General features: G+C 44.7%; 3 protein-coding genes across 10 annotated transcripts in view; all 3 read right to left on the bottom strand.

Moving 5' to 3' along the window:
- Positions 1-1,789: 1,789 nt before the first annotated feature.
- LOC138797778 (sodium/hydrogen exchanger 9B2-like) lies at positions 1,790-37,848 on the bottom strand. 2 transcript variants are annotated; one of them, XM_069978385.1, is made up of 12 exons: positions 37,597-37,848; positions 32,310-32,448; positions 24,786-24,966; positions 24,533-24,703; positions 22,160-22,302; positions 19,591-19,718; positions 15,865-16,040; positions 14,294-14,400; positions 8,982-9,131; positions 6,666-6,774; positions 4,478-4,614; positions 1,790-2,540 (listed from the first exon to the last, which is right to left on the bottom strand). In XM_069978385.1, exons 2-12 carry the CDS (start codon positions 32,427-32,429, stop codon positions 2,304-2,306), a joined length of 1,659 nt encoding a protein of 552 aa, XP_069834486.1. In that variant the 5' UTR covers positions 32,430-32,448; positions 37,597-37,848; the 3' UTR covers positions 1,790-2,303. The 2 variants fall into 2 exon arrangements, with proteins under 2 accessions (XP_069834486.1, XP_069834487.1); XM_069978386.1 differs by lacking the exon at positions 37,597-37,848 and adding an exon at positions 37,370-37,453.
- Positions 37,849-47,024: 9,176 nt separating this feature from the next.
- Positions 47,025-64,701, bottom strand: BDH2 (3-hydroxybutyrate dehydrogenase 2). Of its 4 annotated transcripts, none has more exons than XM_069978392.1 (10): positions 64,628-64,701; positions 63,123-63,199; positions 61,000-61,078; positions 59,903-59,999; positions 59,603-59,711; positions 55,539-55,599; positions 53,883-53,996; positions 52,734-52,792; positions 52,556-52,648; positions 47,025-49,329 (listed from the first exon to the last, which is right to left on the bottom strand). In XM_069978392.1, the coding sequence occupies exons 2-10, from the start codon at positions 63,192-63,194 to the stop codon at positions 49,276-49,278; spliced, it is 738 nt and encodes a 245-aa protein (XP_069834493.1). In that variant the 5' UTR covers positions 63,195-63,199; positions 64,628-64,701; the 3' UTR covers positions 47,025-49,275. The 4 variants fall into 4 exon arrangements, with proteins under 4 accessions (XP_069834493.1, XP_069834496.1, XP_069834495.1 ...); XM_069978395.1 differs by having other exon boundaries at positions 63,123-63,195; positions 64,628-64,648; XM_069978394.1 differs by lacking the exon at positions 64,628-64,701 and adding an exon at positions 64,511-64,581.
- Positions 64,702-68,232: 3,531 nt separating this feature from the next.
- The window catches only part of CENPE (centromere protein E), a 53,564-nt gene continuing 49,707 nt past the window's right edge, over positions 68,233-72,089 (bottom strand). For all 4 annotated transcript variants that reach the window (XM_069978397.1, XM_069978399.1, XM_069978398.1 and 1 more), the window contains 2 exons: positions 71,307-71,384; positions 68,233-68,728 (listed from right to left, as the gene is read on the bottom strand). In XM_069978397.1, coding sequence (XP_069834498.1) covers positions 68,631-68,728; positions 71,307-71,384 — 176 coding nt within the window. In that variant the 3' untranslated portion in view covers positions 68,233-68,630. The remainder of the gene's footprint in view (positions 68,729-71,306; positions 71,385-72,089) is intronic.

Raw genomic sequence — 72,089 nt, forward strand, 5'->3', positions numbered from 1 at the left:
TGAGAAATGCTGAAGGAGAGGAGTAGATAGGGTGGGAGGACTGATTAAGAGCTATGGGAAATAGAGATGTGCGAACCGGGTTCGAGTCGATCCGAACCCGAACGTTCGGCATTTGATTAGCTGGGGCTGCTGAACTTGGATAAAGCTCTAAAGTAGTCTGGAAAACATGGATACAGCCAATGACTATATCCATGTTTTCCACATAGCCTTAGGGCTTTATCCAAGTTCAGCAGCCACCGCTAATCAAATGCCGAAAGTTCGGGTTCGGATCGACTCGAGCATGCTCCAGGTTCGCTCATCTCTAATGGGAAAGCAATACATTTTGGGAATTTTAGTACTAAGCAACTACTTAACCAGGAAGCACAACTAGAAAATACAGAATGAAGTACAGTATCAGTAGCAAAAACTATTTTTGGTGGCGTCAGAACCAGGCAGACAGGTAAGCTTCTGTAGCATGTTTATTGTTTTATCAGATGTCAGAGTACTTTTTTAAACTATTTTCTGGCTCTACACATAGACTATGTTTACACTAAGGGCCCTATTCCACGGAACAATTATTGTTCAGATTATTGTTAAATCGTTCGAATCTAAGCGATAATCTTTCGGTTGAATAGCAGTTAACGAGAAATCGTTGATTGTTTAATAAGAGCTGGACCTATTTTTATAGTTGCTCGTTCGCATTGAATAAGATGTCGTTCGCAGTAGTGACGAATGCAATAGCGACGACAAGACGACCGCAAGTACGATCATAAGTAACGATTATCGTTCCATGTAAATGGGTGAACGATTTCAGGTCTTTCGTAATAGCGGTCGTTTGGATTGTTTATCATAAACAATTATGCGAACTATAATCGTCCAGTGGAACAGGGCCATAAGTATATAAAAATTAAAAAAAAGATAAAGGTGTCTGCTTTTTGTTTAAAAATAAAAAATAAAAGTCTTATTGCATCATTTTAATTGACTTTAATGAATTGCATTGAAGTCTATGAAATAACAGAGGTCATTTGCATTGCATTGAATAATGGACCTCTTTTGAGGCAGACGTCAAATAATGTTCACGACAATTATTGCAAACAATGAAGATTATTTTTTAGTTGTTCACACACAGTTCTTTTTTTTCACCGTCTTTACAATTAAATTCAATGGACTTCTCAATTAAAGACACATCCAATGGCCAATCAGTCCACCTTAACTAGAATAATGTACCGACAGCCGTTCTCGCACCGACGGGCGGCCAAACAGCGAAATGCCAGATGTCGTTTAAAAAAAGAAGTTAGATGCTGCCTAGGGCTGCCAGGAAAACATGGATAGCTATAGCTATCCATGTTCACAAACCGATTTTCTACAGCTGTTATTTGATATTCAAAATAACACCCGTTGTTTTGAGTACATTATTACGGCAAATGCTTATAAAGTGCTTTTTCCCCGCACTTACTACTGCATCAAGGCTTCACTTCCTGGATAACATGGTGATGTCACTTCCTGGATAACATGGTGATGTCACTTCCTGGATAACATGGTGATGTCACTTCCAGGATAACATGGTGATGTCACGACCCGACTCCCAGAGCAGTGCGGGCTGTGGCTGCTGGAGAGGATGATGGCAGGGGGACACCGAGAGACACAGGGCACTGGAGGGACACTGAGCATCCCCCTGCCATCATCCTCTCCAGCAGCCACAGCCCGCACAGTTCTGGGAGTCGGGACGTGACATCACCATTTTATCCAGGAAATTACATCAGCATGTTATCCAGGAAGTGAAGCCTTGATGCAGTAGTAAGTGCAGGGGAAAAAGCACTTTATAAGAATTTTCCGTAATAAGTGTATATTGGGTATTTGTATACGTTTTGGGGACAATACAATACTTTAATAAAAATTTTCGCCTGACTTCTCCTTTAACCCAGGGTCATGCGAGTTATACAAAATCCATTATTCCAAATAAATCATAAATGACAATAAATTCAACATTTCAGCAGCTCCATTTCTACAGAGTAACACTATATGTGTGCCCATCTTTTGTCTGGCACTGTAGTATGTAGCAGCTAAGCTATGCATTTATAATTAATATTGTACAGAGACTCGATATAAATAACTTTCAATTTACATGAATATAAATACATTCATATTATAAACACCTCAAAATTATAAACTTTAGGAAAACATATGAACCTAGTTTTTTTTTTTTTATAGCGTGTTCATTAAATAGATTTCACGTAAAAAAAATAGTTACTATTGCAGCAAAAAATATACTGATGATCTTATAAAGTGTCCCACTGAATAGCACTGAGAATAGACTGAGAATGTCAGACAAGGTCACATGCTTCTGTCCTGCTTTCTGTCACATCTGTTTCTTCTGGATCCACGCTTTGCTTTGCTTTTTGGAGCATTTTTGGACCTGTCATACCAATCACTAATGCTCCTATTGGAGCTGTAAATAGAATTCCTAGGAAAGCTACAGTAAGTATGTCCATGCCATAGTCTTCAAACTTTTTGTTTCCAGTCTGTCTTGCCATATCCAGGGCTACAGAGCCAATGGCAGCCTAAATAAAAAAAACAACAACAATAAAATAGTCTTTTTACATTGCCTTAAACTAGAGATCAACAGTACAAAGCCCACTATAGCTTCATTTTAACTCTATAGGACTGCTAAAGATATCTGTGGATACATATGTTGTCACTATGGGACACGCTGATGACGCGGCATTGCTCCTAGCAGTGCACTGGGGAGATTAATCCGACTAATAGTGCAGGACCAGTGCCGAGGAGGAAGATAAGACACATACCTTCTTCCTCAGTGTCCCGGGTGCTATAAGGGGCTATCAGCAGGTTAGATTAGTCAACCCTGCTGATAGTTCCCCTTTAAAAAACAACACATACAAAGATAGATCCCAGCCCAACCAGGGCCAAATATGACTTCCCCGAGGTGAATCAAACAAGAACATCAGTGTGATTGTGGTGCTGATCTCAAGGTGATTTTATAAGTACACTTAAACAGGCCCTTAGTTCCAGAACAAGCGAATGCCAACCTATGTGCAGACATTACATGCACAGGCACAGACAGCAAACAACAGCAGTGGGAGGGGGCCGCTGAGTGATCCTTAAAGAAGCATTCCACCTTTTCTTTTTTATCTGTTCCCCGCCAGCAGGCTGGCACATACACTTACCAATGATAATTGGTGTCCGGCGGCGCAGCTTCATTGCGGCCCTACGATGCGTTCCCGCACAGCGTAAAGGAGACTGGAAGTCAGGGTCTCCAATGTATGTCTATGGGAGCACTTTCACAGAGATGCATTTGAGACCCTGACTTCGTGCCTTCAATAGCCCTGGAGAAAGAAAAGTCAGAAGAGATGTGACGTCACCGCATGCAGGATTTTAGCGGCCCTGCAGGACCAGAATGAAGCCGCACCATGGGACACTGATCATCATTGGTAAGTATAAGTGCCAGCCTGCTGCTGGGAGACAAATGAAAAGAAAAAAAAAAAAAAAAAAGTAGAATGCTTCTTTAGGCACAACGTATATTTTCGTAAAATCACGGCTCAGGCTGCCTGCTCCATAGTGTGCTGTGGGGAGTTCTGATTCGGGCGCACACGGATGCACCCGCATCAGATCCCTGTGGCCGAAAAGATGATCTTTTCAGAGACCGGCCGTTCCGTGCACATAGCTTTAAATTGTTCGGGCAGCCCATTAAAGACAAAACCGTGATCTTTCGGCATGTTGAAAGACAACGAGCAGCCAACATCATACATTGCGACATGACATGAAGTCTGCTCTGCTCTGTGCCGCTCCTCCCCAGGTGCTGGGAAAAGATGGATCCAGTCCTGGGAAACTTCTCCCAGTTTCCCAGGACTGGATCCATCTTTTTCCAGCACCCGGGGAGGAGTGGCACAGAGCAGAGCAGACTTCAAAGCCCAAAGCCTGATGAGCAGAATCCCAATAGGAATTTGCTCATCCTATTGCTCATCCCTAGTCAAAAGTCCACGATCAGCCAATATGTACGATGTCAGCTGATCATGGTCTTTTGACATGTTGAAAAATCACGATAATGTCTGCTTCACGTCGTTCTGTGCAATAGGAGCAGCGGCAGCAGACCATCGTTGACTTCAATAAGCAGCCCCTCCCTCAGCTTCCCGCAGCACCCCCCCCCCCCGCTTGCTGTATGTGCGTGTAATAACACAGGCAGAGAGCGATAATTGAGGAGGAAGTGAGCGCTGATCTGACGCTCGCTTCCTCCTCAATATCATGCCATGTAATATGGCCTTAAGCCAGGTGTGTGGAGAAGGTAGGGAGATCACCTCGCAGACACTTTCCCCACACCACAGCATTGTTAGTAAAGAGGAAGCCTGTTGGAATTTCAAGCTGCCTGTGGTTTGGGCAGCATAAATCTGCTAACAGACTCCCAATAATACACTCTAGTTACGACTTCCACTGTGTCTTTAAAGACTTGCTTACTCAGTATAGTTACAAATACAGCCCTCACCTGAACTGTAGCTTTGGGCATCCATGCCAAGGAAATAAATATTTTTTCTTTTAAATTAAAACCTGCCCAGGAGACCATCAGGAAACTGAAGCAAATTCGTATGATCAATGCAAGTCCTAGTGTGGCAACACACAATCCTAGAATTTAATTAGAGACAAAATTTCATTAAAAAACGCTAATCCAAAAAAAATCTAAGTGAAGTATCCCAATCTTATGGATCTGTTACTCCATCTGCTGGTTAAAGGGGTTATCCAGCGCTACAAAAACATGGCCACTTTTCTCCCTACTGTTGTCTCCAGTTCAGGTGCGGTTTGCAATTAAGCTCCATTTACTTCAATGGAACTGAGTTTCAAAACCCCACCCAAACTGGAGACAACAGTAGGGGGAAAGTGGCCATGTTTTTGTATCACTGGATAACACCTTTAACATATCTTGTTAGGCTAGGTTAACACAAGCATTTAATCCTCCGACACAATTCAGCTTCTCTTCCATTTTAAAAAGCGGATCCATTAAAGAGGCATTCCAGGATAATCAACTTTTCCACTATCCACAGAAAAGGGACAAAGTAGGAGATCACTGAATGTCCGACCTCTATACCCCCTGTCGCCAATCTCCGTATCTGTATTATGAATAGAGCTGTGGTACAGCATGTGATCCGCCGCTCTATTCATTCCTATGGAGCGCTGGAGAGCAGAGTATGCTGGAAGAGCACTGTACTTGCCTCTTTCCGCTGGATCGATAGGAATGAATAGAGCCACGGGTCATGTGCCGTAATTTTGTGACAATCCGAAAAAAGGGAACACAAACAGGAAGTGTACATCATCTTCATCCGTTTTTTCTCCTGAGCATACGCAAGAGAGGTAAGAAACCAGGAAGGAATATAAATTTATATGCAAACGGATGCCAATAGGAAAGGATGTAGAAAAGTCAGTTTTCTTAACTTCTACAAGACAGAGCCCTTTGATGCACAAAAGTCCCGGTCAGATTAATGCAATGTTCCTCCCCGCCTTCTAAGATCCATAGCGCTTTTATTTTTCCACCTACAGGGCTGGTTGTGGTGTCATTTTTGCACCATGATCTCTAGTTTTGATTCATATCATATTGGTGTAATATCATTTTGATCGTTTTTTATTATTTTTTTCTGATGTATAATTTATAAAAAAAAATCAGCAATCCTGGTGTGTGTGTTTTTTTGTTTTTGTTTACGCAGTTCACCGTGCGGGAACAATAATGTTATATTTTAATAGATTTGTACGCTACAATATGTAATATGTTTATTTTATTTTTTTTATATTTTTATTTTTATAATGGTCAAGGGGGTATTTTAAACTTTTATTAAGAGGGGGTTTATAAGGGTTTTTTTTTAAACTTTTAAAAACTTTTTTTTAGTACACAGTGTGGCAGTACTCACACTGTTCTACTGGCAAGAAAATAATGCTCAATTATTATTTTTATTTACACTTTCTGGGAGGGTAAAAGGGGAATACCAAAACACAAAACTGCAAAAATCTACGGTCCACGTGCAAAAATAGAATGGAGTCTATGGGACTGGCGGAACTTCTAGCGGGAGCGTGGGAAATCAAGCGACGGAATCGCGGCAAGTTATCCGAGAGAATTCCGTAGTGTGAACATACCCTATGGGGGAGATTTATCAAACATGGTGTAAAGTGAAACTGGCTCAGTTGCCCCTAGCAACCAATCAGATTCCACCTTTCATTCCTCACAGACTCTGGAAAATGAAAGGTGGAATCTGATTGGTTGCTAGGGGCAACTGTGCCAGTTTCACTTTACACCATGTTTGATAACTCTTCCCTACAGTGTCTATAACCTTGCATATTAAGTTCTCTGATAACTAAGAAAGAGGAACATCCACAAGCAGGAGTATACTGGATTTTTCAAGATGCAATAAAAAAATTAAAGAAGTCGCCAGGAAATGTCTCACTCCATAGGAGAGCTCAGTTATTCTGTTGTGACGCTCGTGTCAAGCAACAAGATGGGAAAGGTAGCAAGCTTTAAAAAAAAATAAAAAAAAAATCTAAAAACTCAAACCCTGACTAATGTGAAAATCTTTTTTTTTGAGATGTTACGAGGACATGTCAAAAGTTTTAAGACAGGGACAATGTAATATTCTAAATAATCTAACTGGAATCCATCCGGTTTTTGTCATTCCGCTAGATGTTATATTTACCTACAGTCTCCGGCCTTAATGAGGAAACAGATATTTCTGATCCTATCAAGCTAAACAGCAAAGGCTGGAATATGTCCCACCCAATGGCTATTATGTCTTCAACTACCGCCTGTAAGAAAAAAAAAAAGTACACGTTAGAACATTACAAAAAACAGGAACAAACACGACATAACCAAATGTACTTTTATTCGTACAGGCGAGTATTCTGTTATGAATAGAGCCCCAGGTCGGCACGTGACAGAGATTTGTAATTTACTTCTATATATATAAAAAAAAAAAAAAAAAAAAAATCTTCCAGCACTTATCAGCTGCTGCATGTCCTGTAGGAAGTCATGTTCTTTTCAGTCTGGATAGCAGGAGAGGTTTTCTATGGGGATTTGCTATGGACAGTACCTGTCACAGACAGAGGTGTCAGCAGAGAGCACTGTGTCAGACAGGAAAGAATACACCACTTCCTGCAGAACATTATTAGCTGCTGTAGACGATTTTTTAATAGAAGTAAATTACAAATCTCTCACACTTGCTGGGACCAGTTGAGCTGAAATAATTTTTGGGGGGGCAATACCCATTAAAAACATGATTTTTGTTTTTTGTGACTCTGCATCTGGTAAAATTACCACTGGTACATACAGGAAATATGACTCTATATGCATTGTTGTGTCATCCATCTCAGACCATAAAAAGTGTGCCTGTAGGAGAAATGATTAAGGTACGGATTTCTGGTAAGTACAGCTTTGTTTTACAGCATGATAACAACAAAAAAAAAAAAATGAATGTATATTGCAAACTTGCTTTATATCACATCTACTGTTGTTAGATTTTGAAAATGATAACGACAGTGACACTTCAAAGGGAACAATCTAATATAGTTCCCAGCCGCACAGTATAAATCTACTGTGCAGCTCGCAGAGCATACCAGTCGTTTCTGCAGTGTTAGCTTCACATAGGGGAAAAAGTCGTTTTATTCCGAAGCACAAGGCTGGGAGAGGGGCGGCAACTAGTCATCTGGGCAGGGAGCGCGCTCTACGGGGATGATTTACAGGCAGAGAGACCACTAATTGGTCAATCCTCCCTGCACTGCGCGCTGACAGGCAGAGAGCTTCAGAAGCTTCAGTGCCAGCTCTGTTGAGCAGGAAAAAAGCAGCAGTACACCGGAGGAGCCTGGACAGGTAAGTATAACTTTAATATTTTCTATATAAAGCAAGGGCTTCATGAACATCGCTAACTATGCCAGTGCAGCCCTTGCCCCATGATTCTCAAGCCATTAAATAGGCTTGCTTGCAGATCGTCGCTCCCTTACAACTATAATAGAGCTATGTAATACGACCCTTAAGGTACGTTCACACTTACCGGATCCGCAGCTGATTTTCTGCAGCGGATCTGCAACAGATCCGCAGCAGACTTCATTTAAATAACTGAACACAGCATCAAATCTGCACCATCAAATCTGCTGCGGATCTGCTGTGGATCCTGTAGGTGTGAACGCACCCAAAGGCTAGGTTCACACTACGTAAGTTTCCCGCCGTAGCGCGCTCCGTGAATAAGCGGCCGGAGATTTACGTAGTTTGCGTACAATGGAAAGTATACGATCTACGGCTGCACAGTTCACACTATGTAAGAACTTACACCCGGATCGTATGCGGCGCCGTAAAAAAATGAACCAGACCATTGTTTCGGGACGGAAATGCTGTAACTTACGCCCGTAGCGTAACATGCGGTCCCGTACGGAGTGGTGATTTCTTCTTTATTCCACTTTGATTTGCCGATCCAAAAGGTTCTGTGGGGTGTCCGGGGCTAGCCGAAGATATCCAAGTAAAATACCGCTGTCAGATCGCTACATACGCCGCTCGGGAAGCGTAAGTAGACTACGGGCGTAAGTTTGCGGACCGTACGTAGCCGGCCGCAACTTGCGTAAATCCCGGCTGGAGTTTTACAAGTATATGTCCGGCCGCGAAAAATATGCGGCCGGACATATACGTAGTGTGAACATAGCCTTAAAGTAGTTGTAAATACCTTTCCAACACCCGTGATGCGGCAAGAAAAAAAAATAAAAATTGGCATATCTACACAAGGTTTCCCTACTACTACAACTGATTATAATTCCTTTATTTATATAGCACCAACATATTCTGCAGCACTGTACATGGCTATTCAACATCCTTTACATTAGTCCCTGTCCCCATTGGGACCCATAATCTACTGTACATTCCACATTATCCCATCAATATATTTTAGAGTGTGGGAATAACTTCGAGCACCCAGCGGAAATCCGCACAAATATCATCGTGTTTATTAGGTTACATTATTGGGGCTTACCTTTTCCCCAGACCATCCAATGCCTGCCAAAAAAGCCATCACCAAAGTGCACAGTCCTCCAGAGCCGGGGAAGCCAAAGAAAAGACTACCAAACACAGCAAACAGGGAGAGTGCCATAAGGAGGTAAGACCTTTTCCATTTTACTTTCTCCTGTTAAGACAAATAAAAAACTGATGAATTCCACCTATATTTACAACTAATTAATACATTTATATACAGTTCAATGGTTTACCCCCAGCATGATCCCTTTTAGAAGAAAGGAAAATTTTAATGCAGTTACCAGAATGTTCCTCTGTATACTAACACAGATGCACAGTAAGCACAATGCACATGCACAAAAAAACAATGCACATTGTAGTATTGTAGGGGAGATCCATGACATAAACATACAGGGAATTCCAGAACACAAAGGTTCATTGACACTGACCCAACAACAAGATCCGCTCTGCTGAAATGAAAGAAGCGAATGACAAAACTGACATGAAAATGGCAAGATCCCGCAGTAGAGGATTCCAGACTTGCAGCATTGTACAACTCCATCACAATTCATCTCCAACCCCTCGAAAGTGTCTTTTAGATCGACAAGTGAAACCAAAGGCCAACATGCCAACTGTTCTGTAATATGGGTGATCTTTTAAAGGGTGCAGATTTAATTAAAAACATTTAAAAGGGGAAATGTCCACATGATATGGGCATTGAGTCAGGATCCATTCTGGTGGATAGAACAGAAAGCGTCTACAAACAGCGCCATACATAGCAGAAAAGTACCATGCACAAAATGTCTCTATACTTAAAGCATATGTATCCCCGGCGTGGGGATCCTGGTGGCAAAGTCCTTTTTTTAAAAAAAAATGCCGTCCGGTTTCCGCACCACGAGCACCATATCACCGCTCCTCTGTGACGCGGCTCCATTGATTCTGATGGAGCTGCGTCACAGAGGGGGTTGTGTCACAGTGTGGGGCGGCGGGCCTGCCCCCTGTGCTCTGAGCCAGGCCGGGGCCACACTCCTATGTAGTCCTTAAGCACGGGTTCTGTGGGCTGCAGCAACCAAGTCCCTCTGTAAATACTAAGCAGCAGGATTGGGGGTGCAATGACCGGAGACTAATGCATACAATGAGTAGAAAAAAGATCAGCACTCACCCGGTAAATGTGATGGATTAGCGTTTATTCCATTCACGGGATACAGGGAGGGAGGTGTCCCAGGTCGTGTCCGGCACCTCCCCCTCCTCCCTCCCCGTATCCCGTGAATGGAATAAATGCTTAGCCATCACATTTACCGGGTGAGTGCTGATCCTTTTTCTACTCATTATATTTCAAAAAAAGGAATGCGCCTCTGGGATCCCTGCGCCAGTTCCCAGCAGCTAAGGTAAAAAAAAATGGTACATTTGCTTTAATACTGTTCACTTTCCTAAAGTAATATTCTCAAGACTGATTGGGTCTTGTTAGCAGACTTTACAATTTTGCCAATGTCGGCCATATATCCTCCTGTGTATAACGATAAAAGGAAAATAACAGAACAGATATGTACTGTATATATCCGTGCTGTCAGTTTCCAGATCATAAGCAGCAGTGCTTACTTACCATCCTCGCTGCTTGTGATCTGGCATCCAGGTCTCCAGTCCTCCGGCCACTGCTGTATCTTCAGGCTTCACCTCCTCCAGAATGATTGACAGCTGGAGGAGGAGGGGCCTAAAGATACAGCCAGCAGCAGGAAGACAGAAGACCTGAATGCTGTATCATAAGCAGCGTGGATAGTAAGTATACACTGCTGCTTATGATCTGGAAACTGACAGCATGGATATATACACCTATGCTTCTAATGGAATCTTCACACCATCACCCCTATATATACATATAGGGGCTGATTTTTCAAACATGGTGTAAAGTGAAACAGGCTCAGTTGCCCCTAGCAAACAATCAGATTCCACCTTTCATTTTCGAAAGAGTCTGCGAGGAATGAAAGGTGGAATCTGATTGGTTGCTAGGGGTTGCTGAGCCAGTTCCACTTTACACCATGTTTGATAAATCTCCCCCATATGACCACAAATACTATGTCATTGAGCAAGAGAGAAACATGGCATTTAGTCTCCTGTATCTGTTTTGTGAATGGGTATTACTTTATTATCCATGGGGATCTTTATTTATCCAGTAATACCCATACTTTGTTTGCCATTTGGGTACCTCATAGCTTCGTCCCCCATATGTTCACCTATATATTTTTGGATTGTACATGTAAAAAGGTCAGGCTTGCCCTCATCTGACATGTCGGCGTCTTTTCACTGACAGTTCTGAGCATGTGCGCTCTACGGTTCTGCAGGGGGGGGGGGGCGTCACATGCTCTCCCGGCCGCCATAGTCATGCGATGCAGGCTGGGTCACGTGACTCCATTGACAGCATTCTGAGGAGCACTTGGCATAGTGTGTCATTGACAGGCAGTGCAGTCGCAACTTGACTGGTCACCTCCCATGTGGATTCCACGTCAATGGCGTTTTGTGTGTATTACCTATAGAAGACATGTCCAGTGTCGGACTGGGCCACCGGAGGACCGGAGGATCCTCCGGTGGGCCCCTTCCCCACTCCCACTGCCTGTCCAGCAGCTGGGGCCCCCAGACAGCCATAGGATTATGCTGCCTGTCCTCAGTGGGCCCCCAGCTGCAGCAGGATAAATACATGGTTTTGCTGGGTCTGCCCAGCGCGCGGGAAGCCCCGTCCCCTTCTGGCGTTCGCAATCTTACTCAAGCAGAGCAGGGAGAGGAGTCGCTGAGGCACTAGAGGAACCATACAGGTGAGGTAAGTATAGTTGTTTTTTGTTTTAAATACAGATGGAGGGGCTGGAGAATGATAAGGGAGGTACTGGTTTGCTGATGAGGGGCAAAAGGATGAGAGGGGTACTACTATGATGATGGAAGGGCAGGAGGATGAAGGGGGAAGGAGGATGATGGAGGGGCAGGAGGATGAAGGGGTAGTAGTATGATGGGGTAGAAGGATGATGGATGGGTAGTAATATGATGGAGGGGCAGGAGGATGAGAGGGGTAGTAGTATGATGATGGAGGAGCAGGAGGATGAAGGGGTAGTATGATGGGGTAGGAGGATTATGGATGGGTAGTAATATAATGGAGGAGCAGGAGGATGAGAGGGGTAGTAGTATGATGATGGAGGAGCAGGAGGATGAGAGGGGTAGTAGTAAGATGATGGAGGAGCAGGAGGATGAGAGGGGTAGTAGTATGATAATGGAGGTGCAGGAGGATGGAGGTGTAGTACGACGATGGATGATTTGGTCAGTAACAGTGTGATGGTATGTTTAGAGGTACAGTATGGTGATAATATATATATTAGTTCTGCTCTGGGGTCACTTCCACACACTGAGCCCCCACATAACTATGTATTCTGATCTCCCACAAAGCATTCAGTGTACAATACACCAAGAATCCTCCAGGTACAAAAGCTGCAAGCACTACAACTCCCAGCATTTACTGATAGTCTGCATCCCTCAGGATTTGCTGGGAGTTGTAGTACATATGAGCTGCCACTGTAGAGACATATAGTGCTGGACCTTTAGGGCTTATGGTTGTAACAGATTACGGTCACCAGAAGCTTCTGCACAACAATTAATTATTAAAGGTTTGTTCTGTCTGAAGCTACAACTCCCAACATACCCTTCATTAAAGCTTCAGAAGTGTAGGGTATTTTGAGAGTTATAGTTCGACTGAAAACCTGTCATTCACAAGGGAGTTGTCGCAGATCCAGATGAATCCAGGATAGGGCCGGGTCAGTATGTCGCTTTTTACCGATTCTTCTTTGGTGGGCCCCAGGTATCCCAGTCCGACACTGGACATGTCAAACTCTGGCCCGCGGATCAAATCTTGCCCGCGGTGCCATTATTTTTGGCCCGCTATGTAATTCACAGTTTGAATTAAATATGGCCCGCCGACATTGCATTAGATTATAATATGGGTGGTCTGGACAGCCGCTTGGACCGCCCATATTATAATGTTGAAGGCCACAGGCAGTTTTTAGGAGTATGCCCCGATGTTGGCAGCGCAGTGACAACCTGTCACCCCTGGAGAGCCCTCCCCGAACCCACTGTAGCCCTGGATACGGCCCCCATACTTCCACGAGAAGATGAATGGGCAGCCATATCTCCACAGCAGTAGCGGCATCAGGAGTGGGACCGGCAGGATGGGGTAAGTATGGGGGGCTGTACCCAGGGGTAGGGTGGGTTCTAGGGGCTGGCTACTATATAGGACTATTGGGGAGGGCTGGCTACTATATGAGACTACAGGGGAGGGCTGGCTACTATATGAGACTACTGGGGAGGGCTGGCTACTATATGAGACTACAGGGGAGGGCTGGCTACTATATGAGACTACAGGGGAGGGCTGGCTACTATATGAGACTACAGGGGAGTGCTGGCCACTATATGAGACTACTGGGGAGGGCTGGCTACTATATGAGACTACAGGGGAGGGCTGGCTACTATATGAGACTACAGGGGAGGGCTGGCTACTATATGAGACTACAGGGGATGGCTGGCTACTATGAGACTACTGGGGAGAGATGGCTACTATATGAGACTACAGGGGAGGGCTGGCTACTATATGAGACTACTGGGGAGGGCTGGCTACTATATGAGACTACAGGGGAGGGCTGGCTACTATATGAGACTACAGGGGAGGGCTGGCCACTATATGAGACTACTGGGGAGGGCTGGCTACTATATGAGACTACTGGGGAGGGCTGGCTACTATATGAGACTACAGGGGAGGGCTGGCTACTATATGAGACTACAGGGGATGGCTGGCTACTATGAGACTACTGGGGAGAGATGGCTACTATATGAGACTACTGGGGAGAGATGGCTACTATACAAGACACTATTGGGGGCTGGCTACTATATGAGACTACAGGGGAGGGCTGGCTTCTATATGAGACTAGAGGGGAGGCCTGGCTACTATATGAGACTACAGGGGAGGGCTGGCTTCTATATGAGACTACAGGGGAGGACTGGCTACTACATGGGGCAATATTGGGGGGGGGGTTGTTTGGCTATTACATGAGGAACAATTATGGGATTAACTACTGCTTGAGGGAAATAACGGGTAACTACCATGTGGGTTACAGAGGAAGGCTTCTATATAGGTGGGTAGGGTGCTGCAATTTGATTGACACTATACCACTTCCAAAATAGGTTCAAGGTGCGCTTTATTTATGTAATACAAAATTGGGGTACAGGAGACTGTATGAAATGTATTTACTGCTGCTCAATGACATTTGCTAAATTACACAGTATAATGATGCTATAAAGACTCACTTGATCTTTGCTTGGAAAGTAGTGAAGGAAAAATCCCAAGAGGATTCCAGCTGCAATGCCAACAACAACTTCCAACACCCCTCGCATAATGCTGTTAAAGGTGGAGCCTATAAAACAAAGCAAAACGGCAGCTGCAATACAGTATAGTACATTCTGTACAATTATTTTTGTTTGCATGTCTGCTCCACCATACATACAAAGGAGCTGATTTACTTATGTGCTTCTGTCAGTAAATTGTCCGTTTTTTGTCCATTTTCCCTGCCGGTTCACAGTTCTCCCTCATTTACTAATGGAGTGCGAAACAAAAATGCCAGAAACTCGACTCGCCTATAATTTTTTGTAGAAAAACCCGGTCGTTTTGTGGGCGTGTCCTTTAAAACCCGCCATAACCGACATTCTTATTGAGCAAACCGTAATTTTTTACGGGTTTTCCAATCTAGAAATCATCTCAAGTGTGGAGGGATGGTGGTTGGGTTATAGTTTTGTCCAGTGAGAAACCTGCTGAATTTACTAAGGGTAATGAGACACTAAGGGGGAGATTTATCAAACATGGTGTAAAGTGAAACTGGCTGAGTTGCCCCTAGCAACCAATCAGATTCCACCTTTCATTTTCCAAAGAGTCTGTGAGTAATGAAAGGTGGAATCTGATTGGTTGCTAGGGACAACTGAGCCAGTTTCACTTTACACCATGTTTGATAAATCTCCCCCTATATCTGTCAGTGTAGGAAAGTAAAACATTAATGTGCATGTACATATAGATATGTAAAACTGTACTGTATGTTATATGTGCAGTTACCTTGTGCTTTGTCTAGTTAAAAGGGGAAGTTCACAAAAAAAAATTATTTCAAATCAACTGGTGCTAGAAAGTGCCAGAGATTTGTAATTTGCTTCTATTAAAAAAAAATCTTGTCTTCCAGTACTTATCAGCTGTTGTATGTTCTACAGGAAGTAGTGTTTTCTTTACAGTCTGACACAGTGCTCGCTGCTGCCACCTCTGTCCATGTCAGGAACTGTCCAGAGCAGCAGCAAATCCTCACAGTTAACCTCTCTTGCTCTCCAGACTGGAAAGAATACCACTTACTGCAGGACATACAGTAGCTGATTAGTACTGGAAGACATGAGATTTTTTAAATACAAATTTCTGGCCCTTTCTGTTCTTTTGTGAACTACCCCTGTTTCTTTTTTTGTGAACTACCCTTTTAGGTCCTTGCATGTTACAAAAAAAAGAGGAGCAGTTTTTTTTTCTAATATTATTAGTGAATATGTTGACATAGCAGCAGAAATGTACATGTACAATGTTTGACCAGTTTTTTTTCTTGTTCATCTCCACCAACCTGTGATTCGTGTCAGACCAACATTCTTCTGTCCTATTTCCAGTGACACTGGTATAAACACTAACCTCAACCTTTTATCACAGAGTACAGATTTTTGGGGTATTGTGTAGCATTGCAAGCATTGATCTCTCACTAAATATGTAATCCTTGAAATCCATGTGGTTCCTTATAACATCTGCGTTTTTTATATATTCATACTGAATAAAGTGCAATATGGAAGCACATGTACATCTTTACCTGATGAGAAGGCCATGCCAAAACAGGTGTTGAAACCAGTTATAGCTAGGACATCATCAAAACTTCCAGCTGCCATGAGTAATGTTGGTATCCCCTTATCTACCCCATAGCCTTCTTTCTGCAGAAGTAGCATAGAAGGTACTACAACAGCAGGGGATACGGCACCTAAAACAAAACTAGCCAAAAACAACATAAGGAAGTGTATTATACAAAGTCTGGGCTGCAAATGCATTTACACATGGGGCAGAAAGTACTAATAACTAAGAAAGCCGACCCATCTGGCAGCAAAATTTTTTTTTTTTTTTTTTTTAAATTGAACTATCACTTATAACTATTTAACTCTCCTCAGTCTCTAGTTTGCTTGCCTTCTACTCAAATCACCGATGTATATCATTAGTTTGCTAGGTGCATTAAAGGGGGGACTCCCATGGAAACTAATATAGTTATATTTGTAGGACTGGTCAAGGTAAATATTTTTGCAAATACATTCATTTTGCTATTGTTGACAGCTCGTTGCCTAGGTTACTGACCACTACCATCCTTGAAAAGCAGTGGTCAAATTTTGTTCAAAAGTCACTAATGCTGGCGCAAATTCACTCCAGTTTGGATCTGTCGCTAGGTTTATTCTGCCTGAAATGGGGACAGCATAAACTAGTGACAGAAATGGTGAACAGATCGGTGTATTACTTACATCATTATGTTCAGCCGTTCTCCTAATATGCAGGAGAATAGGATTCTAGCCACACCCCTCCCTTCACCCTCCAGCTGCTGATTGACAGGTGACAGCCTATACACAGTATAGGTAGATAACTGCCAATCAGCAGCTGGTGGGTGGAGTTTTCTGCTTTAGGGTGTGTTCACACGTACAGGATCTGCAGCAGATTTGAAGCCACAGATTCAAAGCAAATCAAATCTGGGCCATCAAATCTGCTGCAGATCCTGTTCGTGTAAACGCACCCTCAATGAATATCCAGGACTACTGGGCTCATGCACATAATGGAGAGAACTTCTTATTGTCCATGTTATTCAGGGGGATATCTCTGGATCAGCTGCACAGAACAATGTAAGTGATACATCAATCTGTTCAGCTTCTTTGTCATTAATTTAGGTTACCCTAAAGGCCCTAATTCACGGAATGATTATCGGCCATATTTGGCCGTTACAACCGATAATCGTCCCGTGGAATAGGAGGCAACGATCAACAGACATCGTTCATGTCAGCTGATCGTTGAAGTCCTTTGTCTTTCAACATGTTGAAAGACAAACAACTTATATAGCAGCGATCTGCTGCCGCTGCCCCGCGCAATAGGAGCGGCGACAGCAGACCGCCGCTATATCCTATGGGCTGCCCAGACAATCAGCCATAACCCGGGTAGCCCCCCCACAGCTTCCCCCGGCCCTCCCCGGACTCACCCGCTCGCTGCAGCCACGTGGAATAGCGGCGGCAGCGAGTGGGGAACGAGGAGCTGTAGTGCCCGTTAAATAGGCCCTTTAGCTAAGACAGCACAAACCTACTGACAGAGTCTCTTTAAATTGCTACATGTGTTAACTTAATGGAACACTAACATTCAGTAGCTTGTCAAAAGACTCAAATTTATGAACGCCCATGCGCCTTTTTAATAAACTTGGAACGCACGCATGACCTCATAGACCTCCCTGAGCAGGCTAATAAGAAGGAGTGCAGCTGAGAAGCCTTCAAGGTGAGACAGGTGAGGGGGGGACAGGGAGTCGGGGACAGTCTGTGTGGGCTCAGGAGTGGCCACCCCTCCCTGCATTCACCTAATTTCACTACTGGTGCCATAACATCAGTGTTTTTCAAGGATTCCACGGATGTAGCATCCATGTAAAACACTGGTCCCATAGGTTTGTATTGGGGAATCCGGATCGTTTAAAGGGGTATTCCCCCCAAGAGCTAAAAAAAAATGTATTGCTCCCAAACCTAGCTGGCCTTACTCACCAAGTCCCCCTGAGTATTTTGAGCCGTCTCCCATCTTTCTAGCTGCTGCCGTTCCTGAGTTACAACTTTTTCTAAAACATGGTCTATATCCAAGATAGGAAACTACATTTCCCATCATGCAATGCTTCTGCCGGATGATGGTGAAGTAGCAGAGCTGAGACAATGAAGGAGATAATGAGAGTGTAGCAGAGCTGAGTTGGGGGGACGTGTAGCAGAGCTGAGTTGGCGGGGACGGTGTAGTAGAGCTGAGTTGGCGGGGACGCCGATGTAGCAGAGCTGAGTTGGCGGGGACGCCGGTGTAGCAGAGCTGAGTTGGCGGGGACGCCGGTGTAGCAGAGCTGAGTTGGCGGGGACGCCGGTGTAGCAGAGCTGAGTTGGCGGGGACGCCGGTGTAGCAGAGCTGAGATGGCAGTGACAGTGTAGCAGAGCTGAGTTGGCGGGGACCCGGGGTAGCAGAGCTGAGTTGGGGGGGACACCGGTGTAGCAGAGCTGAGTTGGCGGGGACGCCGGTGTAGCAGAGCTGAGTTGGCGGGGACGCCGTGTAGCAGAGCTGAGTTGGCGGGGACGCCGGTGTAGCAGAGCTGAGTTGGCGGGGACGCCGGTGTAGCAGAGCTGAGTTGGCGGGGACGCCGGTGTAGCAGAGCTGAGTTGGCGGGGACGGTGTAGCAGAGCTGAGATGGCAGTGACGGTGTAGCAGAGCTGAGTTGGCGGGGACTCCGGTGTAGCAGAGCTGAGTTGGCGGGGACGCCGGTGTAGCAGAGCTGAGTTGGCGGGGACGGTGTAGCAGAGCTGAGTTGGCGGGGACGGTGTAGCAGAGCTGAGTTGGCGGGGACGGTGTAGCAGAGCTGAGATGGCAGTGACGGTGTAGCAGAGCTGAGTTGTCAGGGACGCCGGTATGGCAGAGCAGAGTTGGCGGTGATGCGGGCGATTGCGAGGGGCGGAGCTTGTGGTGGTGGGGGGGGGGCCGAGCTTGCTGCGGGTGATTGCGGGGGGCGGAGCTAGTCGCGGGCGATTGCGGGGGCGGAGCTTGCCATGGGGGGGGGGCGCGGGTGAGTGCAGAGGCTATGCTGCGGGTGAGTAAGGGATGCCACGGGGGGCTGTGTGCTGCCGGGAGGCTCTGGACACAGGGGGTGAGCTCTGGGCTGGGGGTGACCGGGTGGCTGCTGTTAGAGAGGGATGCAGTCACAGCTGCAGAGATCACTGTCTCCCTCTGTAACAGCAGCCACCCCATCAGTGTTCTCAGTCACTTCACTGTGCTGGGACTGAGGACACGTGATGCCGACACGGAGGGTGGGGGCCAGGAGCAGGGAGCGTGTCGGGTTGGACTGAGGTCTGATGATTCTATGCAATCCGTGGGGGTGAATGCAGCTGGATAACAGCAAAACTGTGCAGAATCCGTAATATCTGTATATTGGAAAGATGAAAAGCTACGGGTGGGCAGCGTACTAATGCAAAAATAATTTTGGGGGGAATACCCCTTTAAATAGACAGTATTCAATGGACCATAATATTGACCATGATCACAAATCCAGGGACAAATTCCACAGGATGTGTGAATAAAGCCTAAGGTGGAGATTTGTCAAGCTGTTTTACAGTAAGAATGTCAGACTTTGTCTAGCGTCCATATACAAATATGATTTGCAAACAGCCAACTCCTTGCTATGAAGCCAACCAGGTCTAACAACAAAAGCTAATGCTATTGGGGCGAGGGACATCTTTCAATCCATCCTGAACAATAAAAACACAGACCAGAGATTAAGAAGACTTACCCCAACATAAATCCCCAGGTCAGTGGCAGTCCCATCAGAAGGTGAGAGAAAAGTGCAGCTGAACAAGACTCGATGGCGCAGGGGCCAAAAGAAAGTCGTAAACACACTGCCTTCAGTTTTTTTAAGGCCTAAAAAAAATTATAGAAAATTGTGTTAAAAAACGATTCCATTTATCAATAACCTAATTCCCACAAGCACATTTCATATGTATGTAAGACTAAGGTCACACTTTATTATTGCTTTCTGTTTCGACCCACTCCTGGTTTTGGTTGAAAAAAGACTGACGGAAATGCTATGTGTGAACAGAGCCTCAATGTTATACTGACTGAGGTACACAGACAAAGAAATCTGCATTCTGAGTCCTACACTTAAGACCCTATTACACGGAACGATTATCGGCTGATCGTTGCAGTCGTTTTTCTTTCAACGTGTTAAAAGACAAACGACTCATATAGCAACGATCTACTGCCGTCAGTCCGTGGAATAGGAGCGGTGGCGTTTGCTCCTCCAGTCGCCCTGTAGAATACAGCCTTTAGGTTAATGGTGTTTTTACAGAGACAAACTTATGTGACAAATCCTTGAAGCCAAAGCCAGGAACAGACTATAAACAGAGAACAGGTCCTAAAGGAAAGACGAAGATTTCTCCTCTTTTCAAATCCATTCCTGGCTTTGGCTTCAATAATCTTTTAGATAAATCTGTCTCTGTAAACACACCATTAGGGTTCATTTACACAGAAAGAATATCTGACAGATCATCTGCCAAAGATTTGAAGCCAAAACCAGAAATGGATTTGAAAAGAGGAGAAATCTCAGGCTTTCCTATGACCTGATCTCTGTTTATAGTCTATTTCTGGCTTTGGCTTCAAATCTTTGGCAGATAATCTGTCAGCTAATCTTTCTGTGTAAATGGACCCTTATGCTAAGTTTACACGGAGCGATAATTGGCCCGATCGTACGATTAACGATTTCGAAGTAACGATTGAGCAGCCCGGCCCCCCGCTCAACCACAGCCCCCTGCGCCGCCCCAATCGCCACCCCCGCCACTCCGATCGCCACCCCCGCCACCGCGATTGCCCCCCCGCTCCGATGGCCCCCCCCCGCCGCTCCAATCGCCACCCCCGCCGCCGCTGCTACGATCGCCCCCCCCCCCGAAGAGGAGTGCTGAAGAGGAGCACTGATTGGCTGAAGAAGAGCCGTTTGAAATTCCCAACTCCCCTCTTCAGCCAATCAATGCAATGAAGAGGGGAGTCGGGAATTTCGAAGACCTGCTACGCGGAGCAGGTAACGTATGCTTGTGGCCGTTGCGGCGATCGGAGTGGCGGCGGCGGGGGTGGGGTGGAACGATCAGATCGGTGGCGGTGGTGGTGGCGATCGGGGAGGCGGCGGGGGTGGCGATCAGAGCAGTGTCGATCGAGCCGGCGCAGGGGGCTGCGGATGAGCGGGGGGCCGGGCTGCGAGCAGCGGGCGGGGCTGCGGCCGGAACGATCGGCGAATTTTTTGCGAACAACGATTTAAGAACATGTTAAAAGATGAAAATGAACGATTTATCGATCGTTCGCCGCATTTACACGTACAATTATCGTTCGAATTCGATCATTATCGCAAAAATTCACCCGATAATCGTTCCGCGTAAACGTAGCATTAGTCAATGGCAAATAATTTACATATTTGATGCACCTGATCATAAGGTACACCTAAAATTTAGAGGGGGGAATGGGAAAAGGTTTTTCGATGCAGCACTACACAGTGAAGGAAGTTCGTCTCTGTTCAATGTGTAGCGGTGGTGATATGGGACTGCAGCTCAGGTCCCATTCAAGTGAATAGGAGATGAGCTGCAATTACAGATGTGTAATGCTATGGGCAAAATGTATCCGTTTGCTCAGGTTGTTCTAAGAGCAGTGGTGTCAGGGAGTTAACCGTCAATGAGCTGTAGGAGGCTTCTCCCTGGCACCACTGCTCCCAGAACAACCAGATACAGAGGGCCACTTGTGCTTTGGTAAGGGAGTTGGTCGCAAGCTGCCCTCTAAGATGGTGCCGAACATGTTCGCTTTATAAGACACGTGAAGTCCCCCCCCCACACACACACACACTTTGCGGGGGGAGAAAAGTGTGTCTTATAAAACAAAAAATACTGTATTTCTAGCTGGAATGGTCCAGTATAAATAGAAAAATAGAAAAAAAAAGTTCCGGTGGGCACTCACCATAAAATATTTATTTCATCTTTTTAAAATCAGGGTAGACAAACAATTGTGCAGGGTGAGCATGATGTGGATGCCAGAACTCCTCACTCAGCACGGCATCCACATCCACATCATGCTCACCCTGCACAATTGTTTGTCTACCCAGATTTTAAGAAGATGAAATAAAGTTAAAAGATTTTATGGTGAGTGCCCGCTGGAATTTTTTTCTATTTTTCTATTTATACTGGATTTAAATGAATTACGAACAGTAGTGAGCACCACCTATGTATATGCAATATCCAAGATAAGTTTTCGGAAGTAATATTTTGATAGTAGTGCCGGTTTCTGTTTTACTTTTTTCTAGCTGGAATGGTGCTGAAGATGCTCACCTTCGGATCCAGTCCAAGGCCAGCACGTGTCAATATGATCGCTAAAGCAATATTTCTCAAGGCAGCAGACCACTTGTAACTGATCTGCACTTGATCCGTGACAAATGGAATATTTCGGATGAGGAAACCAGCAAGTAACATACCTGAAGAGGAAAACACAACCTGTATTACAACTTTTTAAAGTAGAAAGGAAGTAAAAAGAAAAAGCCAAGACTTTAGACCCTTTAGTATGTCCCGCTTAAGTTCTTGTCTTTGGCCTGGCCACAATTTGTAACAGTGGCTTGTATTGTCAATCTATGATTTAATTCGAATAACTTAAAGGGGTTATCCGGCATTACAAAAACATGGCCCCTTTCTTCCAGAGACAACACCAGTTGCAAAACCTGCAACCAAACTGGAGACAAGTGGTGCTGTCTCTGGAAGAAAGTGGCCACTTTTTTCTAACGCTGTATAACCCCTTCCCTTTAACGGCCAAAATCTGCTAAAATATGTATGTCTGCGTCTACCTTTAGTCACCTAATGTTAGACTTTCATAGTCTGGAATGAAGTTTCCCTTTTTATAGCACTTTTGCACCCTCTTCTGGCAAGACCCAGAGAAGAATTTATCAAGGCCGGCGTACAAGTAGGTAGCCCCAATGTCCCACACCAGACTTACTAAGATGCATACGCCTCTCAGTAAATCCGTCTGGCACAGAAATCTACATAGCAGGTGTAATCATGATAAATCAGGCGCGGGAGGAGGCCATGCCTCCTCCCCATCTTGTTTCCCCCTCCCCAGCTCGCCCATTAGTTAAGCAGGATGTTCTTTGTGGAGAAAGACATAGATTTTTTTGCATAAACAACTTGGTTTGAACAAAAATCTGTGCATTTTTCCCTGAAGTACACCAGGTGCAAGTTTGATAAATGACCCCTTTGTGCCTGTAATCATTTATATAACTGCCCAAGACATAACCGAGAAAATAAGTTTCAATGCGATTCCCAAGTTTTAAAAATGATTCCTTAGTTAAAGGAGACTTCCAGGTGGTGGGTGGAAAATAAAAAAGTCAATATGCTTTCCACTCCCTCTGCCAGCGCTGCGCTGCATCACCGAGCTCCCAGACCCCGTCGGCTGTCATCCTCTCCCGGGTTCTGGGTACGTCATGACCCAGGTTTAACATCACGGACAGGTGGGACTTAAGGGCTTATCCAGCCAAAATCTTTTTCTTTCAAATCAACTGGTATCAGAAAGTTATATAGTTTTGTAATTAACTTCTATTTTGTAATTAACTTCTATTAATAAAGCCTAAGTCTTCCTATACTTATTAGCTACTATATGTCCTGCAGGAAATGTTTTATTTTCAGTCTGACATCTCTGGCTGAGACAGGAACTCTGTCTCGGTTTTCTATGAATCCCCATAGAAAACCCTCTCCTGCTCTGGACAGTTCCTGTCTCGGCCAGAGATGTCAGCAGAGAGCACTGTGTCAGACTGGAAATAAAACATTTCCTGCAGGACATACAGCAGCTAATAAAAATGGGAAGACTTGAGATTTTTTAATAGAAGTGAATTACAAATCTATATTTTCGCTGGACAAACCCTTTAGCCCGCTTAGCCCATCATTGACTGCAGCAGTGTCCCGTGCCAGTCACTGACTGGATTAACAGGGCATCCATCAGCCGGGTTGTGACGTAAAAAAAACAAACACACACCGGCCTTCTTCTTTAACTAGCCACTAAAACAGCTAAAATTACTTAGGAACAGTTGGTTGTATGGATCGGATTGTTCACACGTGTCAAGGTCAAGGTCTACATTCACACGTCAGTATGTTTTCCTGGATGAAAATCTGGATCCTCTACTTTTCGTCCGCAATCCGCAAAAAAATCATCTGTTTTGCATCCGTATAGTTTCTGTATTTTTATCCGTTTTTTGTGGATCCGCAAAAAAGGTGTACTGAAGAAAAAGGAGGGGATGACAAAAATGATGTCATTTGCTGTCCCAACCCTCCCAAAAAAATCACCTGGTTGTCTGGGGGCCATTTTACAGTCATTTCTATCAGGCAGGATATTTCTGGCAGGAGGAGCTTGGTGATGTCACAAAAAACGGATCTGTGATACGGATGGTTTTGCGGATTGTAATGTACTCTCCGCAAATTTTGTGCTCTCCATACACATCTATTTGGGTGTCCGTTCCGTAATTACGGACCGTATTACAACATGTCCTAGTTTTTTTTTTGTCACGGATTGCGGATCCGCAAAAAAACTGGATGTATGAATAGCACCATTGAAAATAATGGGTTGTAATGAATTCCGTATTTTCTGGTCTGGGAAAACGGATGAAAAATACTGACGTGTGAATGTAGCCTAAGGAGAAACATTAAGCCTTCAAGTGTACATACCAAGTAGTGGAGGAAGAGGAGGTAGATTTCGTATCCTAATGAGACCTACAAGTTTGCCACCAATGATAGCGGAGAAAAGCAAGGCTAGAATCCCAAACAAGTTTCCACCAGGTAAACACTGAGGACCAGTTATGGACCATACGACCACCCAGACCAGGACCGCCATGATAACTGCAAACACAAAGCGCAAAAACAGTTTTCATCATCCGTCACAAAAGTAGAACATCTGCTATATAATAATAAATGAGGCTACCATTAGTAATTGTAACAGAGAGAAGGCCTTGTGGGGGACAAGAACAAAACTTCTTTATTTTCACACATCCTGTGTCTTTCAGATCCTGCTGCTGCTGCTGGTGGCTGTCGCTGTTTATCAATGCGCTTTCTTCATTGGGTAGTGCTCCATCCGTTGTCTTTGGTGTATCCAGCATCCCGTCCTAGAGCGAAAAAAAACGAACCATGTTAGTTCTATACAGTAGAAGCCAGCATTAAACCAAAGTGATCCCTTCAAATATACTAAACAGTAGTCCGGTACCTTGCTCTCATACAGTCTAGTGCAAAGGCGTCAAAGTCAGCCCCTACAGCTGTTGCAAAACTACAATTCCCATCATGCCTGGACAGCCAAAGCTAAAGCTTTGGCTGTCCAGGCATGATGGGAATTGTAGTTTTGCAACTGTTGGAGAACCTGAGTTTGACACCCCCTGGACTATTATATACAGGGGGCTGACCATGTCTACCTGCATAAGCCACTCTGCAAAGGCTCTATGGGGGGGTGCACAATAATAGCTGTCTGGTAGGGTGGCCGGAAAGTAACTTTTCTTAAGAAACATACCAGAGGACTATTGCTAGTAAGGCTAGGTTCACACTGCGTTTTTGCAATCCGTTTTTTGCAAAAAAAAAACGGATGAAAAAAACGTATGCATTTGTGTGCATCCGTTTTTCCATTGACTTCCATTGTGAAAAAAAACGGATCAAAACGGATGCACACAAATGCATACGTTTTTTTCATCCATTTTTTGCAAAAAGCGCAGTGTGAACCCAGCCTAAAACTTAAGATTTTTTACACAAGCATCCACTATTGTCTTGAGGGAAGACAGCAAACTGCATCTAACCAGGATAGTAAAGAGAAACTGTAGAACCAGATGTACAACTACACAGGAGTCTGCCTGACTCATCCGCTTCCTGAAATAGTACAAACCAGATACCTGTGTCATGTGCAAGAGCGAAAAGACAATCCAAACACTAAGGAAGAGATGCAAAGAATAAGTTATACCAGACAAATGATTTAATGGACATATAAGTCTACTTCAAGGTGTCTGGACAAAATGAATTTGTGAGATGTAGAGAATCTTTGCTAATGTATCCTGTTGCTTCATTATGCACCCAATGAGGAAAGTCTTTGTCTTCATCGCACAGGGTGGCGTCTCTGGTTTCCTACAGACAAGGCCGTATTACCAGCTGTTGCTGCCCCCGGTACTGCACCTGCAGACGCCCCATCTTCTCTCACCAATCAGCATCAGGATTTTCTAGTTTCTGAACATCATATTGATATCTGATTTTTAGGCCACGTTCCCACATTTACTGTAAGACACCACATGCAGCAGTTGTCTCATGCACTAACCAATAGGCGTATGGCCAATAATCCTGGTAACCGCACATGACTACTGGAGAAGAAATGGGAGCCTGCTTTCGGCCACATACATTTCTCTACATGTAGAAACATTGTCGCGTTTTTCATGGTTTTAAACTGCTTAAATCATAACCTGACCAATACCGCCATACTGTGACTGGATAACACCCGCCACACCAGACCTGACCAATACCGCCATACTGTGACTGGATAACACTGACACACCAGACCTGACCAATACCGCCATACTGTGACTGGATAACACTGCCACACCAGACCTGACCAATACCGCCATACTGTGACTGGATAACACTGACACACCAGACCTGACCAATACCGCCATACTGTGACTGGATAACACTGCCATACCAGACCTGACCAATACCGCCATACTGTGACTGGATAACACTGACACACCAGACCTGACCAATACCGCCATACAGTGACTGGATAACACCCGCCATATCAGACCTGACCAATACCGCCATACTGTGACTGGATAACACTGACACACCAGATCTGACCAATACCGCCATACTGTGACTGGATAACACTGCCATACCAGACCTGACCAATACCGCCATACTGTGACTGGATAACACTGCCATACCAGACCTGACCAATACCGCCATACTGTGACTGGATAACACTGACACACCAGACCTGACCAATACCACCATACTGTGACTGGATAACACTGCCATACCAGACCTGACCAATACCGCCATACTGTGACTGGATAACACTGCCATATCAGACCTGACCAATACCGCCATACTGTGACTGGATAACACTGTCATACCAGACCTGACCAATACCGCCATACTGTGACTGGATAACACCGCCATATCAGACCTGACCAATACCACCATCCTGTGACTGGATAACACCCGCCACACCAGACCTGACCAATACCACCATACTGTGACTGGATAAAACCCGCCACACCAGACCTTACCAATACCACCATCCTGTGACTGGATAACACTGCCATATCAGACCTTACCAATACCACCATACTCTGACTGAATAACAGTGCCACACCAGACCTGACCAATACCGCCATACGACTGAATAACACCGCCATACCAGACCTGACCAATACCGCCATACTATGACTGAGTAACACAGCCATGCCCGACCTAACCAATACCGCCATACCCACCCTCGACCCCATCCCTCAAAAAGACACCAGATTTACTGACAAGTCTGAACGGGAGGTGGGAGACTAAAAAGATAAAAGATAAAAAATAAGTTGTTACCTTCCCCCTGGTTCTGGCCCCCTGCAAGGTGCTGCCCTAGGCACCGGACCACGAGTGCCTAGTGGCAAATACGGCCCTGCCTACAGACAAGGCCTAGTTCTGTATCTTAATGTTATTATTGTGCAGAGGTACAAAAACGGTTTCCACTTTTTTATTTTTAATTTCTTTACTACTTCTAGTCCACCCCATCCAATATATGAATTTATTTATTATGGCAACCAAAACAAGATAGATAGATAGACGATAGATAATAGATAGATAGATAGATAGATAGATAGATAGATAGATAGGAGATAGATAGATAGATAGATAGATAGGAGATAGATAGATAGATAGATAGATAGATAGATAGATAAGAGATAGATAGATAGATAGATAGGAGATAGATAGATAGATAGATAGATAGATAGATAGATAGATAGATAGATAGATAGATAGATAGATAGATAGATTTGCATCTACCACTGTTGACATCTGTTCTGTATATATGGATATACAGTGTTAATGGCAGAGTAAGTGCCAGGTGTTTTTTCATACTTTTTCTTAACGAACATTATGTACACCAAATGTAAAAAAAGATGCTAAAGTGGTAAATGAAATGCAACAGTCTGTTGATCAATTGCAAGTAAGGACACCCACTTTAAACCAGAAATTTTATTGGAATGCTACTGCTACTTCAGTATCTGCAATTCACACAGTGTAAGAACGGGCCCTCTTTATTAATTCTTTGCCCTTGATGGTTAACCTTACATCCCAGTCCAGATCTTAAATCCCCTGCTGTGGACACAAGGGCAGTGTCTTACTAGGGGTCCAGATTAAGATTATCTGCCAAAGATTTGAAGCCAAAGCCAGGAACAGACTATAAACAGAGATCAGGCCATAAAGGAAAGCCTGAGATTTCTCCTCTTTTCAAATCCATTCCTGGCTTTGGCTTCAAATCTTTGGCAGATAATCTGTCAGATAATTTTTCTGTGTAAATGAACCCTTAAGGTCCTATTCAATGGGCCAACTGAGAGGAGCTATTAGCGCTCGCTTGCTCCTCGTTCCCCACTTGCTGCTGGCCGCCGCTATTCCAGGCGGCAGCAGCGAGCGGGGGAGTCGGAAGGGGGGGGGGGCTGCCCGGGTGATCGCTAAATCATCTGGGCAGCCCATAGCATACAGCAGCAGTCTGCTGACACTGCTCCTAATCCACAGAGTGACGGCAGCATATCGTTGCTGTATGAGTCGATGAGACGATGTCGGCTGATCGTTGCCTTCTATTCCACAGGACGATTATCGTCCGTAACGGCCGATAATTGTTCCGTGGAATAGGGCTTTTAGACCCCTCTCTGCAGGACAGAACGCTTTCAGCCTAATTAATGAATGATGTCCGACTCAGCAGGTATTTTCCACGCCAGGTGTTTATTATACTCTCAGGATCACATATTAATAGGCGGTCATAATACAGTACACTCTTTACTTGTCTGACCCTGGGTTGGGCACAGGTGTGCCTCAACATGAGCTGTGGACTGTGGATCTGCTATTAGGATTGCTTATCATTTTAGGTGGTCTTCTGCTGAAAGGGATATTTCCATCTCAATAGCTCAAATTTAATATATACAAAGGAATATAACTTTATTACTTAATTTTTTTTAAATGGACTATTCTCTTATCAATTATACTGTTATTGTTGTTATTATTATTATTTTCTTTTGTGTATTGCTTGCTGTCTAGGGTTAGGGTCCGTTCACATGACAGAAAACGGGCAAAAATTCTGAGCGGAACCACCGCCCACGGACTCTGCTCGGAATCCCACCTGCTATCTGTTTCAATGGGATGCCTCGCGCCTCTCCACTCAAAGGATGGGTTCAGACTACGGAATTCTCGTGGATAAATTCCGCGGAATTTCATCGCCTGTACGCGTTCACGGCTGCGCGCCTTTCCACTGGCTCCATAGACACCATTCTATGGGCCGGCTGATTCCGCATTCCGCCGAATTGACATGGCAATTCCTTGAACGGAAGGAGCGCGAGGCATCCCATTGAAACAGATAGCAGGCGGGATTCTGAGTGGAGTCGAGGGGCGGGGGTTTCGCTCAGAATTTCCGCCTGTTTTCAGTAGTGACAACGTGCCTTACAGCCACCACTACAATCTAGTTCTAGTCCTAATTTACGATATTTCTTCAGAGTATGGCATAGACCTTAGGAGTGTGCATTCTGGTGCACTAAATCACAGCCCAGCCACTTCTGTGCAGCCCCATAGAGTTCTATGGTACAGCTCCAGAGTATGGGTGATAGCTATGGAGCTGTCAGAGAGGACAGGAGAGTTATGGAGGCTGTGTGAGCTCTATTCATCCTGCATATGCAAATAACAGATAACAGTGGAACGTCATGGCAAGGACAATGTTTATTATGTGTTTTAGTGCATGAAAAATTTTATTTCCCTGGTGGTCTAAAGCAGTGAAGGGGTCAAAGTTGATTTGAATTGACAGGGCCACCATGACAGTACCTTTCACCCACACATACATAGTTCTACTGCCTGCACGATACTCACCCAGCTCTGTTGCATCATACACACTCAGCTCTACTACTTCATACATCAGATGGGTAGTTCAGAAAATTGAGCACAACCATCAAATGTACATGTGTATGAAACAGGTGGAGCAGAGATGGATTTGTCTTCACTTTTTTCTTTTTTTTTTATGTGGAGCTTTGTTTTTGTTTTTTGTTTTTTTACTTCTGCTTAACTTAATCTACCACACGTCTGCGTCTGATGGTGAATCTGTTCTTTGTTTCAGATTCATCTGAAATACCAAAGCAAGTGCAAATAGCAAGTGTATGAGACCTAGTTGAGCTGAATTTGCCATAAGAGATGCAGCCAAGATTCAAGGCTATACACACTTCACTTATGGTTCCGCCTGTCCCATCGACTCAATGAATTTCCCAAACCCAATTTGCCATCCACCCAAAGACATATCAGACATTGGCGGACGGCAGACTGAGCTTGAGAAATTCATTGAGTCGTCAATGGGACAGGAGGAACTTTAAAAAGGAAGTTCGGCGAAAAATTTTATTTACGTTTTGTATTGCCCCCTAAAAGTTATAGAAATCACCAATATACACTTATTACGGGAAATGCCTATAAAGTACTTTTTTTCCCTGCACTTACTACTGCATCAAGGCTTCACTTCCTGGGTAAAATGGTGATGTCACTTTCTGGATAACATGGTGATGTCCCTTCCTGGATAAAATGGTGATGTCACAACCCGACTACCAGAGCTGTGTGGGCTGTGGCTGCTGGAGAGGATGATGGCAGAGGGATGCTCAGTGTCCCTCCAGTGCCCTGTGTCCCCCTGCCATCATCCTCTCCAGCAGCCACAGTCCGAACAGCTCTGGCAGTCGGGTCGTGACATCACCATGTTATCCAGGAAGTGACATCACCATTTTATCCAGGAAGTGACATCACCATGTTATCCAGGAAGTGACATCACCATTTTTATCCAGGAAGTGACATCACCATGTTATCCAGGAAGTGACATCACCATGTTATCCAGGAAGTGAAGCCTTGATGCAGTAGTAAGTGCAGGGAAAAAGTATTTTATAAGCATTTCCTATAATAAGCGTATATTGGTGATTTGTATAACTTTTGGGGGCCGCAATACAATACTTTACTCCGCCAAGCGGCCTCCACTTGAGCATATTCCGTAGTGTGAACATACCCAAAGCATAGGCCCCCAACCCCTAAATCACACTAGCTTCAGAACACTAAGCACTGAGCCCCAAGGGCTCTACTACACAGGGTGCTTATCTGCCTGTGTAATAGGGATAGTAATCAGCTAAAGAACAAACAAACGCTTCTTTGTCAGCTTATCACATCCCTTTAACCTGTAAAAGACAAACACTGGACGTTGGCCACACTTCTCTCCATGTAATAGGGCATGTGCAGCCAACAACTGATAGCAGTAGAAGGCTGCACAAACAATTCCCCACACTATACTGAAGCCATGTAATAGGCCGGGCCATATTACCAGCTGCTGCTGCTCTTAGGCACTAACCCTGAGGAGGTCAAAGCTTCACTCACAAATAAGCATCATGAATATGAACATCATATTGATATCTGATCAGTCTTAGGCTGCGTTCCCACATTTACTGTACGACACCACATACAGCTGAAGCCAGACCCTCATGTGGTAATAGAAACATTGTCTGAATCCCGTTTCATAGAGACTTGTCAAAAGTTATGACTGGTCCGGGTCTGAGTGTTCAGACCCGCACCAATCTGGAGAATGAGCGGGGAGAAGACACAGTGCAGCGCTTCACTCCCCGTTCTGAGTAAGAAAAAAAAGTCTGACTTATGTTAAATTGACTTCAATGCAAATCATTGCATTGAACATTTGTGTGAACATAAATCTCAGAAATCGAAACTGGGCAGGAGGAGGAAAAGAACTGTGCAGCAGTGTATGGAGCTTCACCCATTTACTTGGGTCTGCAACTGTCTAAAACACTAAAAAAAAAATCTATCTATATTGTCTATCTATGTAAAAAAAAAAAAAGTACCATTTATATATGTTCATTCTACATGTGTGTAACTTTTCTATTTTTACTTTGTGCTTGGTGTAAGCTGTGACTGGCCATGGGAACAATGAAATGAAGAAGAAGAGGTCATGGCAACCATGGATGTGGCTGTCACAGGCTGCAGACCTCCTGGATGTCTGGTGTTGATCTATACCTGTATATCTGTAATATGTTACTGATAACTTTTTGAACCAAAAAAAAAACAAAATAAAATAAATGGTAAAAGTGCCCTTTGTCAATTTTCATCCTATTTGGAGCAGCAAAACGCCCCCAGGGCCCTCTGAGTTGGGGAAGTTTTATTCCGCTAACCCTGTACATTGTTAGCCCATACTTACCTTGCTTTTGTGGTCTGTAGCATTGGATTCTGTAATTGCACAAGACACACTATCAGATGCAGCATCTTCATCTTCTCTGTTGTCTCCTTTTGTCTTATTTTCATTGCACTGTTCATTCATCTTCACAACCTAGGGGAGTCTGTAACAACATAAAAACTACTATAAAACAATGGGGTAACACATAATAGCATTGCATTTTTCAGCATAAGCAACCTAATGATTGCATATGAATATCCCCTAGGGCGACATAAAAAGTGTAAAAAAAAAAATAAGTAAAATAAACTTATTTGGTATTGCCACATGCAGAATTGTCCGATCTATTAAAATATAATGAACGGTGCAAACATCAAATAATACCAAACACTGGAACTGTTGATTTTTGGTTACATCATATGAAATGAAATAAAATGTACCATCTACCCTATGTCGGTACTGATGAGAACTACAGATCATGGCAAAAAATGAGCCATCATACTACTCTGTAGATGAAAAAAATTGTTACAGAGGTCAGAATATGAGCAGTCAAAACCTTGTTTGCTTAAAAAATAAATAAAAAATTTAAAGCGACTCTGTAACCACAATCTGCCCCCCCCAAACCACTTGTACCTTCGGATAGCTGCTTTTAATCCAAGATCTGTCCTGGGGTCCGTTCGGCAGGGGATGCAGTTATTGTTTTAAAAACGACTTTTAATCCTGCAGCGCTGTGTCTAACGGCCGGGGCTTACATTAGTATATGCATTAGGCTGGCACATCCTCTCTGTCCCTCCTCCCCGTCCTCCTCATCATAAGGAATGCTCCAGGCAGATTGCCTCCTATTCCCCACCTGTGTGTGAACATGGGCTGGATCGTTAATACACCTGTGCAAAGCTCAAACAGCAGTAAATGTTCCTGGAGCATTCCTAATGATGAGGAGAGTGGGGAGGAGGGACGGAGAGGGTGTGCCAGCCTAATGCATATACAAATGTAAGCCCCGGCCGTTAGACACAGCGCTGTAGGATTAAAAGTTGTTTTTAGGACAATAACTGCATCACCTACCGAACGGACCCCAGGACAGATCTTGGATTAAAAGCAGCTATCCGAAGGTACAAGTGGTTTGGGGGGGTCAGATTGTGGGTACAGAGTCGCTTTAAGGCTATGTTCACACAACGTGTCCTTATTTAAAAAATTATGGCCATTATTTTACAATGACAGCCGTTAATGAAGTTCATGAACATAATTTATGGCCGTCATTATGAAACAACGGACATTATTTCGCCAAAAAAAAAAAAAGTTGTGTGAACAGAACACATCAGTTTCACAGCTGTTTTACTTTTTTTTTCTGTTTCACGGCACATTTTATGGTAAAAATGAAGGGTGTTTATATAAAGTACTATTGGTTTGTTATTGTGACTTTTAATATCACAAAAAAAACTTTAAATATAGAATAAAAAAATAAAATAAAGTACTATTAGTTTTGCAACTCTTACGGTGTGTTTACACAGGCAGATTTATCTGGCAGATTTTTAAGCCAAAGACAGGAACGGACCCTAAACAGGGAACGGGTCATAAAGGAAAGACTGAGATTTCTCCTCTTTTGAAATCCATTCCTGGCTTTGGCTTCCAAAATCTGTCAGATAAATCTGCCTGTGTAAATGCAACATTAGGCTGGGTTCACACTACGTATATTTCAGTCAGTATTGTGGTCCTCATATTGCAACCAAAACCAGGAGTGGATTAAAAGCACAAAGGCTCTGTTCACACAATGTTGTAATTGAGTGGATGGCCGCCATTTTATGGCAAATATTTGCTGTTATTTTAAAACAACGGCTGTTATATTGAAATAATGGCCGTTATTTACTGTTATATGAAAGAGAGTTCTGGGTAATCGTTATACCTATAGTACCTTGTGTAGTATACCAGTTTGGAGTGGAATGAAGGAGTAAGGGCAGTAGCGGCTCTTCCTCCAGCTGAAGGTTTTTGGCCATCCTAGGCGGCTTTCCTATTAGGGTATCCTATGCTTGACTTACTATAAAGCACCCAAAGAAATTCAAGCATTCCCCCAGTAACAGCTGCTGCCATTCCTGCAAGCTGTGGGTAAGGCTGGGTTCACACTGCATTTTTAGCATACGTTTAACGGATCCGTTTTTTTTTTACGGACAAAAAAAAGTGTCAGCAATGTTTTTGTGTCCGTCAAAAAAAACAGATCCGTTTTGATCTGTTTTTTTTTTTTTTTTATAATGGAAGTCAATGGAAAAACGGATCAAAACAGATGCACACAAATGCATCCGTTTTTGCAATCCGTTTTTTTTCCAAAAACGGATGAAAAAAACGTATTGCAAAAACGCAGTGTGAACCCAGCCTTACATAACACTTTGACATTGGGTTGTTATTTTGTAACATTTATAAAACAACCACCAAATTGTCATCTTTTACTATAACTATATTTTGGTCATTAAGGGTATAAACCCACACACCGCATATGCAGCGTATTTACTGCTGCGATACGCAGCAAACTCGCAGCAGATTAGATCTAAATAACTGAACACAGCATCAAATCTGTACCAACAAATCTGCTGCGTATTTGTTGCGTATACGGTGTTTGGGTTTATACCCTGCGGGTACGTTCACACTTACCGGATCCGCAGCGTATTTTCTGCTGCGGATCCGCAGCAGATTTCATTTAAATAACTGAACACAGTATCAAATCTGCACCATCAAATCTGCTGCGGATCCTGTAGGTGTGAACACACCCTTAACAAAGATTCATTGTGTGCTGAAACGAATACACAGTATGGAGATCCCATTGATTTACATAGAAGGTGTAGTGGCACCCAGCAGGTATGTTTTATTAATGATAGCGAACTTACAAAACAAACAGGTGCAGGGTTTATCCAGTAGGGTGGGACCCCTGATAAAGTGCACAGTGCTTGGAGTAGCAGAGAATGAATGTTACCGCCAGGGACAGACTCAACCCTTAGGCTATGTTTCCATTTTTGCGCAGTATTTTTCAACCATAACCAGGAGTGGATTGAAAACACAGAAAGGCTACGTTCACACACTGTTAAAACTGAGTGGATGGCCGTTATTTAATGGCAAATAGTTACCATTATTTTAAAACAACGGACGTTATTTGCCATTAAATGGCGGTCATCAACTCAATTTTAACAGTGTGTGAACAGAGCCTTTCTGTGTTTTCTATCCACTCCTGGTTTTGGTTGAAAAATACTGACCAAAATACTGGGCAAAAATACTGTGTGGAAACATAGGGCCCTATTCCACCGGACGATTATCGTTCGTTAATCGTTAACGATTATGCGATCTCAAACGACCGCTATTGCGAAAGACCTGAAAACGTTCACTCATTTCCATGGAACGATAATCGTTACTTATGATCGTATTTGCGATCGTTTTTTCTTCGCTATTGCGTTCGTATTTACTGCGAACGACCGAACGACGTCTTATTCAATGCGAACGATTTGCGAAAGTTTTGCGAACGAGCAATGATAAAAATAGGTCCAGGTCTTATAAAGCGATCAACGATTTCTCGTCCGGTCGTTAATCGTTAACTGCATTTCAACCGAACGATTATCGTTTAGATTCGAACGATTTAACGATAATTGTCCAGTGGAATAGGGCCCTTAGGCTGCAGTCACACGTTTTTGTGAAGTTATCCGTGATCATGGACAATTTTATAGCCCATTGCTTTCTATCGGGCAATTCACACATTCTGTTTTTTTTCACGGATCCGCAATCTGTTCCGTGAAAAAAATAGGACGTCATAACGAGATCACAGATTCCCTCATAGACGTCTGTATCCGTGTTTTTCACAGATTGCAAGGATGTGATATCCGTGTACTTCTGTGCAATCCGTGAAAAACACGCATGTGATGTAAGGCTGGGTTCACACTACGTTTTTTGCAATCCGTTTTTCTTTTCATCTGTCTTTTGCAAAATGGAAAAAACCTATGCATGTGTGCGCATCCATTTTGATCCATTTCTCCATAGAATTCCATTATAAACGGACACAAAAATGAGATTGACAACGTTTTTGTGTATGTTAAAAAAACGTATCCATATTGATCCGTCTTTTTTTTTATAATGGAATTCAATAGAAAAACGGATGCACACACATGCATCATATTTTTCCATCCGTTTTTTGCAAAAAAAAAAAAAAAGAATAAAAAAAAAACGGATTGCAAAAACGTAGTGTGAACCCAGCCTAATCGGCGTAAATCTAAAAAGCTTTAGGGTATATTCACACGGTCGCTGCGAGCCCGGCAGGTCCTGGCAGTTCCCATACACTACATACTTGCTGCGGTCTAAACGACCGCAGCGAGTATGTAATTATACCGCCCTTAACCCCTTCTGCTCCCCCGCTGTGTATATACTTTACCTGTCCTCGTTGCACGGGTCCGGCGTCCTACTCTCCCGCCCGGCCAATCAGTGGCTGCGGCTGGGCAACACACTGATTGGCCGGACAGGAGAGCAGGACGCCGTACCCGTGCAGCGAGGACAGGTAAAGTATATACACAGCGGGGGAGCAGAAGGGGTTAAGGGCGGTATAATTACATACTCGCTGCGGTCGTTTAGACCGCAGCAAGTATGTAGTGTATGGGAACTGCCAGGACCTGCCGGGCTCGCAGCGAGAATCTCGCTGCGAGCCCGCCCGTGTGAATATACCCTTAAACAGATGCAAAACGGATGTTTTTTCACGGATCACGGAGGTAGAGAGCGGAATTCATCCACGGACCAGGAAAAACACGGAAGATGTGAATGCAGCCTTATTATATCACGAGCAGTGTCGGACTGGGGTATCTGGGGGCCCACCAGAGGAAATGATCCTGGGGGCCCACCAATGAAGAACCAGTGAGAAACGACACGTCAGTCAGTGTTGGTGCAGGTTCTATGGCTGGCGGCCCACCGGAGGATTCCCCGGTCCTCTGGTGGGCAACTACAACTCCCATCATGCCTGGACAGCCAAAGCTTTAGCTTTGGCTGTCCAGGCATGATGGGAGTTGTAGTTTTGCAACAGCTGGAGAGCCAAGGTTCCCTACCCCTGGTATAGATACTATACTACACACCTGGCAGTGCCCCTCTGCCCACCATTCTCATACAGCAGGGGTAGAGAACCTTGGCTCTCCAGCTGTTGCAAAACTACAACTCCCATCATGCCTGGACAGCCCCTGTCATTTAGGCAGGATACATATAGGGTAACTATACAATACAGCAGACACGTGATCGGCCTGGCACTAGTTGCCTAGGTAACTAATAATGGAGTGTGAACAGGACACAAGAAGCCGGCACTCACCGTGTACACATGAGGCGCAGGAAGCCGGAGATAGAAGCGTCACAGGATTTAGCAAGAGGGGTCGGGACTCAGGTCTCCATCAAGTGGGGGGAGGAGGAGGAGGAGGAGGCTGCTGCTGCTGTCTGTGCGGCTTCTGTCAGGATGAGAATGGAAGGAGGAGCTCAGGGCTATCTAAAGTACAGAAAGGCATGGCCGGCCTACCGTGCCGTGATGTAAGAGGGTCCGTGTGTGGAGAGGAGGGGTCTCACATAGTGGTGTCACACTGACAGGATTACAGACATGGTCAGGGGCGAAGGGACTGTCAGGGCAGGGGGCCAAGTCTGCACGTGGTGGGGGGAATATTAGGGGGTCCAAGTCTGCATGTATGGGGGGGGGGGGGGTATATTAGGGGGTCCAAGTCTGCATGTATGGGGGGTATATTAGGGGGTCTAAGTCTGCATGTATATGGGGGGGCTATTAGGGAGTCCAAGTCTGCATGTATGGGGGGGGGGGGGAATATTAGGGGGTCTAAGTCTGCATGTATGGGGGGAGAACTATTAGGGGGTCCAATTCTGCATGTATGGGGTTGACTAATAGGGGGTCCAAGTCTGCATGTATATAGGGGGGCTATTAGGGGTCCAAGTCTGCATGTATGTGTGGAATATTAGGGGGTCCAAGTCTGCATGTATGGGGGGGGATATTAGGGGGTCCAAGTCTGCATGTATGGGGGGGGGGACTATTAGGGGTCCAAGTCTGCATGTATGGGGGGAGGGGAATATTAGGGGGTCTAAGTCTGCATGTATGGGGGGGGACTATTAGGGGTCCAAGTCTGCATGTATGGGGGGGGGGGGAATATTAGGGGGTCTAAGTCTGCATGTATGGGGGGAGAACTATTAGGGGGTCCAAGTCTGCATGTATGGGGTTGACTATTAGGGGGTCCAAGTCTGCATGTATATGGGGGGGCTATTAGGGAGTCCAAGTCTGCATGTATGTGGGGAATATTAGGGGGTCCAAGTCTGCATGTATGAGGGGGGGGACTATTAGGGGTCCAAGTCTGCATGTATGGGGGGGGGGAATATTAGGGGGTCTAAGTCTGCTTGTATGGGGGGGACTATTAGGGGTCCAAGTCTGCATGTATGGGGGTGACTATTAGGGGGTCCAAGTCTGAATGTATATGGGGTTGACTATTAGGGGGTCCAAGTCTGCATGTATGTGGGGAATATTAGGGGGTCCAAGTCTGCATGTATGGGGGGGCTATTAGGGAGTCCAAGTCTGCATGTATGTGGGGAATATTAGGGGGTCCAAGTCTGCATGTATGGGGGGGGGGGGGACTATTAGGGGTCCAAGTCTGCATGTATGGGGAGAACTATTAGGGGGTCCAAGTCTGCATGTATGGGGGGAACTATTAGGGGGTCCAAGTCTGCATGTATGGGGGGAACTATTAGGGGGTCCAAGTCTGCATGTATGGGGTTGACTATTAGGGAGTCCAAGTCTGCATGTATGTGGGGAATATTAGGGGGTCCAAGTCTGCATGTATGGGGGGGGGGGAATATTAGGGGGTCCAAATCTGCATGTATGGGGGGGGGGACTATTAGGGGGTCCAAGTCTGCATATATGGGGGGGGGACTATTAGGGGGTCCAAGTCTGCATGTATGGGGGGGGACTATTAGGGGGTCCAAGTCTGCACATGGTGGGGGGAATATTAGGGGGTCCAAGTCTGCATGTATTAAGGGAATATTAGGGGGTCCAAGTCTGCATGTATGGGGGGGGGGGATATTAGGGGGTCCAAGTCTGCACGTGGTGGGGGGAATATTAGGGGGTCCAAGTCTGCACGTGGTGGGGGGAATATTAGGGGGTCCAAGTCTGCATGTATGGGGGGGGCTATTAGGGGGTCTAAGTGTGCATGGAGGGGGGGGGACTATTAGGGGGTCCAAGTCTGCATGGAGGGGGGGGGGACTATTAGGGGGGGTCCAAGTCTGCATGTATGGGGGGGGGGGACTATTAGGGGGTCCAAGTCTGCATGGAGGGGGGGGACTATTAGGAGGGGTTCAAGTCTTCATGTATGGGGGGGACTATTAGCGGGTCCAAGTCTGCATGTATGGGGGGGAACTATTAGGGGGTCCAAGTCTGCATGGAGGGGGGGAATATTAGGGGGGGTCCAAGTCTGCATGTATGGGGGGGGGGACTATTAGGGGTCCAAGTCTGCATGTATGGGGGGGACTATTAGGGGGGTCCAAGTCTGCATGTATGGGGGGCGACTATTAGTGGGTCCAAGTCTGCATGTATGGGGGGGACTATTAGGGGGTCCAAGTCTGCATGTATGGGGGGGACTATTAGGGGTCCAAGTCTGCATGTATGGGGAGAACTATTGGGGGTCCAAGTCTGCATGTATGGGGGGGGGACTATTAGGGGGTCCAAGTCTGCATGTATGGGGGGAACTATTAGGGGGTCCAAGTCTGCATGTATATGGGGGGGCTATTAGGGAGTCCAAGTCTGCATGGGGGGGTATTTATCAGGGGGTCCAAGACAAGTCTGCATGTGGTGGGGGGACTATTAGGGGGATCAAGTTTGCATGTGGTAGGAGGACTATCTGCGTCCAAGTCTGCATGTGGGGTAGTGATGAGTAGTGTGGGACAGAAGTCCTGTGGGTGGCTGGAAGAGCATGGCATCACCCTATCCTATCTTATACTACAATATAGTAAATTATTATGCAGTGCCAACCAGTAGGCCGCATCCTCCTGCACATGTTCCTATGCAAGAGGTGGAAAATCGTTCTCCAAATTAAGAACACCAAGAATTTAACCCCTTCATGACGCAGTCCCAAATGACTGCGCCAATTTGTATTTTGGCGTTTTCGTTTTTTCCTCCTTGCATTCTAAGAGCTCTAGCACTTTCATTTTTCTATCTTCAGGGCCATGTGAGGGCTTGTTTTTTTCAGGAACAAGTGTACTTTGTAATTGCCTTTCGATCTACCATAAGATGTATGATGGAACCACCAAAATATTATTTATGAAAATAAAAATTGGTAAAATTGGGGGGGGGGGGGGGGGGGGAATGCAATATTGTAACTTCTAGGGGGTGTCTTCGTAATGCACTTTACGGTGGAAGTGACATGACACTGTTATAAGAGAAACAAATCGCTGATCTCAGGGAGACCAGCCAAGTGAAAACACTGCCGGCTGCCGGTTAAAGCGCTCAATGCAGTGAAATCCTAGGTGCATTGCTCCCTGGGAAACATTAATATGCAAAGGAAGACCCCATGGAGCCTCATTTAAGAGTCTCAAACACAGGACTAGCTAGATATCCCACCAGGAAAGACCCAGCCAAGGGGTGGCTCCTGTAGGGAAACCACCATATTAAGTGGCCCAAGAAGTCAATGTAATGACAAGGGAAAAAAACAAGGCCAGGTATCCATCCACAGACAGCTGTTTCGGGGTGTCCTGGCTAGTCCTGTGTTTGAGACTTTAAATGAGGCTCCATTTGCTCTTCTTTTGCATATTCATGTTTCCCAGGGAGCAATACACCTAGGATTTCACTACATTGAACGCTTTAACAGGCAGCTGGCAGTGTTATCGTTTGGCTGCTCTCCCTGAGATCAGTGATCTCTTTCTCTTATGGCTCTACTAGGCATTGCTCCCACCTAGCCAGAATCCTGCTGCACACTGATGAGGGGCAACACCCCAAAACAGCTGTATGTGGATGGATACCTGGCCTTGATTCTTCCCTTGTCATTATATTGACTTATAGGGGCACTTAATATAATGGTTTCCCTACAGGAGCCAGCCCTTGGCTGGGTCTTTCCCAGAGGGATATCTGGCTAGTCCTGGGTTTGAGACTCCTAAATGAGGCTCCACGGGCTCTTCTTTTGCATATGACACTGTTATGGCATCCACACTTAACCCCATGGGGCCAGATTGATTTCACATTGTCCCCATCCCAGCTAGGAAAGGGTTAAGTGCCCCCTTCTCTGTAGGAATGGGTGCAGTGCTGGGGGAAGAAGAGGAGTGTTTATACTCACCAGAGATGTCTTCATTCTTCACCAGAGCCTTGCACAGTGAGGTAATTTAACCCCCTAGGGGACCAGACTTTCCCGTTTTCCTCACATAAAAGTGCCACTAAAAAACGCCATGTGCATAGGCTATGGCGTTTTTTTAGTGGAGCAGAAGACTTCCACCCCCAACGCCCCCCCCCCCCCCCCAAAAAAAAAAATTCTAAGTGCTTCACCCCCGGCTGGTGCCCAGGAATAGAACGGCCCCATACACAGGAACTGGGCCACAGTTCAAAAAAACGACGGCGGCACTGGCTTCCCAGCATTGGCACCATTCTAATCATGTCTAAAACTTATGTACTAATGGTACATTCACTTTAACACAGGAATTCACTTTAACACACCAGCAGCCAGCAATACACATCTGTTCCGCTGCCTGTACCTTCCACAGTGACAGGACAGTGGTGGATTTGTGGCGATGAGGTGGGTGGCCACCACAAAGGAACTACTTCTGAGTCCTCCCAGGCCCTGTCCACACTGTGTTCATTGGTAGAACGGGCAGCAGTGGCATTGGGAAATCTGTCCTACTCTGCACTATACTTGCAGAAGGGAGAGATGTTCCACCTCCTGACCTGCAGTGCACCTTAATGGGAGCACTGCTGGAGGATCCTGCCCCTGCATCTCTCCGCATGGAGGCCAGAAGTGATGGAGAGACCTGCTCCATGCCTGGATTAGGTGAGTATTATGTATTTTTTATTTTTATAAGGGGGCACAGGAAGGCATTATTTGATGTTTCTAGTTGAGTGTTGTTCTGGGTTAGTCAATCATAGAAACAAATATTTCATTAATTTTTTTTGCTTTCTGTACATAATGGCATGGTAACACGCACATTGCGCATGGGTGCTTTTGCTACATTTTTCTTCTATTAGGAGCTGTAGTTTCTGTTCCTTGTTTTCTAAGAGAAAAAATGCACATAAAGAGAAGGAAAACATTACCGAAGGAAAGGTTTTCACGTTTTTCCATGTTCCATTTGTAAGAACCCATTTCCAATTACATATATTTTTTTCCAGCAGATGATGGCAGGGGAAAGAAGTCAAGGCAATGTTACGTTTTAACTGGCTGATCATTTTGTTCTAGGCAAGATAAGCTACTACCAGAGGTGTCTGCCAGTGGCTTACCCCCCATTCTATAAACACATGGACAAACAAGTGTCCATGTGTAGAGATACCTTAAAAGAAATCTGCCAGCACCCGGACCAGACCCGAGGTACTGACAGTGTAGTGTAAGGGGCTGGCCCCGTTTGAGCATGGTACCTATAGGGAATGCGTCACTGCAGTAGATTCTAAGCAATGTTGGGTCTCATACTGCAATCCAGAGTCAAAGAGGAATAGTGGCTTGGTGTTTGTGCTGTGCTTTGGCACACCTTACCGCTACTTCCTTCCTCTTTTTTCTTGTTCTTTTTCCACCCTCTTTTTCATGCATATTTACTGACGTCTGGCATCCTGCTCGATGTTGTCATCATCGCTGTGCTCCATTAATCTCCAATGCCGCACGCTCCAGACATTGCCTTCGCTCAGGGCGTTCAGTTCCTCAGGGCGCGTGCCCTGCTGAGTTGGTGGAATCGGTATTTGCAGATAGGCATCTGTAAGATCTATGGTAGTGAGACAATCGCCTTGCTGACTGACTGCATCTGATCAGATATTCTCCATGCTGAACTTTTTTGTGGAACACAGTGGAGTAAACACCTTTTCTTCTGAGATCATGTGGTACTGGATTTGGAGCACCCTTGCTGACAAAAAAATTATAGCCTTTTTTCCCCTGTTCTGGACAAATGTGTCCGGAGAAATGCAGACAAATTACAAGGAGTAACCCCTAGTTATAGTTGAGGAGACTCGGGTAGGAAGAGGAACTGGCCCAAATGTGCACTAATTTCACCAGTCTTGCCCCAACCTGCAGTCCTGAAAGGGGTACTCCGGGCAAAATGTATTTTTAAATATGTTATTACATAAAGAAAGTTATACAAATCTCTAATATACACTTATGGGAAATGCACATATAGTGCTATTTCCCTCAATTCAGTAGATCAAGGCAGGCTTTACTTCCTCCAAAAAAATGTAACGTCACGTCTCAAGTGTAGTGTAGAAGTATAGAAGGGAAGAGACGTCTATCCTCCCTCCCTGTGCTGGTCCCTCCTCCCTCTGTCCCACCCCTTGCCCGGTTCTATTACACTTGCTGAAGTGGGGTGAGCGCTCCTTATCTGACGCTCACCCCAACTAGCCGCCTGTCTCCCCCCTACCCGGTCCCATGCAGGAGCACCCGCCGGGGTGAGTGCTCCTGCACAGCCCCCCAACTTGCCGCCCCTGATCTAGGCCGGCCGGCTGCCCGGTCCTGTGCACTGGCGCTCACCCGCCCTCCCGTGAGCGCTCATGCACCTCCTCCACTGCCCGCCAACCAGCCCCATGCAGAGCACTCACCCGCGCCCCGTCTGGACCCCGGCGAAGTGAGCACTCATTCACCTTCTAACTTGCTGCTCTAAGCCAGCCGCCCCGTCCCCTGCGGGTCAGCGCTCATGCAGGGGACGGGGCGGTTGGCTTAGAGCAGCAAGTTAGAAGGTGAATGAGCGCTCACCCCGCCGGGATGGGGCGCGGGTGAGTGCTCTGCATGGGGCTGGTCGGCGGGCAGCAGAGGAGGTGCACAAGCGCTCACTGGAGGGCGGTTGAGCGCCCGTGCACAGGACCGGGCAGCCGGCCGGCCGGCTTAGATCAGGGGCGGCAAGTTGGGGGGGCGGTGCAGGAGCACTCACCCCGCCGGGTGCTCCTGCATGGGACCGGGTAGGGGGGAGACGGGCGGCTAGTTGGTGTGAGCGTCAGATAAGGAGCTCTCACCCCACTTCAGCAAGTGTAATAGAACCGGGCAAGGGGTGGGACAGAGGGAGGAGGGACTAGCACAGGGAGGGAGGATAGACGTCTCTTCCCTTCTATACTTCTACACTACACTTGAGACGTGACGTCACATTTTGTTGGAGGAAGTAAAGCCTGCCTGATCTACTGAATTGAGGGAAATAGCACTATATGTGCATTTCCCATAATAAGTGTATATTAGAGATTTGTATAACTTTCTTTATGTAATAACATATTTAAAAATACATTTTGCCCGGAGTACCCCTTGAAGGCTTTTTGTCATCGGTCAGATGGCTTGTTAGAGGACTTCTTTTTGGACAGAAAATATATCCCTAGTTAGACTTAAACTGTTGTCTGTTGATTCTTCTACCATGGAATCTTGGAGATACTCCAGCTTGAGGTCTAAACCCCCAAAAGGAAGACTTCATAGATTGAGGAAAGGAATTCTTCCCTTTGGACAAGTTCTTCAGAATATCCTCAAGCTGTTAAACCAGTAAACTAGTAGGCTGAAAAGACAGATTAAAAACAGTTTTGGAAGGCACATGCCCAAACCAGCGAAATGAGGGAGACAGGAGGGGAGTGCCTGAGAATACACACATGTTGCAGAGAGAGAGAGAGAGAGAGAGAGAAAGACAACAAGAGGTAAGAGCAATGTTAGCGCTAGAAGATGCATATGGAGTCCATTTTGTTTTCCCAATTTGTATTCTTAAAACATATACTTGCTTTATGTAACGCTGTGAGAGCAGCTGTGGCGGAAGAGCCCCCCCTCTTTACTAACTATGTGCTAAGGTTATGAGAATTTTGTTATTTTATACTCTTTGCTTCAATTCAAGGTCTGGACTGGGAGTCTTCGCCAATAGATAACAAAGACTGATACCAGGACTTCATATGTAGGATGTGTGAAAACACCTTCATTCTCCTTCTCATCCTCCTATATTTTGAAGCTTTCTTGTTAAGATATAAACTAATGGTGCGTTTACAGAGAGATTTATCTGACAGATTTTTTAAGCCAAAGCGAGGAACAGACTACAAACAGACAACAGGTCATAAAGGAAAGACCGAGATTTCTCCTCTTTTCCAATCCATTCCTGGCTTTGGCTTCCAAAATCTGTCAGATAAATCTGTCTGTGTAAACGCACCCTAAGTGATTTTACTATAATAAACAGAATCAGCTCAACCACTGGCTTGGTCTCATGTTTTTGGTTGATATTGCAGCTGTCACCCACAGGGGCGGATTAACTTTACCATAGGCCGCGGGCTGTTCACCAAGTCTTGACCCCCCCCCTGCACCCTACTGTACATACGGTAGCACTAGCGTAGTGTTCGTAGTACAGGATAGATAATATCATGCTGCCCTGATCTGTGCAAAATTGCAGTAAAAAGCGTAAATTTTTTGGAAATCATGGCAGAACTGTAGCCAGGGAGAATACTTCACTGAAAGAATAGGTCTGTTTAGGTGTCCATGGGCCCCCCAGGAGCTCAGGGCCCCGGGCTACCGCCAGAAAAGGACCTATTATAATCCGCTACTGGTCAACCAACTTTTCCAATTTGGCAGCACCCAGGTATAGCTGAGAGACTTCTATTCGAAGTCTCACCTAACCCTGCAACAGAATAATTCTTTTTCAGGAATGAGGTCTGAAATACATAGGATCCTTGAGCAGCAAAGCCTGCTCAGATGGAGAAATTTAAGAAGGCTTCACTACTGCAAGGTCAAATTTAGGAGGAGAGTCCCATTCATATGGGCCCAGTTCATATGTCCATACTGCTGTCCGTTTCTGCAAACCCCTAGCTACGGACAGCACTACGGATGTGTATCCGTAACGGTCCACAATTGCACAGACTCAGCATTTTTTGCAGCATGGACTTGTAACACCTATGGGTGTGTTAACAGGCCCATAAAAGAGACTGGGTTGGTAATCTTTCCACAATTACGGGTCTGCAATTTTGCGTCCACAATTGCTGACAGAAAATATGGACATGTGAACATACCCTTAGACTGCAATGTATAAGGGTTTTTAAATCTAGAGCCTTAGCCCCCATGGGGGCCCACATACACTTTGTACTAAAATTGTGAGAACCCGCTGCTGGTGATGGGTTCAACCATCAGTATAAGGTGTATGGAGAACTGTACAGTGATGGATGACATTCAACGTTCATGTGTATGAGGAGGACGGGAGAGATTACTGTCGGCATCCAAAGTCCAATTTCTTATCCGGTCTTAAAGAGGAAGTCCCACAAACACTAAAATCGTCATGCTGGGGGGGGGGGGGGGGGGGGCTGATCGTTGCAGTCGCTTGTTTTTCAACATGTTGAAAAACAAGTGACTGATATAGCAGTGATCTGCTGTCGTCGCTCCGTTGAATAGGAGCGTCGGCAGCAGATGCTGCTATATCCTATGAGCTGCCCGGACGATCAGTGATCACCCGGGCAGCTCCCTGCCGCCCCTCCCGCACTCGCTCGCTGCTGCTGCGTCGAATAGCGGCGGCAGCGAGCGGTGAACAAGGAGCAAACGAACGCTGACCCGTGGAATAGGGCCATAAAGTACAAGAGACAATCTCGGGCTTATTATCAGTAATTTTTATCAGATTCAATCACACGTTTGAATGCCTTTAGGAAAGAGAGAAAAACTTGTCAGATTGCAGTAAATAGAAAACTTCCCCAAAGGAATCCACAGACAAACCGAGGAACTATCAGACATATTCTGCAGAGGGAAGGGATCCCTGTTGGCTTTATGATGTGAAACAAGGTCATTAAAAGTATTAGACAGCTAAGATTTAAACCAGTTAAAGGGGTGTCCCAGACAAAACATACTGAGCCATCCATTATATTTTCCCTGAAAAACCCCTTTAAGGAAAGATTTACCATCAAACTGCAAACCAGAAGCAGTGCTGCAGTGTGACAGGTACTACACAACCCAATATTTTTGGCTACAGATTATGCAGATAAGTGTAGATTTTTCCTTTTTCTTGGGCATCTGAAAAACATGTCTCAATGAAGAGATAGCTGGCCACTATGTAACGGCAAGCGTTTATTGTACCCTGGCACTTCATGCATGAAAGGTGTCAGTGTTGCTTTAATAAACCAACCAAATTTCTCCTTTTAGGTTTATCCCTAGGCTCAGGATATCATGTAGCATGCTGCTGTTAAAGGACAACTCTGGCCAAAATGAAAACACTGCTGAAGGCAGGGGAGTGCCGCATTACCACTCCCGGACTTCTGCAGCTACCGTTCCTGCCACATCATGACCTGACACTGATTGACTGAGCGGGTACTTTCCCTGGGTCATGATGTGCCTGGAATCTGGGAGAAACTGGAGCCCGGTGGCAGTCAGGTTGCTGGTGAAATGACACAGGGATGGGTAAGTATATATTTTATGTTCCTGCAGCCAGCCCCCCCCCCCCCCCCCCCCGCCTTCAGCAGTGTTTTTAATTTTTACCAGACTTCTTTAAAGCGAATGTACCCTCAGCCTTTAGTATTACCCATGTATAGATTGGGCCAGCGCAGACAAGCCGATACCGTGGTCCTTTTCTTGAACTGCGGCCCGATTCCGTGTACTGTAAAATTGAATTTTGGGAGGGCTCTGTTCTATTCACGGGTACCAGGCTGGGGGTGAAGCACTGGAGACAGGCTGACCCGCCCCAAGTTGGAGGAAACCCCCTCCCCTCTATGACGCATCTCCATTAGAATCAAAGGAGCCGCATCATAGAGGGGCAGAGGTTTTCTCCCACTGGGTGGCGGGTAGGCCTGTCTCCAGTGCTTCACCCCCAACTTGGTACCCGTGAACAGAACGGCGTTGTACACGGGAACCGTGCCGTGGTTAAAAAAAAGGACTGCGGCACTGGCGCCATTCTATACATGGGTAATATTTAAATCGATGTATACATTCGCTTTAACTAACCTTTTCTTAACTGCAGGTAAACAATAGCTTTTAAGAATGCTGCCCAAGTCAAGAAAAATATAGTAATGTATATCTGTCCCCCACTGTGGTTTCCCCCTCGGTACTGGATTCTATATGTTGGGGGGGGGGGGGGGGAGCATAAAGGATTTTGTAGATGTTTATTAGAACCAGGACACAAAGTAGAAGAAATCACATGTATTTGTTTTTGTGTCTGTAAATTAATATGACTTGTAGAGATGAGCAAATTTACAGTAATAGTGAAGCGCTTTGTATCTCTGCAATCCGCTCATCAGCCGGCTGCCTGATGGAAACTGGGAGAAGTTTCCCAGGACTGGATCCTGCTTTTCCAGGCCCCCGGCAAGGAGCATCAGTCAGTTAAAAGGCAGCAGGCTGATACGCAGATTTACAAGATAATTAAGAGCTTCACTTTGTTATTACTGTAAATGAGCTCATCCCTAATGACTTAAAATACTTTCTGTTGTTTTTCTGCTTTAATTTTAATCAAAGTGAAATGTCGTGACCTTTTGGGAAAAAAAAATAGGAATTCGCACTATGGCATAAGTAGTAACTGTTGTTTACAGAGGTCCTTTTATACACACAAAAAAGTCTAAAATTTGATATAATCTATCATAGGTGAGGTACAGCAGCACTATACGAGCTAACAATGACATCAAAAGTGACATTATATAAAGTATCTATGTAGAAAAAAAATAAACACAAACTCTGATTGACACAAGGCGACGTTTTCTCTGTGGTTCTGAAAAGTAAGCGTGTATAGGTGTATTTTCATGGTTTGTCTATTTTTAGGATACTTAAAAACTATTTCTTTCCTTGCATTTACATTAGTTCCAAACTGTGTTTGATTTCTCTTGATTTTCGGTGAAGTTTTCCCATCTGTCATTACATCACATGATTTACAGACTCCAGCCACCGTCAATGATGTGCGCATTACCAGTAACATAGGCAGACTAAAGAGGCAGAAAAAATAACATTTATCTTAGAATACAATGAGATAGCAACAAATATACCACGAGAATGCAGAACCTATAAAAAATCTGTGTTTTTTACACTGTTAAAAATCAATAGGGGAGAACAAATTAGAATATATTGGGTCCTCGGTTTGCATCTGGACATTTTCATGACCTTCCTGGATCTGTGTTTTTCCTCCAGATACTCCAATATTCCCCCACACACCAAAAAAATAATAATAAATTGGGGGGGGTGGGGGACCCATTCATTGAAATGGGTGAACCATACTGCACTATGGATTGCACAATGGCTTGCTCTTTTTTCTTGCAGCACAGATCATGGCCCCAACACGAACCATAACACCTACGGATGTGTCTATAGGGCATAGGTCCGCAAATCCTGGTGGTAAATGGGCCTTAAACAATAAAGGGGCCAAAACAATAATAGGCAATATAAAAAATCACCTTTCACATAAATAAAAATGTTAGTCTCTTAAAACGTAAAATTTGTTAAAGGGGTACTATGGAGAAAGCGTTTTTTTTTTTTTTTTTTAAATCAACTTATAACGAAAGCTATAACGATTTGTATAACTTCCAGTACTTATCAGCTGTTGTATGTCTTACAGGAAGTGGTATATTCTTTCCAGTCTGACATAGTGCCACTTCTAGTAGTAGGATTTGCTATGGTTCTAGACAGTTCCTGTGACGGACGAAGGTGACAGCAGAAAACACCCTGTCAGGCTGGAAAGAATACACCATTTCATGCAGGACATACAGCAGCTAATAAGTACTGGAAGAAGTAATTTACAGATCTGTAGACCTTTCTGACACCAATTGATTTAAAAACATCTTTTTGTCCTGGAGTACTTCTTCAAAACATGTTTCCATGTTTTTCAGGCTATATAGGACAAACACCTGCAAAGTGGCAATATTTAATCAGAACTTCCTTTAAAATATTTCCGCAAACAAGTCACATATTCTTCCTATGACTTAGTCATACATTATTTTTATTTCAACATTTGTCAAGAACCAAATGTACAAGTACAAAAGTGTACGAAGAAATCATAAGGCTCAAAAACAAAGTACAGAATGGGCCCCACTCCCCATACATTGCTCCACTGGGTATTACAGGTGGGCCCCACTCCCCATACATTGCTCCACCGGGTATTACAGTTGGGCCCCACTCCCCATACATTGCTCCACTGGGTATTACAGGTGGGCCCCACTCCCCATACATTGCTCCACTGGGTATTACAGGTGGGCCCCACTCCCCATACATTGCTCCACTGGGTATTACAGGTGGGCCCCACTCCCCATACATTGCTCCACTGGGTATTACAGGTGGGCCCCACTCCGCATACATTGCTCCACTGGGTATTACAGGTGAGCCCCCAATCCCCATACATTGTTCCACTGGGTATTACATGTATTTCCAGGGCCCAGTGCAAAGACCTCAAGAGTGGCCCCACAACGGTAAAAGAAAAAGGCCCAAAAACATAATTTTATGGTCGTAACACTAGTATGTTTGGGGATTAGGGGATGTGTTCCTATTGTGCTTGATAGAACATTTTAGGAAAATGCAGCTGTTTTAGGGATGAAAAGATCGGCTAAACTACAGAAGGAGAGGTCGCTCCACGTCTAAGCCAACTTTCTGCCCAGTCTGCAGCAAAGATGATAGCTGTAAGCGCTCGCTTGCTACTCTTTCCCCGCTCGCTGCTGCCGCTATTCCATGTGTCGGCAGCGAGTGGGTGAGTACAGCGGGGGCCGTGGGGAGCTGCCTGGGTGATCGCTTGATCGTCCAGGCAGCCCATAGCAGATTGCAGTGGTCTGCTGCCGCTGCTCCTGTTCCACAGAGTGATGACAGCAGATCGCAGCTATATTAGTCGTTTGTCTTTAAGCATGTTAAAAGACTAACGACAGCAGCAATCAGCCGACATCGTTCATGTTGGCTGATCGTTGCCTTCTATTACTCAAAACGAAAATCGTCTTGTTGCTTCGATTGTAGCTGGGCTTCATATGGTCACCAACCTTATGTGTAACTGCCCAGAGTGACACTCCAATACCTGGAGTCCATACAGAAGGGCCTCGATCCCAGATGCTTCTGGTTGGGATCATCTATCCATATTGTTCACTCCGGCTTGGAACTGAGAGTGCCCTGGAACACGCTGCGGTGAAGGAGGTGTGTATGTGCTCTCTGTAGAGTTGTGTCTATACATCTGCACAACTCCTCTAGGTGAGCGAAACCACAAATTCCTATTGTTTTATTGACTGACTAAAGGCCCTATTACACTAAACAATTATCAGGCTGATCATTGCTGACGTTTGTCTTTTAACATGTTGAAAGACAAACGACCAGGAGAGCAATGATCTGCTGCCGTCGCTCCGTGGAATAGGAGTGGCAGCAGCAGACCGTCGCTTTGCTCTATGGGCTGCCCGCACAAATTAGTAATCACCTGGGCAGACCCCCCGCAGCTCTCCGTGGCCCCCCTGCACTCAGCAGCGGCAGCGAGAGGGGTACGAGGAGCAAATGAGCACTGTCAGCACTCGTTTGCTCCTCAACATCGCCCGTGAAATAGGGGATTAAGATTTACTACACCAGAAGGCGCACCCGGCTTTTTTTTCGTCTACTCTTCCCTTATTTGTTTGGGGGAGCTCTTGATCTAAATGAAAATTGACCACTCTCTAGCGTCCGTTATGCCCTAATGGACATTTACCTGTACCATCTGGCTGGACAGCCGAGACTCTTCCGACCATGGGTCAGACTCCCTAATAGTGATTATTATCTTGCCCACTATCTGGGCCTATACTCATTAAGGCCACTCCCCGAAGGCCTCCCACGCATTCACTAAAACGTGGCCGGTATCAACAATTTTAGGGGTATCTTGGCTGACCTATAGAGATGAGCGAACCTCGAGCATGCTCGAGTCGATCCGAACCCGAACTTTCGGCATTTGATTAGCGGTGGCTGCTGAACTTGGATAAAGCCATAAGGCTATGTGAAAATCATGGATATAGTCATTGGCTGTATCCATGTTTTCCAGACAACCTTAGAGCTTTATCCAAGTTCAGCAGCCCCAGCTAATCAAATACCGAACAATGTGGTTCGGATCGACTCGAACCCGAACCTGGTTCGCTCATCTCTACTGACCTAACCTTATGAAAAATGGCTGATATATTATCTATTCTCATAATTGTCTAGGTTTGGTAATCTCAATAGAGGACCTACCTCATCAGAAGCCAGGTATACACACAGGTGAGCAACTTCCTCTGCTGTGGCCATTCTACCAGTCTTCTGCCTTGCAAGGAAGTCCTTTAAAGCCTACTCAAACCACAGGAAAAATTTTAAACACTAAAAACACTGCATATAAACCATATCAGCTAGATAGATAATGTCATGTTCTTACTTGCTCAGGGTTCGGCCTGGCTTGGATCCTTTCTCTTAATGATGGTGTATCCACAGTCCCTAAATAACATTGATAAGTTAATACAAATTTTAGCCATTGTTTTTTTTTTATAAATAATCAGTTTCTACCCCTATAAAGAAGAGGTCTAAACAGCTTGAACCTTTAATTTTAAGGACCCATGACGTACCAGCATGCCATTAAGTCCACAAGCTCTATGAAGCTAGCTCTGGAGCTGAGCTTGCTTCTTAGAGGGTGAGGACCGGCTGGGTCCTCACCGTTAATGACAAGTAGTAGCTACCTAACAGCATCCAGTTATAGTCTTCAATCTTTATTGACAGCCAAGCTTAAATAAATACGACGTTTCGACCCCTGTGGGACCTCCTCCATACAAGTTACGTAAACCCACTTGGGGATCGTCGGTCTTCCATCTACAGTACCTACTACCAGTACATCAGGGTCCAACGGTGCTGCTGACCTCTCCTTCATTTTTGAGGGATTCAATAACCTCTTAAAGGAGAAGTCCGGGGTCCAACATGTTTTTTTAAAACAGTCTCGGCTGCTGACTCGGCCGGTGATTGGCTGAGCGGCATCTCACTGCAGAGATGGCTTCAGAAGCTTCAGCAGAGGCTGTGGTAAGAAGCTTGAAGGACCCCGGGGAGTGGTGAAGTATAGCTTTATTATTTTCTCTGAACTTTCATTGGCCGACAACAGTGCACCTCCTATTACATGCAACTATGGGCGGTTAGCAGCCGATGATTTTCAAAACTGCTGAAAGGCAATGATCAGCCGATGATCGAGTCCTCAGCTGATCGTTCTCTTTATTACACATATCTGCCCGATTCGGCCTAATAGGGCAGATATTTGCCCCATGTAATAGGGTCCTTACCCGTCCTACTCCCTCACCTGTTTTGCTGGTTTTCCGAGCACTCATGTTTTTCTTTCCTACTTCCGCTAGACTGTTTGACCAGCATATGGCCTCTCAGCAAAGACAGAATTTACATGCTGAGCAGGCATTTCCAGCAGCACAACATGTCAGCGGAGGCAGGCAAGAAGCCTGGTCAGGAAACTGGCAGCAACGGGAGAGCAGGGTGGGTAAGTATACCGGTTTGTTACCCTTCACATTTTATTCTGGAATAGTATTTTACTTACCTGGACATACACAGTTACACCGTATTCCTTGCTCAATGAAGTCTGCAGCAACAGACTTAGTCAAGCCAATGACTGCAGCTTTTGAAGTGCTATATACACATCTGTTTACTACTCCTGGAAGGCAAAAATACATAGTTACCAGAAGAACAGTATAACCCACTATAATATAACACACATGGCCAATGGACACAATATCAGCAGCTGGGCCCTTACCGCTAATGACAAGCAGTAGCGATCGCACTGCAGCCCATCAATAACCCTATAAACACAGCGATCGAGCAGCTGCAGGGGTCCCAGTTATTTTCCCTGTCTGCCAGAGGCCTCTTACTTACCTCTGTGTGGTCTGATCCTTGATCTTCTCATAGAGTCTACCTCAGCCAGGAGGCGGGATGATTCAGCATGTATTTTACCTGGGTGAAATACCTTTAAGGTTGGGTCTGGAGATTCCCTTTATGTTCACACAAGACGGAAATACTGCAGATATATGTTGCAGATTTTGATTTATGGAAGGTAAAAGGAAAAATCAACAAATCTGCAGCATTTTAGTCCCGCGTAACAAGCTGGTAAAGATTTACTATCAGTATGATGCAGCCATTGGCCAACTCTATCCGGGGCATAGTTTTGTCTGCAATTGACTGCCACATCATGTGGATCTAACCTAAAAACAGACACATAAACAGCAAATGTTTCACTTACAAATGTTTGCCTTAGTGATACTTTCATATCACTGGGTCATTAATTGCTTAAAGGGATCTGGTCAGCCATATTGTGCACCTTCTGTAACAAACATGCCCATTGTCACTATATCTGTTGTGCAGGAATATCCTGCATTTTATCCAAGTGTTATTCATTGCACATCACTACCAGTGTGGTGAGTCAGAAGTCTGAGAAAAGAGTAAAGCTACCAGATTTCTAAGATATTGGATGTGTGGGGAGCAGCAGGAGGGGCCCATTGAAGAGAGTGGTGGTCTGCTGCCGTCGCTCCTATTACAGGGAGCGATGGGCAGCAGAATACAACATGTTGAAAGAAAACGATCAGCTGACATTGTGCATGTCGGCTGATCATTGCCTTTTACCATGACCTATTACAACAAACGATCAGATGGAAGGACGTTAATCAACCAAAGATGGCTGAGAATCGCTTGGTGTTATAGGGCCTTAATCTCTGCTGTCAACAGTATGTGCCAGGGCTCTTCACCTAAACAATGACTTCACATGTTTCTATATGAGACACGGTGGGAGAGATTTATCAAACGTGGAGTAAAGTGAAACTGGCTCAGTTGCCCCTAGCAACCAATCAGATTCCACCTTTCATTTTTCAAAAAGTCCTTGAAGAATGAAAGGTGGAATCTGATTGGTTGCTAGGGGCAACTGAGCCAGTTTCACTTTACACCATGTTTGATAAATCTCCTCCATAATGTACATATAGAATCTGTATGCATTTAAATATACTGTATATTCGTTTGCATAATGCAGTTGGGTGGTCAGTCCAGCTATGATATCTACCTCTGCCCAACTATTCAAGGATAAATAACTAAAGGAAAAATACACACACACAAAGGCACCATGAAAACTGTAATACAGTAAGTAACAAATATGTGAAAACAGCCAAAAAACTGTACATTATATTAACTACTTTTATTTATCGGTTTATACCTTTAATACTGGAGGCTACAGAAGACATGTTGATAATGTTGCCTGATTTTTGAGCAAGCATCTGGAAAAGATACAAAAATACTGGTTTCAATCTTTTAAAAGCTGCTTTCTTCTAGAAATAGTTTAAAGGGGTTATCCAGCACTACAAAAAACATGGCCACTTCCTTCCAGAGACAGCACCACTCTTGTCTCCAGTTCGGGTTCAGGTTTTGTAACTCGGTTCCTTTGAAGTGAATGGAGCTTAAAGCGACTCTGTACCCTCAATCCGACCCTCCAAACCACTTGTACCTTCGGATAGCTGCTTTTAATCCAAAATCTGTCCTGCAGTCCGTTTGGCAGATGATGCAGTTATTGTCATGTAGTGTCCCAGAACAGGAGATTTTTCCCTAATGATAAGTCTGTATCTGTATTTATTTATATTCTGACTGTATCTGTTCTGAAAAGAATAATGGCCACTACAAACTGTTAGTGTTATGTCACCCCCCCCCCCCACTGTTCAAGTTTGGTATTACTCATATTTCTCATACATATTGGTTTATTTGTTGGTTAGTGTGATGATGCAACTAGCCTGGTATCACGTGATCTCCCCGGCTGCCATAGTGACCATAAAAGCCGTTTAGCTCTGACTGGGTTCAGTTGGTCACACCCCTTTTTCTAGAGACTTCCCTCTACCTTCAAGGGGGAAGGACGTGTTTCCTTGCGTCTCCTTAAAAAAAGACGCCACAACCCTGCGGTATCCTATCCATTGTTGGTCTGAAGTATTCCTGTCTAGTCCAGATCATCCTGACTCTTCAATTCTCATATCTAAGATCTGGGTATCGTTTCCAGTCGCAGCCGCTCCGTCATTGTTAACAGCAAGTATCCTGTTCATCCTGTTTACCCAGCATCGTACTCCCGTGACTACTACGCCCATCATTTAATTGTCACTCACTTAAAGTAACGCTACTACACCACGGCCTATCATCCCAGCATCATCTACTACCATCAGTTAAATTTAGGTTTACTTCAATCCTGGCTGCGTCCAGAGAGAGAGACTGTTGCTATTAGTAACCACCGAGTTAATAAACGTACAACTACAGTTGTTTCTAAACCCTGGCATTGGTCTGGTTATTAGTGCCTTGACTAAGGACAACGAAAAATCGTGTGGTGTAACGGGGTCCCGCTTGGACAGATGCCCGTTAGTTAGTCAGCTCCCCTTGTGCCATAACCGTGACATAATACCTGGCCAATGATTAACTGGGCTAAACCTGCCATCAGTAACTACTACTCCCAACAAGCTGCCCTGGCTCACCACATGCTAATTTTGGCGTCACGAACAGGTTTCTGAATACAGTGTGCCTACTCCGGATATCCCCGAAAGTGTACTACAAACCCCAGAAAGATGTCTATTGTACTTTATTGGGCCCTGTTGTCTTGGAATTACTGGCTGCGTCATATCTTAGAGAAGAAGAGGTTAACGGCCATACCACCAAAGCGCGAAAATCACTAGGCACCATAGACTTTGCTGGCACTCTCCCTGATTGGCCCTTACAGTCTGCTGACGTCACTGTTGCTGGGCAGGATGGTGGGCCGAGTTGCCAGTCTCTTCGCTCCTCCTCCTCTTTCCTCACAAGCCCGCCAGTAATAGGATGGCGGCCCAGGAGGAGTGCGTTTCTGTCGCTGCTGCTCCGGTGTTACTAGGGTGGCCTGAAAGCCTACCGGAGCTGGACCCGGCCTGCTTGCTGGCCCCACTCCCGTCCGACAACGATTCCAGCTGGGGCTCCACTGCGTCGGACGACGAGGATCACAGTCGGGCCTCTACCTCTGCCTCTGCTGACCAGGCCGAGGGACCTCCATCTGACGCCAGTCCCTCTCCGGGACCCGGCCGCTCCAGCGAGTCTGACCTGGCTTTCTCCACCGGGGAATCCGCATCGCTTAAGGGTGACTCGGACGTGAGTAACCTGGCTCCATTATCCCCCGTTCTCAGCCCTAGAGAGGGAAGCGCAATCAAGGGCTCCAATTTTACGGGCTCATGGCGGCCTCATAAAAAAGTTATTTTAAAATTGCAGCCCCTTGCCCTACGGGCGTATCTGTGCCCTAACTTTGCACCACCCCCTCCGTCCCTCCTCATCATTAGGAATGCTCCAGGCAGATTGTCTCCTATTCACCACCTGTGTTACCACAGCACGTGGGCTGGATCATTAAGACACCTGTACAATGTTCAAACAGGAGTAAATGTTCCAGTGGCATTCCTAATGATGAAGTGGGTGGGGAGGAGGGACAGAGGGGGTGGTGCAAAGTTAGGGCACAGATACGCCCATAGGGCACGGGGCTGCAATTTTAAAATAATTTTTTATGACAATAACTGCATCCCCTGCTAAACAGACCCCAGGACAGATCTTGTATTAAAAGCAGCTATCCGAAGGTACAAGTGGTTTGGGGGGGGGAGGGGTCAGATTGTGGGTACAGGGTCGCTTTAATTGCAAACCCCACCTGACCTGGAGCCAAGAGTGGTGCTGTCTCTGGAAGAAAGTGGCCATGTTTTTGTAGTGCTGATTAACCCCTTTAATACCTGTCCATGGTGTCAGCTTGTGAATAGGGACAAGCTGCAATACCACACAGTTTCCAGAAGAAAGCTCTTTTTATTTGTTTACACGTCTTTTATAAATCTTTAATATAGGCCAAACATGACCCAGACGGCAAACTAGCCAGATATAACCAATATAATCACGTTGGGTGTCATTTATGTAATTTACACCCAGCACTCTGATCCAACAGAGTTGGCAATACCATCCAAATCGTTAACCCCTTAGATATCGTTTTGTCTGATGAAAGTGGGGCACCAATGGGATGTCATAGCAGCCAGAGGTCTTACAAAGGCCTTCAAGCCTACAGTGGCTTTTATGCCAATTACCAAAGCACTAGAAAGGCAATCAATTATTAAAGCTATTGAATATATTATAGGAGTTATCCTGTAAATAGGGTAAACATTTAAATCTTGGGATAACCCTCTTTTTGGTGTGATTACACAGAGAGATTTATCTGACAGATTTTTGAAGCAAAAGCAAGGAATGGATTTGAAAAGAGGAGAAATCTCAGTCTTTCCTTTATGACCTGTTCCCTGTTTATAGTCTATTCCTGGCTTTGGCTTCAAAGATCTGTCAGATAAATCTCTCTGTGTAAACACACCAAAACAATAATTGATATGAACCTGAAAAAAAGCTTCTTAAAGAAGAAGTCAGAAAAATGTTTACATTTGCCAGCAGGCGGCGGTGGGACATTATAAGCAAGTGTTTCTTACCTCTTTCTGTTTCCCTGATGTGCCACATGACAGGCACCAGGACCCTGGCTGGAACTCATTTTCCCCCGAGTTCCAATGTCGTCACAAGTCTGGGGGAAAGTGCTTAACCCGGCTCATTGATTGCCCCATCAGCCAATCAGACACTGTAGCGGTGTCCCGCCCTAATCAATGATTGGTTGAACCAAACTAAGTCATGATGTCGCTGGAGCAGAACCTGGCGGGGGTCCTGGAGTGGCAAGGCAGTGCTTTGGGAACACAGGGAGAGGTAAAGGCCCTATTCCATTGAACGATTATCGTCCGTATTCGGCCGATAATCGTCCCGTGGAATAGAAGGCAACAATCAGCCGACATCGTTCATGTCGGCTGATCGTTGCAGTCGTTTGTTTTTTAACATGTTGAAAAACAAGCAACTGATATAGCAGTGATCTGCTGCCGTCGCTCCTTGGAATAGGAGCGGCAGCAGCAGACGCTGCTATCCTCTATGGGCTGCCCGGACGATCTAGCGATTATTATGTCCCTCCCTGACCCTGCCTGCTGGGAATTTTTAAATATCGCCGGACTTTAACCTTTAACTGATAAAATAAAAGATACAGCTACGTAAAAACTTTTTGCCCTTGAAATATGAAGGTATCATAGGTGTTCTATAAATAATAGAAGTTCAGCAAAAAAAATGCAGTTGCAAAACTCAGGAGACATGAATGTTTGGTTATTTCTTCAGTCAGTTGCTCTGATATTTTTAGTAACCACTCCACTGCATGAATGATTGAGAACAATGTGAACTTACTTTTGGCAGGAATGTTTTTATCATGAGATACATACTCCGCACATTGAGATTCATAGTGAAATCCCAATCTGCCTCCTCACAATCCAGTATAGATCCATGGTGAACGAAGCTGGAAGAAAACACCGGTTAAGGTGTAAACAAGCTTTAAGCATATCACTATGCAACAAACATTAAAGGAACACTCCAGACATAATACATAGCACTGCATTACCCTACTATGCATCCAGAAAGGGATGGCGAACTACATAAAGTTTAACAGAACAAAGAGAATTCCATACACAGAGGTTCCATTTTACTTACCCTGCAACATTGAAGAGAACATCAATTCTTTCAATCTCCTGGCAGAGTTTTTCAATCTGCTCCTTCTTTGTGACGTCTAATACTCTGGTCTGAATACCTGGGGTAATTGTATGAATAATATGTTTATTGATTCAAGTTATAAAGTGTAGCTTTTTATCTCTATTTTTGCTAAATAACCTGGGCACCATAACATTGCCCAAGTCTCAATATAACAGAATTGTTCTTATGGATTTGTTGGCTATAACTTAAAGTGAATGTACCATCAGATACATTGCCTCCTGGTTCCCGCACTCAGCACCGTTCTTTTGCTGTGCACCGGCCCGGCTCTATGCACTGGAGACGGGCCGGCCGCCCCGCCTCTGTGACAATATCCTTTCCGCTCTGTGAGGCAGCGCCATTGGAACCAAACCCTGAATGCCGGTGCTGATCGGCTAATATAAGATTAAAAAAAAAAAAGAGAGAGATGCACCTGATGTTACATTCGCTCTAAAGGACAACTCAGGTGATTTCTTTCCCCTGGTAATTAAAACACAATACAAAGTTATAAAACTTTCTGCCCCTCTTCCCTGTCTGTGCCCTAGGCCTGCACCACCTCTCCGTTCCTCCTCATGATTAGGAATGCCCCTGGGCAGGATTTCTCTTATTCATCACTTGTCTGAACACTGAACAGGTGCCTTAACGATCCAGTGTTCAGACAAGTGATGAATAGGAAAAGTCCTGCCTGGGGCATTCCTCATGGTGAAGAGGGCAGGGAGGAGGGACGGAGAGGCCTAGGGCACAGACACTCTAGGCAAGCATAATTTGACACACAGCTGCAAGTGTAAAAGATATTTGGTAGGACAATAACTGCATAACCTGCCGAACAGACCCCAGGACAGATCTTGGATTAAAAGCAGCTACAAGCAATTTGGGGTGGGGGTGGGGCAGATTGAGGATACAGAGTCGCTTTAAGAAAAAGGCTCATATTCAATAGACAGGACTATTTAAATAAACCAGATATGGCCGGAATTGTATTTACCAGCCCTAGCTAGCCATGTGCTTAGTTACAGCACTGCTGACAGATTCGCTTTAAGGAATAACCAGGGGTAGGTAACAACCTTTGTATGATTCAAGAGCTTTCAACTTTTCTTCATTGATGTCTGTTGCAATCACCTTTGCTCCTTCTTTAGCAAATGCCTAAAGGCAAGAATAGCAATAAATAACATAGCACTACTAATATTGTTTACATAGTATTGTCAAACAATGACCATCAGCAGAAACATTTTATATCTTATATGATTCATTTTCACATCATATGTTCAAGAGTTGGGCAAGACATCCCGGCTACCCACCTATTATAGGCATGAACACTAAATATTAGTTTTGAGTGAACTGGCTAAACCCGAACCCTTAGCATCTGACTCTTGGTGGCTGGAAAAGTAGGATGCAAACATGGCTGCATCCCACTTCTCCAGCGACCAGGAGTTAAATACGTCTACCCGAACATTTGGCATGCTCGCTCAACACTACCAATTATTAGTCAAAGCACCAAATTATCTATACATCTTTGCACCTAATAATCTGCTTAACCCCTTCAGGACCTAGCCATTTTTGGCCTTTTCCCAACTGTTTCCACCAAGGCTACTGGTAAGAGCTGGGTACCAGTAGTCCTTGAGTGTCAAAATAGGCTGTTATTATTACGCTGGTGAGGGCCAAAATAAATTACCCTTCCCACTCTGGTACTACTAGGCTGCTGCTGTTTTATTTAAATTATAAATAAAAATAAAAAAAAAAGCTTGCAGGGTTCCCTGCATTTTCATAACCAGCCAGGTTAAAAAACCAAACAGCAGCAGCCTAGTAGTATCAGGGTTGGGAGGGCCATTTATTTTCGCCCTCACCAGACTAAAAATAACACCCCCACACCCCTTGTTAACCATTTTATTTAAACGAAAAAACAAAATGCACACAACACAAACACAGAAAGAAAAAAGGCAGGAGTAGAACACCCAAAATTTTGTCAGATGTTCTGCACCTAACAATATGCAGCATCTTGCCAGATGCTGCTTACAGTTTTGCATACAAGGGGTTAAGTGAGGATGCATGGTATCCACACATAACCCTTTGGGTGCCAGACTGAACAATGTGGCCCCTAGGCGCTTAAATGAGGATGCATTGCATCCACACTTAACCCCCTGGGGGCCAGATTGATCTCATACTGTACCCATCCCAGCAATGAAGGTTAAAGGACACCTGTCACCCCCGTGCCGGGGTGACAGGCTCCCGACCCCCTGTTAGATCCCCCTATACTCACGTGATCCCGCCGGGTCCCGCTTCCTGATGCGGTCGGGTCACGGAGATTTCAGCGCCCGAAGCCCGGCGCGCGCGCTGACAGCAGGGTCAGACGCCCATAGAGAATGAATGGGGAGTCCGATGCTCCGTCATTCTCTATGGGCATCGGACCCATCTCTCAGCACGTGCGCCGGGCTTCGGGCGCTGAAATCTCCGTGACCTGACCGGCTCAGGAAGCGGGACCCGTCGGGATCACGTAAGTATAGGGGGATCTAACAGGGGGTCGGGAGCCTGTCACCCCGGCACGGGGGGGTGACAGGTCCTCTTTAAATGCCTCCCTTCCTTGCTGGTATGGGTGCAGTGCAGAGGCGGGAGTGTTCATACTCACCTCTGATGTCTTCCTTTTTCACCAGAGCCTGGTAAACTAAGCTAGAAGTGTGCAGGGCTCTGGCTCTTCAAATATAATATCAGCCAAGCAGCGGCAGTAGCTGGAACATCGCTGCAGCCACTGATTGGCTGAACAGTTCAGCCAACAGCAGCTGCAGCCGAGTCCCAGCTCGGCCGCTGAGTGACAAAAGAAGGGGAGAAGACTAGAAAGTAAGTTAACCCTCCCCTGGACACTCCCGTCCTCCCGTAATGGAGCACAGTCTGGCCCACAGGGGGTAAATTTAACCCCCTGGGGACCAGACTGTCACCCTCTGGACCCCCTCCCACCCGGCAGACCACAGTCTGGCCCACATGGGGTTAGGTTAAGAGCACAAACTTCCCCTTTCAGACTTTCACCAGACAAAACCTGTTTTCTTTCTATGCTAACCTGTGCATGTTGATGCGTACACAAAATGTATGCTGCTGAAAATGGCAGTTTCTTCAAATATTGTTATAAATTTACCAGAGGTGATCGCACACTTTAACTAATTGTCTAGATTGTGATCTACCTGGCTGGTAGACTTACAATGGCTGCAGCCTGCCCGATCCCCTGTGCAGCTGCTGACAGCACAATTACTTTTCCATCTAGACGACCCATTCTACCTGAAAGAGACACAGACTGAAACAATAGAAAAGGAAACATGCATATGTACGTGTAATAAAAGCCATAAATTTTCTCCACCTCGACGGCCATTGAATGGGCTGGCCTAAAGGTCTAGGCCCCAATCCCTCTAGGTTGGCCCATACCAATGGCCGCTGAGTTGACGCCTATGCAATGATGACATCATGAAGGGGTGGAGTCTACAGTGATGACAATTTTTTCGCTTTAAGCCGTTTACCATGGTGTGAGATAAGGGATGTGATCATTTAATAGTTCAGGCAATTCCACAAGTGGCAATAGCAGATTTTTTTTATTTATTTTCTTTCTAGAATGGGAAAAGGAGAGTGGTTTACACTTTTATTATGGGGATTTTATTTTTATGAATACATTTTTTTTTTTACATACAAATTTGTAGTTCCCCTAGGGGACTCCTATGATTGCTCATAGAGATCAATGCAGTACACATGGACTAAGCGCTCTCTGTACCCTGTTAGCGGAGCTTTTTTTTGCTGAACTAGCCCCTTAAAGGGAACCTGTCACCGGGGACGCAGGTACAGAGCCCGCCCAAAACCCCGTTGCAGCCCCCTGATACCTACCCTTTTTGACGAGTCCCACTCCTGGAGCCGATCCCAGAATGAAGATATCAGCGGCTGAAGCCACTCACGTGCGCTGCTGAGGTGATTCCGACACCCATAGAATGAATGGAGCCGTCATTCTCTATGGGCATCAGACTCATCTCAGCGGACGCGCTCACCGCTTCGGGCGCTGATATCTTCGTCCCGGGACCGACTCCAGGAATGGGACTTATCGGAAAGGGTAGGTATCAGGGGGCTGCACCGGGGGGTCGGGCGTACTCTGTGCCCGCGTCCCCGGTGACAGGTTCCCTTTAAGATACAGCGCTCTGAATCACGCCCAGAGGACTGAGAAATCTATGGATAAAAGATATCGGTGCTTATGGTGAAGTGGGTCCGCATTACATGGCTGTTACATCTCCCACACTGCTAAAAAGCATATTGATTAATCATCCTGGTTTTATAAGAAATTGGCAGAGCCGTGTGACTGAGACAGGGAAATTAGACTATGATCTCCATTGGGACAGGATCTGATTTTAGTGATAATAGTCAGTGTACAGCGCCGCAGAATATGTTGGCGCTTGGGAAACACTATGAAAGAAATTCACTTGTCAGAAGTCAAAGGGTCTGTGATTTAAAAAACAGGCTGCAGACAATATACAAAGTAATAGCAGTAACAGTGATCAATCTTATCCCCCATAGCAAACAATCACCTTAGACTGTAATGATGTTACACCATACCGGTAAGTATTGTCCCCTAGGAGTCCTGGCTATCCCTTCTATGTACATAGCAGCTGACTAGTTGCTACAAGCACTAAGTAACAGTACACACTATAGATCAATAAGCAAAGCACAGACCTGTATACGCGGCTTCCGGATAACCAATACTGCCGAGCTTTGGACTATGAGCGGTCACATGACACAAAGGAACCAGTCCCTGCTGAATCAGCATGATAAGAGCGCGTTACATGTGCTCACAGAGACACGGACGCCACCTAGTGTTGAAAACTATGTAAAACAATTCTCAGGTCGAAAATTGTGCACATTTCCTCGGTTTTGTTATAGTCTTGTCAGCAGTCTATCAGGAGCTTGGAAAAGCCTCTTTGACTCCTTGTAAATTTTTCTACACCATGGAAACATAGCTAGATATATGAAAGTTGCCAAGTGTCTCCTTGAGCTAATAGCTATCTAACAGCCTCAGCAGTTTGGAAAGTGAATTACAGCTGACAGATTCCCCTTATGCTGCGTTTACACAAAGGGATAATTGCCCAATCGATCGTTTAATGATTTTAAAGCAACGATTTGGTTTTTATAACAATCAGCGCTTAGACGAATAAATCGTCAGAAAAATCGTTTGAAAATTTGTAAGAAAAATCGTTATTTCGATCATTTTTAAGATCACTTAAGCCCATCTTTTACATATGGTAAATCGGTGAAAGCGATCTTCGAATTTTCAGCGAACGACGATTTAGGAACATGTTGAAAGATCAAAATGAACGATTTCTCGCTCTTCATTTGATCGTTTGCTGTGTTTACACGGTACGATTATCGCTCAAGTGCGATCGTTTATGCGAAAATTCGAACAATAATCGTTCCGTGTAAACGCAGCATAAAATACATTGTTATCGGCTGCACGTTCTGCTTACACAATGAATGATAATTAACGATGATATTCTTGCAGACACGTTAGCAGTCACTTTTTGAAGTTAGGGTCTAAAAAAATGTATTGACTAGGGTGACAACTTGTTGACTGGATCAGAGCATTGACAAAATGTCAGGTCTTATGGGGTGTTCCCAGAAGAAAGTTTTAGTATCTACCAAAAAGAGGCTGAGAAGGGATATCACAGGGCCTGGGCAGTGCGCCTCCAGCTTGAACACGTCTGACTGTCCCAGAGCTGCAGCGTACAGACAGCAGAATTCCGCGGACATTATCCGCAAGAATTCCTCAGTATGAACCCGCCCTTTATGGGTAGCCGGTTTCAGAGATGTTAGGACCAGGTAACACTTTCAGTTTCTAGATTTGATATTAGACGTGACCGATTTCCTGCTGGCTTGTAGAGTGGAGATCACTTGACTGAGGAAAGGGTTGTCGGATAAGGTGAAGTCACTTGCTGGGTGTTGTAGTGTGACACCACTCCCGTGGTGGATGGTCCAGATACAGCCAGACCTTAATGGATTGCCACATGACACAAGTGCCTGGTGGGCACACAGGTGTGATGGCACTCTTGCTTTTAGGGTGTAAGCCCGGTTGTACCCTTTACCCCTGTGGTCGGTGTCCCGCTGGATTGCGACCGGGTCCCTTGGGATAGTGTCACAGATGATATAGTCACAGGTGGCCAGAGCGGTGTAATGACCCTCCCGGATAGTAGGACCCGCCACCCACAGAAAGGGGAAGTGTCCCAAGGTTGCGGTGTAAGTGGTGATGAATGACCTGATCTCTGAACATAGGTCAACCAGATCTGTAGGATAAGTGCAGTGTAGGAGATAGTTGTGTCGGTAGAGTTGTGTTGAGGTAGAGTAGCAGAGGATGCCGTGAGAGACATGTCCATTTTTTGGGCAGACGGCAGAATCCACCTGAGCATAGAATGGAGCCTATAGGACAAGCAGAGCGTGAAGCCGGAGCACACTGCGATGGGCGGCGGAACCCACTGCAAGTTATCTGTGAGAATTCCTTAGTGTGCACATACCCTAAAGGCCAAGAAAAAAAGGAAATCTGGAATGCTGGGGACATCAGCATTACACTTGTACTTCTTTGCCTGTTGATCAAGGCTATTGCTGTGGAGTTGTGTGAAAAGACCTTGATATCTTTCCCCTGCAGTAGAGGAACGGTTGTTAAAGGGGCCTTATGTCCGTTACATGCATTTCACGGCCTTAGGCTGCGTTCACACTACGTATATTTCAGTCAGTATTGTGGTCCTCATATTGCAACCAAAACCAGGAGTGGATTAAAAACACAGAAAGGATCTGTTCACACAATGTTGAAATTGAGTGGATGGCCGCCATATAACAGTAAATAACGGCCATTATTTCAATATAACAGCCGTTGTTCTAAAATAACAGCAAATATTTGCCATTAAATGGCGGCCATCCACTCAATTACAACATTGTGTGAACAGAGCCTTTCTGTGTTTTTAATCCACTCCTGGTTTTGGTTGCAATACTGACTGAAATATACGTAGTGTGAACGCAGCCTTATGGTGCGTTTACACAGATTGCTTCAGACAATTTGTCAGATAATCTAAGGCCAGAAATGGATTTGAAAAAGAGAAATTTTAATCTTTCCTTTATGACTTATTCTCTATTTACAGGCTGTTCCTGGCTTTGACTTCAAAAATCTGTCAGATAAATATCTGTGTAAACACATCATCATTACCAATCATTAAAAACACTGCATATATTCCGACAGGCATTAATATCTAACATATTTTTAATGCACTTAAATTTAAAAAGAAAAAGTTGCGTGAAAGTCAAATTTTACAGCAAATGATGCAATTCTTACAAAAAATAGTAAAAGAAAAATGAAACCACCACAATTTGGACAAATCTTGCTAAAATTGTACCATTTTTGGCTGCAAATTATGCAATTTTACAGTGATTGATGAAATTTTCTAGTTGTGCCATTTACCTCAAATTCCTGCCCAGAAATTGCACAATTTTTCCGCTATTGGTGCAAATCCGGCTACATAATTTTTTGACTAGGAATTTTCTGAAAAAAATGGTGCAGCTTTAGCAATAATTGCAGATTTAGCTGTAAAACTACATAATTTGTACTGAAAAAAAAAAAAAAAAAAAAAAATAAATATATATATATATATATATATATATATATATATATATTAAATTAAATTACAGCCCCCTTACTGTGCTAATTCTTTAAGTTTTTCTAAAGGGGTTGTCCAGCAAAAATAGTTTTCTTTCTAATTATCTGGTTTCAGAAAGTTATATAGATCTGTAATTTGCTTCTATTTAAAAATCTCAAGTCTTCCCATACTTATGAGCTGCTGTATGTCCTGCAGAAATTGTTGTTTTCTTTTCAGTCTGACACAGTGCTCTCTGCTGCCACCTCTGTCCAAGACAGGAACTGTCCAGAGCGGCAGCAAATCCCTATAGAAAACCTCTCCTGTTCTGGAAAGTTCCCATCTTGGACAGAGGTGGCCGCAAAAAGAACTGTGTCAGACTGAAAAGGAAAAAAAAAAAAAAAAAAACATTTCCTGCAGGACATACAGCATCTGATAAGTATGGTAAAACTTTAGATTTTTAAATAGATGTAAATTACAAATCTATATAACTGTCTGAAACTAATTGATTTGAAAGAAAAGTTTTTGCTGGACAACCCCTTTAAATCTATGCCCATCAGCCAGACTGTATAGTAAATAATGCAACTTAATCTGGTGGCCCTTTTACAAAACATCCTTCAGAATTTCCCTTTTAGTAAATTGATAAAAATGAGAAGGGAAACCAGGTGCAATATTTATTGAGGTTTTATTGAGTGGACAGACAACATTAAAATCAGACAATAAATAGACGTGAGAACAAGTAGACATTTAGATGAAAGTGAGAAAGGAAACATGAATACCCCATCCATGTGGAAGATCTATATACATATATTTCCAATATTTAAGAACTTAAAACAATATTTAAAGTTTGATTAGTTTCTAAAAACATTTCAGTTACAGTGTACAAAAACTTTTTTTTAATTTATTTTTTTAGTCACTAGTTATTGTAGCCATCGTTGTGCCCATAAACTTCTGTTCTACTAGCCAGTGTTGCAGTCATACAAGCAGAATGTATCTTGGTTGATAGGTCTGGTTTATTGCTTCCTTTTCTTCTTGGGATGGCATATGTAAAAAAAAAAAAAAGCTTAAGATGTCTTACAGTCATTTGGATTTTCAGTTTTTCCTGCTTGATCCCACCAGCTGTTGATGCCACTTCCAGTAGTTGCTCCATATAAATCTGTATCTAAAAGAGAGGAAACTTGTCAGCCCCCAAACATTTCCAGTGGGTCGTGAGAAAAAAACAAACAAAAAAAAAACAAAAACATAAATATTACTAAGCCCAACCCCGCAATGGGTTTACACAGTTTTACGGAAATTCATTTAGAACTTCTATTTAAAAATTGTGGGGGTTTGTAGAATACTTGAAAATTAAACAAAATAGTGTGTGTGTGTGTGTGTGTGTGTGTGAGTGTGTGTGTGAGTGTATCTGTAAACAGCTGTAGGAATCTGCCAGGATTTACAGTGTGAAATACACCAGAAAAGAAGCTACGTACAATACCAAAAGTTGTGCAGTTTTCCCATCTCGCATTATACCCAAACACCACGCTGTGATACTACTATTTACTATTAGTTTAGTTTGTTCTGTTTAGTGAACGCCCTGTTGGCATACATACGATAGAACATGCAGTAACTAGAGATGAGCGAACCGGGTTCGAGTCCATCCGAACCCGAACTTTCGGCATTTGATTAGCGGTGGCTGCTGAAGTTGGATAAAGCCCTAAGGCTATGCGGAAATCATGGATATAGTCATTGGCTGTATCCATGTTTTCCAGACAACCTTAGAGCTTTATCCAAGTTCAGCAGCCCCAGCTAATCAAATGCCGAACTATCTGGTTCGGATGGACTCGAACCTGAACCCGGTTCGCTCATCTCTAGCAGTAACACATCTTACATTTCTGAGCTACACATCATTCCTGTAATCAGTAAAGTGAATAAAATTGTGCATCAAGATGTAATGAACCCCATTCCACCTGTAAGGTACTCCCCAAGTGTGCAGTGTGATCACATTCTTTATGTCAAGACCAAACCCCTTCAACATTTCAAATGTGAAAGTATTTGTTTAGCAACCTTTAAAGCTTAAAAAAAGGGGTTGACCAGCGGTCAGCATTTTTTTTTTTTAATTATAATATTGCTACTGGTGAAACATATAAAACATCCAATGCTTACCTGTCCTCACTCCCTCGGTGTCCTCCTCTGGTGTCGCCAGTGTCCCCCCACTGACTGCAGAGCCTCCATTTCTGAGAACTCCTCATCTGGGGAGTGACAGCCCGCTCAGCCAATCACTGACTAAGACGGGACAGCCCTGTGATTGGCTGAGCAGGGTTTGTCACCGAAGTGGAGGCTCTGCAGTCAGCTGGGGACAGAGAGAGAGCACAGACAGGTAAGCATGACATGTTTATTTTATATGCACCAGCAGCAATGGGTTTATATACTCTGAGTAGATTTTACATTCCACTGCGAATATGTAAACCCCTTTCCCTCCCCATCCGTGCTCTAGCCTGCTTCTGTGGCTCCCTGATGCCCCGCTCAGATAATCTGTGCACTGTCCCGCCGCCTGATTGGCTGAGCGGGGGCGTTAAAGAGCCAGGTGGTGGAGGCAGGTTGGCACACATTACTCATGTATAACACTTGGGGTCTTGACATAAAGGATGTAAAACCAAAAAAAACATCTGACAACCAGTACCTGATTCTACACAAGGATCATCATCTGAATGTGATGTAGATGGATCTGTCAATTACATAGTTAATACAATTTATCGTAATCCAATGCATTTCACTTGATATTGCACATGTTTTCAGACAACTTCATTTCTTTAGCCCTCACTCCATGCTGCAACGCTCGCTGCTGCTCTCCCCGCACTGAAGAATGAACACGCTGGTTTTGCTACTTGTGAACAGGGCCTAAGGGTGCATTCACATGTACAGGATCCACAGCTTAAAATCTGCTGTGATACGATGTGTGAAGCTACCCTTAATCAATTTGTCTTCTAACCCCAGCAATACATTAAAGAAGTCCCATAAAACTAACAAATCAAAGGCAGGAGGGTGCGGAACCATAAGCAATGTATACTTACCAGTCCCTGTGGCGCCGTAGTGCCGCTCTCCGGTCTCACGACAGCCGCTGGAAGTAATTCTTAGTCCAGGTTTCGTGTAGGTCACAGCCCCGGCTACTCCAGCTGCAACATCACGTACGCCACTGATGGACGGCCCACTTAGCCAGTCAGTGACTGCAGCTGTGTTCCTCCCCAGTCACCAATTGGTTTATCTGCCATTGCATCAGTGGGGTATGTGACGTTGCAGATAGAGGAGCTGCAGGACACAGGTGGCTGTTGAATATAAGTAAGCAAGCGCCACTGGGGCACTAGGAATGGTAAGTATACTTTATTATGTTCCTGCACCCCCCTACCTGCCTGTCATTTGTTTCATGGGACAGACGAGTAAGCCATCTTGGAGACCTCACCATTTAGGCCGTAATCACATATGCATTCACACTGCATTTTTATTGTGCTATTGCATCGCTTCATTGCAGAAATTAAAAAGGGAATTCTGGTTAGGAAACACTTGACCCTGTTCAATCCCCATTCATAATCTATGCTTATATGTAATAAGTTTCTATTACATAAATTGGGCCGTTTGCCTGCAGCACAGCCTGAAGGTGCAGAAAATCCTCACTTCTTGGTCCACTCCTGAGTGGAGACAGAGTGAGCCTGGTTTATTGCTTCCTCATGAGGGTGTATATAAAGCAGCTTAAGATGTCTTACTTTCATTTGGCTTTTCAGTTTTTCGATCCCACCAGTTGTACACATCACTTGCAGTAGCTGTTCCACCTAAATCTGTACCTACAGGAGAAAGGAAACTTGTCAGCCCCCAAACACTGCGGTGCAGAAATATTACTAAAGGTTTTTTTTTTCTAGGATGGGTTCATAGTTTTATGGAAAATTTAGAACTTCTAAAAATTGTAGGGGTTTGTAGAACAGATGAAAATTAAACCAAAATAGTGTTAACAAAACTGTACAATTAAGTATTATTGTATGTAGATAACCACGTCATGGTTGTGATTTTTATACCTATTTGTACAGTTATTTTTCATGCTCAAGAAGGGGCATACACACAATGTAAATATATGAACCTTAAATAGGTCTAAACCGCAGGTGTCAAACAGAATTCCCTTTTAATTACTGCAATGAAGTAATGCAGTAACGCAATAAAAATGCAACGTGAACACTGCCTCAATGGTGAGCTCTCTGTGTTGTGTTTTTTTTTCTTCCTTTTTTCTCCTTTCTCTCTCACTTTTAAAATAGATTAGATTTTACATAATGCATCGGTTTAGGGGTGTCAAACTCCGACCCTTAAGCTGTTGCAAAACTACAATTCCCATCATGCCTGGGAATGCCATGGCTGTCCAGGCATGATGGGAATTGTAGTTTTGCAACAGCTTGAGGGCCTGAGTTTGACACCCCTAAACCGATGCATTATGTAAAATCTAATCTATTTTAAAAATGAGAGAGAAAGGAGAAAGAAAACAAAACAACACCAGAGATCTC

Source organism: Dendropsophus ebraccatus, chromosome 7 (genome assembly GCF_027789765.1).
Source record: "Dendropsophus ebraccatus isolate aDenEbr1 chromosome 7, aDenEbr1.pat, whole genome shotgun sequence".
NCBI lineage: Eukaryota > Metazoa > Chordata > Amphibia > Anura > Hylidae > Dendropsophus > Dendropsophus ebraccatus.

Bases quoted from the DNA above. Each gene is read 5' to 3' on its own strand.
- BDH2 (XM_069978392.1), bottom strand. From the start codon at position 63,194: ATGGGTCGTCTAGATGGAAAAGTAATTGTGCTGTCAGCAGCTGCACAG. The intron at 61,079-63,122 runs GTAAGTCTACCA...TCTTGCCTTTAG, and splicing joins TCGGGCAGGCTGCAGCCATT to GCATTTGCTAAAGAAGGAGC. The intron at 60,000-60,999 runs GTTGTTACCTAC...CAATTACCCCAG, and splicing joins AGCTCTTGAATCATACAAAG to GTATTCAGACCAGAGTATTA.
- LOC138797778 (XM_069978385.1), bottom strand. From the start codon at position 32,429: ATGAATGAACAGTGCAATGAAAATAAGACAAAAGGAGACAACAGAGAA. The intron at 24,704-24,785 runs GTAGCCTCATTT...TTGTGTTTGCAG, and splicing joins CTCTGTTACAATTACTAATG to TTATCATGGCGGTCCTGGTC. The intron at 4,615-6,665 runs GTAAATATAACA...ATTAAATTCTAG, and splicing joins ATTAAGGCCGGAGACTGTAG to GATTGTGTGTTGCCACACTA.